The sequence below is a fragment of the Diadema antillarum genome, unplaced genomic scaffold, assembly GCF_040938485.1.
Source record: "Diadema antillarum isolate AM-2024a unplaced genomic scaffold, OU_Dant_1.0 seq00001705_RagTag, whole genome shotgun sequence".
In the NCBI taxonomy this organism is placed as follows: domain Eukaryota; kingdom Metazoa; phylum Echinodermata; class Echinoidea; order Diadematoida; family Diadematidae; genus Diadema; species Diadema antillarum.
The window spans coordinates 253,253-325,341 of record NW_027272395.1 but is presented as its reverse complement, the minus strand read 5'-3'; the positions used below and the strand labels follow the sequence as shown (position 1 = coordinate 325,341).

Here is a 72,089-nt window from a genome sequence, read left to right as displayed (position 1 = left end):
AGCTACGGCGAGGAGAACGAGGGGGAGAACGCAGCCCCGTACGTCTCGAACCTTCACGCGCCGCCCCCCGAATCGACATCGCGTTCGTACTGTTTATCGCGACGGCGGTTTTCCTCGAGGGATCGGCGGCACAAGCAGCACAGAGGTTCGACAAAGCCCTGCTGCTGGTAAGGCCCACTATATAAGTACGTAGTGCCCGGAAACTATAAGTTTATATCCAGGAATAACGGTCCATTGGAGTTGAAATCTCCAAGGCAATAATATTATCATGTACATTGTTCCTGGGAAAAAAAAGTAGCCCTCAACATTATGCTTTTAGACAAGAACAAGCTTATATCGTGTGGTTTCCTTTTATAGGGAAGTTAATGATCTGTAAAAGTAAACGCATCATACAAGGTAACTATATGGCTCGTGTAAAGAAGTAAGTTGGGGGTTGGGGGATGGGTGTGGTCGGCAGAGGGATGTAGACATCCGGTTCTCCAAGGTGCAACTGGCCTATAATGCCACAATGTGTTGTCTGTTTAGTGACGTCTAGATTTGTCATAATACAGCTTAAAATTACCATCAAAACGTGCTCTAGGGAGTTCCCAATTTTTCCATTGTCCCTGTGCGGATTTACAGTCACGGGCTTCCCTCAAACCACGGCCCTTTTCTTGGGTGGCTTGATACGAAGTAATTTAAAAACCTCGTCACTACACTGGGTGATGGAGTATCGTTGAGTTTAAAGGAGCAGCAAAGTGACACATGTAACGATGTAGGCCTACGTAGAACCATCAAGTTTGTGATATTGACATCCGGCCACCGAATGACTCTTGTGTTCAATCGCTCTCGCATTTCTCGTGAAAAGAAAAAGCCATACAAGGAAAGAAGCTTAGTATTTTCATGAATAATTCCTCTGTCAATGTATTTGTTCTGTGTGTATCGTGATTATAGGGTACGTGTGCTGAGTAACGGCAACCTGTGTGTCGACGTGAATTCGGACGAGGAAGACTCGGACCTGTTCGAAGACCAGTCGGACGCCAACCGCTCTGTGACGGGAGTCCGCACGGCACGCTGCAACCCCTGGAGCATGTACTGCCAGCGCCAACAGCTCATGAAGATGAGGAACGCGGGAAACCCGGCTGACTGTTTCAGTATCCTTTTCTTTGACCACGCCCACCCCCTCAAGACAGGCCAATTAACACTCAGCGTGCTACATTAATTTCCATTCTATAATATGTACATGTGTGTAAAATTTGTGCATATTAATTGACTCAATGACAGAGAAAGGGTTAATTTACAAACCTGGTAGCATGGGGATACCATGGAGTGGGAAGGATGGCCCGCCTCGGATATAATCGAGAATCCCCGTAACGAATTGTGTATAGCTTTATCGCTGATCTCTATGTAAGTACACACACAGCCGAAGAATCCCAACTGGGGAGTCGATCTTATACCGATGAGCGTACAAATGCACGCTTCAATGCACCTATACGCTGACGGGCATTACACTGTATTTGTGGTTTTCGAATGTATCCCAGAAGGGCCACGAATGATTGTTATCCCCACTGACTGAAACTTTCACTATTTCGTACACTTGATATTTCTCTTCTACACAGTCGATCAGCTTGAACATAAAGTGGATTTCCACTTCAAATCCATGCGATCATCACATTTCCTGATTCCTCTTTTTCTCCCGAATAAGCTTTTCCCCAAACTGCATTTAATTCATCAGCATAATACGCCTAGTGGATGACTTCGGCGGCGGGCTGGGAGGAGGGGGGGGGGAAGGAAACGACAATGAGAGCATTATTCGACAAAAGTTACTCCCGAAATCGACATGTTTGTTGTGCACTTTTCTTAAACAACTCTTGACCATGCAGTCATGATATTTTTATAATATTAATGTGAATTAATATATCACCATGTGTATATGACTGCATCACATACCATGTACATAAGCATTATTTACAAGGTTTGTATAACAAGAATGTCCAGTCACTAGAATGTTTGATGGATTTGTGGTGAAATGTTATAAAACTAAAACTGAAGCTGAATTCACATCATTCAGACATTATCTCTCAGTGATCAAGACTGTCCATTACTTCACAACGGACTGATTCTTGACCCTCTCTATACCGAACTGAGCACTCGATGGAAATATTAAGCAACAAATAGGCAACTAGATATCTAAGTCATGCGATATTATCAAATTGTTTCCATCCATTGTTGTTGTTGTTGTTGTTGATTACCAGGCCCAATTACGCAGCCTTTCATACGTGCGTTGTATATCTCGCGACAGCACTTAATAACATTAGAACTTTTCAAAGTCACATAGGTTTTGATTCATATTCATGGTTAATAAATAATTGTGAAACGAGAGTTAGCATTATCATGTTAAAATAAAACCCATATACCGAAGAGTGCGTATTTTTAAATGCACGACAGTTTTCTCATTGGTAACAAAGTGTTCAAACGTTAGATTCTTTCTCTCCCCCCCCCCCCCCCGACGAGACGCTCTTTTTTTTCATATCAACAGAACATGTAAGAATGTTTTCCAGTTTCGGTAGTTTTGCTTTACAAAGTTTCATGTTTTGCGTTATGATTATGTCTGTACGTGGGAAGCGAACGTGCTTTATACAGCTTAATAGTTCAAGGAGAAGTTAAAAAAATAGTAATCTTCTGTTTGTTGGCATTTCCTCTGTTACTTTTATGGATTAGATCGGCTTCATGAATCAACCTTGGCTGGCCTAGCTTGCTTGCCTAATTCTAGTTGTAGGCGTCCAGACACTTTTCTCCGTAAAATTTCATTGCTGTTTCCCTAAAACAATGGTCATGACACATACAGACACGTATTAGAAACATGTTTTTATTACAGCTATTAGTATTGCTATTACTCAGTCATCAAAAATAGAAATGATTAACATTCTTATTAAAAAAAAAAAAGAAAGTTTGTCTTTCGTATAAGGTCACGTAACGAATTAATCCTGTCATGAATGTAGCGATAACACTAGTCATAGATCGGGTGTCCTGTTTATCTGTGTAATCTGTGTAACAAAAGGAGGAAATGATGACGATTTGGGGGATGTCAGCTGTCTGTGTTTGTCTTGGAAAGACTTTACATTATTCAGTTTTTACTGGAATTATTAAATTACTTCATAAAAGCTCCATCTTTTCAAAACGCCATGCATCATCAAACTAAATGATACAACATGATATAAGTTTGGTTTTTTTATTTCAATAGAGGAGATATCTTTGAAAGACAGGACTTGAATGCACAAAAATCTCCCCTCATATCAGCTGATCAGCTGTAGAAAATGAAAAAAGAAACACGATATTAGTGTTGCTGATATCATAACCAATGTTATGGTTTTATCGTGTCCACTTCGAGTAAGAATTAATCATGTTATATTAATTTCAACCTGACTGCAACAAGGGACATTTCGTCACTGTGAAAGTTGTATTTGCTGTTATGATTATCTACAATTATTGTTAGAACCACAATTCGGAAATGAGTTGTAATATCGGTAAAAAAAATTCTAGTAAAAGTAGCAGCACAATATTGTACTGTAGTAGTACAGTAGAAATAGTAGAAGTAGTAGCTACAGTAGTAGTAGTAGTAGTAGTAGTAGTAGTAGTAGTAGTAGTAGCAGCAGCAGTACTAGTTGTTGTAGTCGTAGTAGTAGTAGTAGTAGTTGCTGTAGTCGTAGTAGTAGTAGCAGTAGTAGTAGTAGTAGTAGTAGTAGTAGTAGTATCTGTAGTGGTAGTCGGAGTAGCAGCAGCAGCAGCGGCAGTAAGTATTAAAATAATCACGATACTTAGGAGAACGAAATAAGTATCGGAATGGACCATCAGTGAAGTGGCTGACACGATGTATATATGCGGTGGTTGTGCTGATACTTCCTTAACTAATTGACCCCGACATCCCAGAATTCATGGTGATGGAAGACTGCACGGCGAACTTCCACTTCCCCTGCATCCTCGACATCAAGATCGGCACGAGATCGCACGCCGATCACGTGACGGAGGACAAGCGGAAAACGCACATCGCCAAGTGTGCGTCGACAACGAGCGCCACCATGGGTGTACGAGTAGCCGGAATGCAGGTTAGTTTATAATCAATGACACCCCCCCCCCCCACACACACACACACACACACATACACACATATATATACACGTACATTATGCTGGTCCATTCCTAAATTAGAATCATGCTCTTTCTCCGTAGAGAGGAAATGATGATGATGATGATGATGATGATGGTGATGATGATGATGATTATGATGATGATGATGATGATCCACAGCATTAGTATAGCGCCATATATCTGTTAAAGAAACATTCAAAGGCGCAGTCTCCTCCAAGACAGTTCGAACCTGGTGAAAAATGCATAATTGTTTGAACCTTTTTTCCTGAAACTTGGTGAGTGAATTGGTATTAAAGGCTGTTTTCTGGAAAATTACATAGTGAGAACTATACATAGTGCCGTTTTATGCAACTGGATTACATTGACACACATCCTATACTAGCATACTACTAGTACATACCATGCTGTCGGTCCACGAACAACGGAGAACGATTAAACAGACACATTTGAAAATGAATATGTTTCCAATAATGGTGATGAGTATTTTTGAATATGCGTCGATTTATGAATCTAATTGATTTACATTTTTGACAGATAGGAAAAAGAAGGGCAATATAAAATAGTAAACAAGTCTATAATCTCCCTCTCCATCTCTGTCTTCCCCCCCCCCCCCGTGTCTGTATCTTTGTACGTCTCTCTGTCTGTCTGTTATTTTAACATCTCTTTCATGCAGGTCTTTCATGTCAATCGGGGGACATTCGTTTGTCGCAACAAATACTACGGCCGACGACTTAGCGAGCAGGGTCTTCGCGAGGCACTGGGCAAGTTCCTCTTCAACGGGCGCCGGTTCCGCTTCGAGCTCATACCCCACTTTTGCAAGACCATCCGGGAGCTCGTGGCCGTCATCAAGGAGCTGCCCGGCTACCGCTTCTACGGCAGCTCGCTGCTGCTCACCTACGAGGGACTCGATATGGACCTTCCCCACCTGCGGCTCGCACCGCCGCCGCAGTCGCCGACGAAGCTCGGCCGCGACGCCGACAAGGCGGGCAAAGCGATGCGCTCGCCGTCGTACAACGTGAGCCTGAAGATGATTGACTTTGCCAGCTCGTCCGTCGCGGAGGCGAACGAGGGACCCGACTACGGGTACATCTACGGGTTGCAGAATCTGCGGCAGATTCTGCAAGACATGGAATCCAATGGAACCGAGGCTGTGAAGTCGCCCAACAGCAGGAACTCGTTCTGTTTGTGATAGACATTGAAAAGAACTATATACTGTGAGTAGGCCTATTGTGCAATGACAATTCGATGCCATATGATAGCACCACAAAATCTCAGAAGGAAATAAAAAAAGGAGTTCTTCTTACTCTATCAGAATGACTTTCATATCTCACAGTGTGAGAATATACGATTGGTGACTGTATAGTTTTGAGCCAATGTTGCCTGCTTTAACTCTCCGTAGTTGCCTGAAGAATATCACGAGTCTATGGCCTTTCACCAAGGCTAGGTCATCGACAAGTCATCGAGATTATCGCACTAAACCGGAAGTTGAAAGACGTCTTTGCTCCTTTAGTGTGACACTAACATCAACAATCTATACTTGTGTACGGGTGGTATAGTCGTCGTCCCAAGAGGAATTTTTACTTTTTTTTCGCCTGTGGCAGTGACAGAACACAAGTGATTAAATTTCTGTGCCTCTTTTCCCATGTTTCCCTTCGTGAGATGCACCCCTGCCCTGCCCATTGTGTCCGATGAGGTGCCTAACCCGCGCCTGCCGTTTAGCGGAATGCAGCTTTAAGCATAGCGGCAATTGATGTGACGATGAAATATTGGACATTCCACAATGACCTATATGGAATTCAGCTGCAATGCGCTACATAATGATTTGCTGCAAGGGGACTAACTTTTTTTCTTTTCATTTTCAGACGTCGAGTTTTAACGTTGATGTATATGATATGAATGCAATTTTGACGCTCGTGTTTGTCTGTTTTGTTATCCTATGGCTATGTCCATGCACGCCTTTACGTTTACCGGTCACGTGGACCAGAAAAAAAAAAGCCATGAACGTATATTATGTACATTTGGTTACCCCTACAAATCAGGGGTGGATCCAGGAATTCTGTAAAGGGGAGGGGGGGGGGGCGCAACTAATATTTCTGGTACCACTTCCGGGTTTTATTTCATTTTTTTCTTTTTATTTCTTTTGTTTTTAACGAAAAAATAAAGGGGGAGGGGCGTGCGCCGGTTGCGCCCCCCTCTAGATCCGCCACTTCAAATCCACCATCCCTGCGAAATATCACCTGCCACCTCTATCATCATTATTTTTCCATTATATCTTCTTTTCTATTTCTACAAAACAAAAACAAAAACAAAAAAAGCTCTGTTCTTCTTCCCCCTCCTTTTTCTTCAGAATTTTTCAACGTCAACCCAGGATGCAGCTGAGGTAACGGATGATAAACAAACCTAGCAGCCTTAATTCTAAACTTTGTTAATGATAATGGAAAATTATTATTATCAGTATGTGACAAGTTATCGCCTTCTGAGTGTCTGTGCAAAAAAAAAAGATCGAATTCCAATTTCGCCAACATGTTTGTGACTTATCCATTCGATCAGTTACCGAACGAAACTCCACGTCTATGAGCAGATGAAATAAACAGTGTAATACATTAAATTCCTAGTGTATCATATGCTGTATTCATTACAGTACTTTTGTATCTCAAGAGAGGAAATGGGATGTTACAGCTGTGTTATAGTGCCCAAGATCGTTGAGGTGCCATGAGATGCATACACGATGTGTTGTAAAGGTCGTTTATCAATTTCGCAAGTCTTACAGCATTTTCAAACAACCCTTCCCCTTTTTCCCCCTTTTATATGCGATAATTAATAAGTACACGAGCAGGTGCACAGCACGAGAATAGATTGCTGCAAAATAAGTTCATAAGGATGGTTAATAAATATAGATAAAAAGTTCTCTGGACACATCCAAAAGTTGTATTTACCAGTGACAGTTTCGACAACGGGCTGTCATCTTTCTCAAGCGATGGCGCTATCACTCGGATGTCACACCTGCGTGATTGCTGATTGGCGCCAAATCATCAGTTGCCGATTAGCCATCGCTTGAGAAAGATGACAGCCCGTCGTCGAACTGTCACAGGTAAATACAACTTTTGGATGTGTTTAGAGGTCTCTTTATCTATAGAATAGATTGTTGTTTAATACAGTCACCTAGGTGGAAACCGCGGTAACGTAGTCACAGCGGTGACTTTCGAGCTAGACGTGCACACCCACACACACACACACACGCACACCCCCATACACACACGCACACACACACACACACACGCACACACACACACACACACACACACACACACACACACACACACACACACACACACACACACACACACACACACACACACACACACACAGGTTTCGTGTTGCTTCTTTTGGTCATGTACAACCAGAGAGCTGGTTGGTTTCCACCTCCCTGGTAAAACAAAAAGTCGTTGTCATTAAATTTTACTCGGTATGTGTACCATGCTTTGCAAAGCTCCGGTAAAGACTCTGGGGGGAAAATGGAGTGGGTGCAATGCATTGATACATGACCATCACGTTTCCGTTGTGTACATTTCTTCTTTTTTTTTATTCTTTTCTATTTTGTCAGCAATATCTTCCTACAGTTGATAGGAAAGTACACGAGGGACTCGATGTGTGGAATCGACCGAGAAAAGTTCTTTCGGATGTCAATTCGAACGTGTGTATAATATCGAATGTCTGTCGATATTTTAAGGACACAATGCAGAAGATATCCATTACATTGGGATTGTGTGGGAACGCACGCCATCGTTCGCAAGCAGTCTCTCTGTCGAATCCCATATAGCAACAATCATCCGTCAAGGTTAACAGTCGGCGGGGAGTTTTTTGTTTTGTTTTGCTTTGTTGTGTTTTATTACTCTCATTCTTTTTCCTCCGGGGTTAATCATAGGTCACCTAAATAGATAAATCGGATACAGGTGCTACACATACAATTGATAACACGGTTTACGTTACTGAAGGTGATCTCTCGGACGGACAGTAGAAACGCTTGTCCACACACTTCACAGGAACGTCGGGTTTTTGTTTTGTTGTGTTTCGTTTCAGGCTGTAACGTCCTCGTAGCGTAGCGTCCTGAATGTAGCGCGGGGTATTACATCAATGACCTGTCGCTTAATACTATCATAATGGTATGCTATCAGTCCAAACTATTATCTTGCCTTTACCTCAAACATTAATGCTTGCAAGACAAAAAAAAAGTTATTATTGGCATAATATAACAGTCTACTCGTGTGGCGGTTATCAGGGGACTTTGGAGCGAATTCAGAAGTGTGTTACCTTGTTCTAGCGGTGCAGGTTGCCGCGGGACACACGGTATCACGGGAACTATATGTTTGTATAGCTGTATATTCACTCGGGTCTTTATAAGTCATGACTGTTAAACTCAGCTGCTTATCTACCTATTCTTTGGAGAATATGCATGTGCCAGTGGGCAGGCACGAACATCATTACCTTTGCAACTGAGAGCACTAATCTGTATTATCATGTACGAGGCGGAAATTGATATGTTAAAATGTATTTCAAACAGGTTTTTTCCCAGGAACCAGAGAGAATTAATAATTTATTTAACAAATGCAAGAAAATGTTACGTTTATGTGCTTGCGTCTATGAAAAGGTGTACTCGTTACTATAACGCATGATGGAATGGTCAGTGGAAGAAATGTTACCAAAACGATATGACATGTTTGCTTCATTGATTAAATATATAGGACCAAAGACTACATGATTATAGCAATGCGTTATGTGTTAAAAGTAGGTACTGTTCCAGTTTTTATTTTGAAGAAAACACTGCGACAAGACAAATTAACTTCAATGTTTTAAAAAAAGAAAGTTTGGCCTATAAAGGATGATGATTTACCCGAATTAATTATGTGGGATTTTGGTAAATGCCAAAATATTAGTTAAACACATCAGTGAGTTTTGAGGAAGATCACACAATCCGCCCAAAAGTAACAATTTCTATTTAAGTTTTTGTTAAGACGGTGCATCTACAGTATATCTCTATCTATCTATCTATCTATCTATCTATCTATCTATCTATCTATCTATCTATCTATCTATCTATCCATCTATCTATCTTTGGATAAACATAATTCAACATACTGTACTTTCATATTTCAAGCAAAATGAAACTCGATGTATACCTCGGTCAGAAAGCAGGGGGAACAATCTTACCCTTATCATGTGTCAGTAACGAGTCGAGTTAAAGTGTATTTTTCATTTATTAAAAATAAATGAAGTTTTGTGGAATCCTCTTTGTACTTTTTTCATATTGCTGTCCTACATTGATGACATCATGGAGGTATAAACCTCCATGATGTCACAAACTGTTGTAGCCTTATCATTCACTGACGGCAGCACTGAAACTTTAAAACTTCATAACTTTTGAACGGGTTGTGTGATATACCTCAGACTTCACCAATGTGGTTTGCTAATATTGCTGTATTCCCTCAATCCACATGTGCATTTGGGTAAACTTGTCCTTGACCTTATTCCACATAAATGCGACCAGTGTGGGGGCACTGTGGTAATCTGGATAAGACTCTTTGACTTTCAATCGGAGGTCCCGAGTTCAATTACCCACCATGTACCCCTCGAACCAGATGTCTAAAAGGGTACCTGGTAACACCATAGTAGGCCGTACTGATAATGGTAGGGCCCTGTGATAGAGCAGTGGCAATACTGACGAGGATATTACCATAATTTTTATCATCATCACCATCAACACAATAATGATGATGATGATGATGATGATAATGATAATAATAATAATCATCATCATCATAGTATTATCATTATCATCATCATCATCATTATTATTATGATTATCTCTCAACAGTATCTCACATTCACACTGCAGAATTTCAAAGGCCTAAGACACTACAGTTCAGAGTTTTTGTATTTTGTCTTTATTTTTCCCCATGACATAAATTACCAGACCATTCAACTGGACACTATCAGACAAACTTTTACATGGCTTTTTTTATTTTGTTCTGTTTGTCAATCACACAAACCTGCCTTCATTACATGAATCCAAAGTGGATTTGCAGTACAATTGATAGCTTATATAGGAGGCCCCCAAGACCATGTTATTAAACACATGAGCAAGTGAGTACTTGAGCAACCTGCACTGTAGTATATTTAGAAGTATCTAGGTCTGCTTAATACATTATCTATGTTCGTTAGTAAATAGTGCCACCTTCCCAAGTTGTAGTCATCAGTAGCAGTAGCTGCAGTAAAATTTGTGCCGCCTTTGCGCACAAGTCTGTATTTCTCAAACACTGAATCAATCAAATGACAATACGCGATTTAAATTTTTGAATAGTACACCTACAGTGTATATACCTTATTAAGGCACAGTGTCATTGTGCATAAGACAGGAAGCTGTTCACCATCATTTTAAAAAAGTACAGGTACTCTAAACTGTTTTACCGGATTTGGATAAGAAAAGTGAGATGAATGAACGATAATCAAGACCCATCCGACAGAGCGCTAATTGTCCAATTAACCCGAAGAAAATACACAAAAAGAAGAAGCAGACCAGATTGCCAAATGCTTATACAGTCTGTACATAAATCCAACAAATAAAGGACTACAACACTACAGAGTTTTATAGATAATTATGCGCTAAAGAACATATTATTGTCTTGCGAATTATTCAAATTTTCATATAGATCAAAGGACATGATATTGTGGACACTACAAACTTGCCTTCATTTCTACACTGCACAGGCAACCAACACAGCTTATCCCATATTGCATCAGAGATTCTAAACAGCAACACAGCCCTACTGGGAATTCTGAAAGATTTTTCCTATGCACTGCACAACAGGGAAAGTCAAGTCATCTCTTATAGTATACCACAGACACACTGATTGAGTATTTATCTTGGTCACAAGTACATGTAGATAGTAACACTTGCATAGAATCCCTTGTGTGGTAATTACACAATTCTGAACACACACCAAGGAAAAGAAATGGACAAGTTTTCTTGGAATCTCAATAAGGAAACATCACTTTTCCATCTTTGAGGATACACAGCGATCATTATCTCTGTGAGCCATGAGGTGAAGAAGATTCTGTACATATCTCGGGGAGATAAAGAAATAAACAAGGATGTTTTAAAAAAAGCCCTCCACATTTCCTGCACAAAACCAATGAATACACAGCCTGCTACATCACTTCACTCTTGCAGTGGGGTTACAATTTAGTGATTTGACACATTCTTGTGATGATTTCTCACTACGTTTAGTTTCAGATTTCTATCGAGTTTCTCCTATTTCACTGCATACACAGAATATAAATGTCTGCTCTGGTTGCAGAGTATCACCTGTACGTCGTTGACAACTAAATTTCATACACCACAACAAGTGTTGTGGGTGGATTTGTTTTTTGTTGCTTTTTTGTTGTTGTCAAATTAGACCCATCAATTCCTATGGATACTTCTAATGGTTAAAAAAAAAAAAAAAAATCAGATCAAATAAAAGCAAATCTTATATCAACAAAAGTGTGTGATGTTTGTATATTCCATACACAAAGTTTGATGCTTTTACCCATCTCGGAAAGAAAAGATGATGAAGACTGTATGAAGTTCATCGGGGTACATGTAATAATTTGCCCCTCGATGGAAGGCACCAACGCCAATGCCGGCATTTATAATTGACTCATCTTTCAAAAATCAGAGTGATGAATTATATTTTTGATGCGGAGAGTTACTGAATACAGTCGAGAATAAATCCAACAAACTAATACCGGTAGTCGTAACAGAATGGACGAACACAGACTGCTGTGGAATGAGGACAGAATATTCAATCAAACATTATTTCCAAGGGAAGATGTCTTTCTCTTTATTGATTTGGAGCTTGAAATCACTCCCTCACGATGATGAACATCCCCTTTAAAGATCCAACCAGAGGGAGCAGAGCTGTTCAAGCAGGGTGCTGGAATGAAACCTCGATGGCGAAAAGAATATGAGCCATTATTTGTGCCAGACTTCAGAATGACAAAACACTGACACTGTCAATCATTCAAGGACAACATCTGGAAATCAACCCAAACAGGAAGGTTTCTGACTACTGTCATTATTTCCCCCTATCCGTGCACACCCACTCATGTACATTCTCACATGCTTCCACGTGGTTTAATTATCAATTGCACATGAACTTTGACCTTCACCACTTGTGACTACATCCTCCAAAAAGCCCCACATCGCAGTATCTGTGTAAATATTGGGTCTTCCTGCCATGTCAGTGATTGTCGGTATAGGTTAGTGTCACGGGCAACAATGCCACCAATATCTCACAGAGGCATAATTAGTATGGTGCCACATTTTCCATTCTTACAGTACATTTCATAGCTGACAGAAATGTACGGTGGTCAACTTATCTCATGAGCTTGTAATCATTGATCTGTCAGTCTGTTTGAATATTGAAGACAAATACAGTGTATGACTCGTGACAAGATTTTCCTGTACGACCAAATGTCTGTGCATGTTTCAGCAGTCATAATAATTTGCTCTTGCAGAGAAGTGAGGGCAAAGTGTAACAAGAGAAAGTACCTCCAAGCCCACAGGATTTTCTTAACGCCTCTTCTCCCTATAATGACTTTTTATTTCCAGTAATTCACTTTGTTCATCCCTCTGACATTTCCTTCTTACTATCTATTCTTGTGCAAAGTGTCATCTGCACAGCTGACCACGACCTCTGTCCCCAGACTTCTTCACACATCACATCAATACATTTGATTTTTTATTTAAATTCACTTTAAACATGTGTTTGTGTCATGGGGATAACAACCTACAACAAAATTGTCTACATTTGTCAGCTGCTACGAAATATTAGTGAAATTCTACTTTGTTGACCTGCAACCTCTGTCCCCTTTAAGCTCTAACCCAATGATCAAGGGAGAATTTGTTAATGTTGTAGTACAAACCTTCATGGGCAAGACAAGCCAAGCTGAGAACAGCCTAACAAGAATTATCATGGATGAACAACATTTGAAGGGCGAAAAGTGTTTGTTTTATTCACACGCGTTGATGCTACTGTATGTCGACCATTTCGCTGTACCGATTCCATACCATTCTTTTGTCTACACTAAGCCCCAGTTTTGGTATTTAAACCTTTGCGTGCTTTGAATGCCAATGGCACATAATGCCATAGTGTTGTACACACTGTCCAAAGTCCCTGGCACAGAAAGGGTTAATGTAGAAACCCCTGGACTTCTAATCCTCCTAGTGGTAGGAAATTGGTATGGGGTGAGCTTAGGTTACATTAGTTCTGATAAAATAAAACAACAACTGCTGATTAACTCTTTGCATGCCATGAAGTGAAACCTTTTTCCTTTGTCACAGGGATCTATCTAGGAATGTAATGGGATGATTGGGGGCCAAAAAGAGAAAAGAATAAAAAGTATGAGTTATTCCTGATATACCACTCTAAATCATGGACGGTAGCTTACCCCCTTCCCCCCACACTTAAAAAACAACAAACAATTCAACTACATGCTGCCCTCTATTGGTTACCATCGACCGGTTTATCAACACAGGTGAGTTAATCAAAATTACAAGTAGTACAAAAAGGAGAACAGCTCGCATTCTGGTCCAGTTCCTGATTATAGATAACTGACTGCTTTGGAGGATGCTATTAAGTAGGTCTGTGTGTCCCTGTGAGTAATCATCCGAACCATCCTTAACCCATTCCATACTGAATTCTGAAATGCTCATAGACTTAATACGCAGACTACCAGATTAAAGTATGGAATGGGTTATGAAATCTCCAAGAGACAGATGTGGGGTAGTGCAGTTGAATGTTGAGGCCCTGCCAGACCAGTTGACTTGCGGTCATTCCACTCGGTTTTAACTTGCTGGTGTGGCGCCCTCTTCGGGCTGAGATTCACCAGCGGCTTTGCCATCCTCGGGTCTCATCGCTGGAAACAAGAGGACCTCCTGTATGGTTGTCATAGAAACAGTAAAAGCTTGTTGATTTTTTTTACAATTTAAAAAAAATAAATTTTAAGTTTTTAATTTCATGTTCAGGGAAAATGACCTTTCTGTGAAGGAATTCTTGAATATCATTGGTACAGTTTGTACTTTACAATGCTGGGGAGGAATGCTTCATTTTTGTCTCTATTAATAGGAACAGGGGTTTGCATAACAGGTGTTTGTATTTTCACGGTTGTAGGCTTGTGGCTGACTTAGAAGTGCCAGTCTGCTCCGTGTTAAAGATAATATAAGGTTTTGGTACCCCAAAAGTTTCTCTGAATTTTTGTGTTTCAGGTTAAAGTACCTTTCATATAACTGACACTGTGAGACTTACTCGCCCCAAAGTGCTCTCATGTCTTAGTAATCATGCAATTAACTGCGACCAGCAGCCCCATATGCATAGCGACCAACAGCTCCATACGCATAGCGTAATGGGGCTTCGCATTGTAGCATTCAGGATCATGACAGATATAGTATCGCGGGTAAATATCAACTTAAAATCCAAAAATTTCTTCAATTTGAAGACTTACCAATTAAGTTGAAGTATTTAAAACAGGCTTCGGGCAATGTTTGGTTCTGCCAATAGTCCCTTTCTGTTCAAATTGATGACTGAATGTGACTCGGTCGAGAGGACCTTGGAGAGCTACATATACTGAATACTACGGCCAGCGCATGCACACACAAACATCTTATCCGTTCATGGATTTGAAATTTGTGCGCATGTGATGTGCGCGCATGCGCTGGCCGTAGTATTCAGTGCATGTAGCTCTCCAAAGGTCCTCTCGACCGAGTCACATTCAGTCATCAATTTGAACAGAAAGGGACTATTGGCAGAACCAAACGTTGCCCGAAGCCTGTTTTAAATACTTCAACCTAATTGATAAGTCTTCAAATTGAAGAAATTTTTGGATTTTAAGTTGATTTTTACCCGCGATACTAAATCTGTCATGATCCTGAATGCTACTATGCGAAGCCCCATTACGCTATGCGTATGGGGCTGGTCGCAGTTAGCTATGCGTGCACATGTTTTGTATGGGGCTGCTGGTCGCAGTTAAATGGTTTCGTACAATACGTGTACAACCTCGCTGTCGAACGGCGGCGGCTCTGGTGCGAAACCATTATTGCATGATTACTAGGACATGAGAGCACTTTGGGGCGAGTAAGTCTCACAGTGTTAGTTATATGAAAGGTACTTTAACCTGAAACACAAACTAAGACAAGGAAATTCAGGGAAACTTTTGAGGTACCAAAACTTTATATGTGACCGTGCACCTCAAAACGAACATAAAGTCGCACACACTGATTTTGCATGAGGACTGAAAATAAGTGAAATGGGTCAACCTAGCCGAACTTGACTTTTTCATATTTTCTGAAAGAGCGGGTCTTCTTTTACATTATACTAAAATTTGGTATCATAAAACGGGCGGGAAAGTGTGTTTTTTTAAGAGTTTATCTCGAACACTTTTGGTAGAATAGTGTGATTAGGTGTGTCTTTAGAATCCCTTTTTCATTTCTGAAAAACCTTGTCCACACTCTTCACTTTTAACTCTAATAACTTTTGAAAGGATAGTGCTACTGCTTTGAAAGTTGGCATTGATTACGGACAGAATGTGTTAATGAGGCATGCTTAATTTCAGTTTAATCTGATAATCCCTTCATTGTTGTTACTCTGGTGGTTTACTTCCTGTTTTTTGTCCCATTCATCGCACAGCCAGCAGGGTTTGGTAAAGATTAAGTGCTTGAATAGACACTGTACTTCAGAGCCTCTTTTCTCAGTTCACACTTTTCCTGAGTTGGTGCTTTCTTTCCAATATTTATACAGGTTAGGAGAGTCCATTTGATTTGAGTTATACATCATTTTATTAAAGTCTGCTCTTTCAGAATATGGTCTTAACTAAAAATTCATGTCTGGCGACTTTTTGTTTGTTTTGAGGTGCAGTGTCACATATTATCTTTAAAGTGGGCTATAACGGAATAGATTCAAGATATAAATAGACTGGCAGATGATACAATGTATATCAAAATCTGTAAAAAATGAAAACGAAAAGAAAATTCAGATATTAAAGGACAAGTTCACCTTCATAGACATGTGGGTTGAGTGAATGCAGCAATATTAGTAGAGCACATCAATGAGAGTTTGAGGAAAATCAGACAATCCGTTCAAAAGTTATGAATTTTTAAAGTTTCTGCTCACTCAAGGCTGGATGAGAAGACTACTACAGTGTATGATGTCATATGCGTATAACCATATAAAGACATGAAATAGCCATAGCAAATAACCATATAAAAAATATGAAAAAAAAATGAATATAAAGATCAGAAATATTGTCTGATTTTCCCCAAACTTTCACTGATGTGTTCTACTAATATTGCTGCATTCACTCACTCCACATGTTTGTGAAGGTGGACTTGTCCTTTAAGTTTCAAATGTTTTTCACAAAACAGTGACACAATGTTATTGCATTATAAACAGTGGCGAATCTGGGGGGGGGGGGGATCAGGCGTGCCCCCCTCTTCATTCTTTATTTTTTAAAACAAAAGAAATAAAAAGAAAAAATGGGGGGGGGGGGTGCACCCTCTTTAATTTTGTAAAGGCGCCTCCCCTTTACAGAATTCCTGGATCCGCCCTTGATAAGTGTCACATTGACCTCAATACAAACCTTCCCTAGATTTACATTTTATTTGAAATTCAATACAGGGGAAACTCGGTATAACGAACACTGCTATAACGAGATATCGGTTATAACGAGGAAATTTTCCCGGTCCCAAATTTCCTTCCACACAAGTCTATGTAAAATGCTACTCTTATAGCGAGATCGGCTATAACGAAATAACTGATATAACGAGATAAATTTTGTGACTTCCAAACAAAGAAAAACATAGTCAATCAAACCTGCTATAGCGAGGTAAAGCAAAATGCCTTCGGTAAGGCTTTACTTCGCCTGTGCTATCATCTTCCGAGATTGTAAAGCTTGTGTGCGCCAAAAACTGTCTTGTACACACATAATCATTTTCTTCAGTGCACTCCAGCTAGCACTGCATGTTGTACGTGTAAGTGTGTGTGTGCGTGCACACTGATACATGCAGAAAATGTTGTGGGACGGCCATAATCGTGACGTTTAGCAGGTGTGAGGCAATCTGATGCTGTGATTGGCCTTCTGCGTAGGGAATTCCCCATCTTCACACACACGCAGTCATAATGTACATACAGAATGTGTCACATACACACACAGCATTGTGCAGACCATATTCAAGCTTTCCACACAACACACACCCATAAGATAACCACATACCGATCCACAGACGATCTTGATACAATCGCAAGCTATATAAATCTACAAATTCAAACATCTACAATTAATAAGAAACACATTCTTGATATTGGATTTCCTTGGCGAAAAACATCTTCTTACCCATAAAGGTGAGTAATTCCCTCACACACAATATCAAGTTCAGTATTGATTGAAATATAATGGGTAGTCCCACATGTGCAAATTAATGTCTTTATGTTATGCCTTCTTTTATGCCTACTGATATAACGAGATATCGGCTATAACGAGGAAAATGACTCGGTCCCGACCATCTCGTTATATCGAGTTTCCACTGTACAAAGAAAGATTGTGACCTGTGTACATACCAATGTGAAAATTGTGAGATGATGACCTTACACAAAGCACACGTTACCTTGATATTGTTTGAGTCCGTGAGGAACATGGAGAGGCGGTCAATACCCATGCCGAATCCTCCCGTCGGCGGCAGGCCGTACTCGAGGGCTGTGCAGAAGTTCTCGTCGATCAGCTGCGCCTCATCGTCCCCAGCTGCATGGTCCTACATAAGGCAGAAAAAGTCAACATCATTACCACTGGCTAGCTTTGATCAATAAACGGGACTGAATTTCTTTGAATTTCCTGATTTTGAAAATAAAAGGTGATGACATTAAATACTTTACATTCAGAATGTCCCAAAAAATATCAGTCGGATTTCAACATTGATAACTTTCAATATGATTAAATTGTCTGATTGCTATTTCAGGGTCTAAAAATACCCAACAGAGTAAATGCACACACAACAAACACAATAATGTTTTCAATTTGAAGACATTATGTGCTGCATCAATGAAGCTCAAAAAGATTGAGAACAGGGCTACAGATACATCTTATTAGACATGATGACCTCAGCTGACATATTTCCTTCACTCAACTTGTCTAATTAGCTCTCCTCAAGTCTCTACTGGTATCATCATACCTTGGCCTGGCTATCGAAACGCTCCCTTTGTATCACAGGATCGTTCAACTCTGTGTAGGCATTCACAATTTCTTTGTGGGCGACAAACAGCTCAAACCGCTCTGTTAGACCTGGAGTGGAACGGTGCCTGGGTGAGAAAAAGGTCGGACAAATGGACAAACAATAAAATTGACAAATAAAAACCAAAATTGCTTGAATGCAATTCATTTCCCAGAACAACATTTTCTTCATTCAATTTTCTCTTAGCTATGAATTTTGCAGGATGAAATTATAATCATACCCTTCACATCAAGTTTCTCTAGATTTGTATCAATATAGCAATGGGGAGCTTTCAATTCGGGATAGTAGAGCATGCAGGACAGAGAGTTACCCTAGTGTCTCCTTCTCACTCTGTCCTGATTTGTTTGCTTTGTCAGTAGGGAGCTTTAGATTTTGACGCGCGGACGTTTGAGACAACGAGTGCGCTGGACGTTCTCCTCTCCCCTGCGTTGTGCTGACAAGTAGCTTTAGATTACGCTGGGACGCAACATATAAAAAATAAAATCGCGCCCCCATATGATCAGTGCATGAAGTAGTTCTCTACGTTGCAAACTGTGCGGACGTAAAAATAGCCCAGTACGCATAGTGAAAAACTCGGGCGACGCAAGCTAAAAATAGATCGACTTGACGAGCGCTTCTGCGCACACTCAGAACATGTTTTTTTCCTTCTGAACGTCCGCGCGTCTAAAATCTAAAGCTCCCTAGTATCTGTAGAGGGGGATGCTTCCATCCCAAAGAGATTTGTTACATCCAGTGTACTATGTAAGCGGCCACAAGCTTGCATGCTGAACCTTCGAAGACATATGTGACCTGCTACAACAAAATGATCCTAAAGTCAGGCGATGTCGATTATTTGTAAATTGCATGACACCATTCCCAAATCTTTCTGCTTTAAATTGATATATAACACGTCTTATAAAAATAATCGGTTGCGGAGATATCGATGTTTAAAAGAGAGCATGTCAAGATGTCTGGGAAACCACTGTTTCGAGAAAAGCACCCTAAAAGTTCTCCTTGCGACGTAATCACAATCAAGAGACACACAAGTCCGTATTCACCTCCGGACAATAGAAGTTAAGCCCCAGCAACCCCCGAACTGCTCATTCAAACACAGCGTCGGCGGTCTCCTCACCAACCATTCAGTGAGCACGATGTCAGGAGAAGCGGCTAGGCATAGCGCAACTCGCCCGCACGCACCAGTCGACTGGGCAGTGTGCTAGCTTCACGCTTCGGTTAGCGGCAAGCAGCAAACTGACCAATGAGATCACTCTTGTCGTTGTTAGGGGCAGAGCCTATGTGTGGCGCTCAATCCAAATGTTCGAACCAGTTTCTGCTTCGTTGAAATGCCAAAAAAACATAGCCCAGAAAAACGCTATTTTTTGGTCTTTCCTTTCATCATTTTGCTTCAAAATTTTGACAGATGATAGAAGACATGTCAGACTCTAATAATATGTCAAATTCAGAAAATCGTAAGTTTTGACCAATTTTGATGCTCTAACTTCAAACTCGATTTTCACGGCTTCGACCGTGCGCGACTTTAGGACCATTTTGTTGTAGCGGGTCACATATAGTTAACTGCTCTGTCCTTTTCACAGACTGGACGCGATTTCAACTGATAACCATCTGAAAATCAACATGACATAGAGATGTTCAGTTTCACACGTGCGCAGATTGACTTTATACGCTACATACTGTCCTCTTAACCTACGGTCCTAAAATCAAAAGCTCCCTAATGATGGTTTGTAAAAAGGATAGAGTATAAACTGCTGGGCAAACTATATGAATAAGGATGAATCATATCACAGGGGGGGGCATTTCATGAAGCATTTTGTCCCACAAAGTTGGCCGACAAATATGCTCCCAGCCAATCAGATGCAAAGATTTCAGTAGCTGGTAACAGTTTGTCAGAAAAATATCCAACCAAAATGCTTCATGAAATGCCTCCGACAGTCGAGCCTTAAGTCTGCGTGTTCCCTCACTCACATGGCATTATCTTTCTAGTACTACAGTGCACTCCTGTTATAACATAGTCCTCGGGACCGGCAGTTTTCTTTTGTTACATTTAAATTTTGTTATAACTGAACAAATACAGTATATCATGAAGACATGCAAACTATGTGTATATTGTACGCCGTTTATTGAATGCTAATCATACGCTGAAAAGTATGTTTGATGCGGTGCAATCTCATTAATTGCAGAGAGATTTTAGTTACAGTGTGTATGATTTTGTTGTAACAAAAATTTCCCTATGATTGTGTTCGTTGTATCATTAAGCAAATTCTGCCCCATAGACTTTAATGATGATAATTTGGGGGCCTGAAATTTTACTTCGCAGTAACAAAATGTCAAAATAAGCATGTTCATTGTTAACCTGTTGAGGATGGACTGATTTTTGCTATAACATGCATTTCCCATAGACACTTGCCCAAGTATACTCGGGATTCGTCCTCAGCGGGTTAACAGGATTGCACTGTAATAGTATCTTACTCCACACTTGCTAATCCTCTCTCGATATCTCACCACTGACAGAAAATTTACTCACCATTTGGAGAGGGGACTCATGATCTCGGGATGGTCCATGATGAAGGTCGGACTCACGCACTGGGTCTCGACAAACTCTCCAACAAGCTGAACGTGTGCACACGAGAGAGAGCAGGGCAAAGAATGCAGATATTGAATGTGAATTTGTCTACATGAAGCGAATGTGAAAATATCATTTAAAACTGGGAGAGCATTTCATCTTCTCTTTTTCGTCTCTCATAAAACAGTTAATTGCAGCAGAAGGCCAAGGAAAGTGTAATATCATTAAATATATCTCTCACATACCAAATGCAGTGTAGGTATAACTCAACATTTTTCTGTCTGTTTTTTTTAAGGGGAATGGGGATGATTTCCTGTCATTATATACATCACTAGAAAATAACATCAAAATAATAAATGAACTATAAATTTGACAGTAAAGACATGAAATCACTGATGATCTAATTAATCAAAGGCATAAAAAATAACTTGCTAACATTCTAACACAAAGAAAAAAATAATTCTATGATAATTGTGTACAGATTTAGCATGTGCGTGATTATGAGTATGCAAACAGATCGAAAGTCTGGAGAATAGACAATTACACTCAATTACAAATACGGGTTTTCGTATCATGAACAAATGCAACATCCTTGGACACACCTAGTATCTGAGCAGGTCAGCAAATACAGCTCACTTGAGCAGTTTACAAAATTTGAATGAAGACAGCATTGCAATAAAGTGATGTGTCACATAAAAGTCGAGGATGGATACTAACGTCCACTTCTAACTGTCACATACAATATCGCCAAGGCACAGCAATATAAATTTTGTAAAATGTAAATGCCTGTGCCACACTGTTTGTTTTTTTGTTTTTTTTTTTGACTGGGAATAGCAAACTTGGGTACAGTGGAACCTTGCTTGGATAAAGCAAAACCTCTAAATACAACAAGGCTATTTGAGGGTACCATCTCTTCACACCTCTTTACTTTTGTACCCTGATGTAGAGAGAAACCCGATATATAACATCACTGTTCTTAGGTCTTCATCATAGTGAGTTTTCATTGTGTCGTGAAAGGTGCCTTGCTCACTTCAATTCTTTCCCCATGAAGCAAGCTACAAAAATATTTGAAACATACAGTCAATCTTGCTTAAGTTGAACTTTCATAAGTCGAATGATCGCCTAAGTCAAAGGTCTTTTCAAGTACTCTTCTCTTTATATTCTATTGATTTTAATCCCCCCAAAGTCACATTTTCTCTAAGTTAAAGTCGAAGCTATTTCTTCCGTCCAAATAGATTCGATTTCAGGTTGACTGTACTTTAAAAGACTTCTCAATAGCATTGACACACACCTACACAGAAATCAGTCATACAAACTGGTCTTCACAAATCTCAGTTGTAGGGTATATGTGCATGAGTGTGCGTATGGGTGTATGTGTGTGGGTGCATGCACACACCCCTTCCATTAAACTTTGCCCTTTCTGTTTCTCTCCCCGCCCCCACTCACCTTGTCCAGCAGTCTTGCGGTGGTCCTCGGAGGGGTGCACTCCACGTCATGTTTGCGGCAGAGGTCATCCAAGAACTTCTTCACCCCTGTGATGGCAAAATGACAGGGACAAACTATCATAATAACGACAAGCCTTTACCCTAAAAGAGTCAGGGGGAGGCAGAAACTGCCCCCTCGAGGTTTCGTGCTATAATTCTGTAATGCGAGAAGGTGTCATCAAAAGGCTTCTCGACTTTCTTTGTTCAAGTCTCACACAACTTTTGAGACTAAATTTGCAATGTCCTTGTGTACCTTTGCAAAGTCACCCGAAAATGGGCACAAATGGGGGGGGGGGGGGGGGGGGAGGGGGGGGGGGGGGGGGGGGGGAGGAATTCGCCCCCTCCGGTTTTAGCATAGCCAAAAAAAGCCCTACCTTATTAGGGTTAATGAAAGCATCATTTAATAATATAGGGGGCTATACAGACAGTTGTCCACTTGCCTGGAAAACCTATGACTCTCAGTCGGGCTAGTGATATGAATTGTCACTAGCCAGTTAACAGTGGTAACATCTTTAATCCAGAAAGTGGTGGGACTATCTTATTGTAATGCCCTGAAGCGTTTCTGTTTTTGAAAATCTTAGGGGCATGGCCATACATTACACCAGTGTCCCTGCTACTGTATAAAACTGAAGCTCAGAAAAGAGTTGTCATATTGTGGTTGACAGAAACTACTGAACATGTAAATGTTTAAGTAGTCTATGAGTGATTAAATAAGCCATGCTTAACTTTCTTTCTCCACATGTACAGCAGCTGTTGAATAAACCTCTCCAGAAACAGTCGACCAGTTAATTCTATAAAATGTCATTTTTGGACCAATGGACCGTTTTTAGCAAAACTGCAACACATCTGCTCCCATCTGCATTAACAATCTTTCTTCCATATTATCTCTTCACCTATATCTAGAGAATGCAAAAATGAATTCCCCTGACAAACTGGAAATACCCACTGCTTTGTAAAGGGAGCCCAACATTCAAAGTAAAACCCAATAGGGAATGATTTAGGCTGGCGGCAATAAAATAAACAATGAACGTGATTCTAATGGACACCTCATATTACCTCGCATTATCATAACTTTTTGTCATGTGCATTACCTTTTACATTACTACTTCCCGAACTGTTTCTTCTGAGCTGTAAAATATCTGGTGATGTGGGGTAAAGCAAGGGAACTTGCAAAATTTGGTAACCAGGGAGTCGCATATCATACGATCATAGACCAGATCATGTGCACACTGCGTCATGATCAATTCAATAACAAGTGGAATCTTCCTATAAGCATTTGAGACTTCCAGTATGCCGCAACTTTCATTACCCACTCTGTTTCTACTGAAAATCGTCCCTCGCATAGACAACCTGAAAAGGTGGAAAATGGATCGTCGATCACCTCGCATTACTTTGTATCACACACTACCCAATATGTTTCTACTGAGGACAAATTTTGAGGTGTTACCCAGCATCACCTTGCATTTTTTTATCATTCAGTAGAAGCACGCTCAATGAAATACAAACCTTCCGTGTGGAACTCCTCCAAGGGAGGGAATTGCACCTTGAGGACCTTCTGGAGTTCGTCGATCATGGAGATCCTCCTGAAGGGAGGGGTGAAGTCGAGTTCCATAGCCTCACCCTCGGGTCCGTCAGGGTGGTAGATGACCTTCTTGGATCCCGTCACGTACTGGACCATACCTGTGACCAGGGTAATAAGGAGCACCATCTGTTATTAACTCATCGTGTATTAATGGATGGTGTTATCAGCATTTTCAAAAATTTTTGCCCTATAGAGTGAAAAAAAGAGGGTTGTATTGTGGTTCAAAATTACTCATGTTTTCATTTGCTTGCTTGTGTGTTTGCCTTGCTTGCAAGCCATTCAAGAAACAGTAACAGAAACAGTCTGTTTGTTATTCATGTCTAACATATCAGACCAACTCCACTAATTTCTTTACAAACTCTTTCCCTCTGAAAGCAACACTTCTATTCCCTCTGAAATTAACTCCCACAAAGTGTGTGTGCATGTGTTCAAAGGGAGGTGCCAAGATGTATCTATCCCTCACAGGGAATGTGGATAGAACTTACACACCTGCCCAAGGCATCTTGTTGAAAGATTCCACGATTTAAAAGCAAACAACACACACATTGAATGTATTTTGTAAATTCAAAGAGTGCAATAAATTGCGAAACAAACAGGTAAATTAATGCTAATATCAGTGGGCATTCATTTATCTCTCATAGATCCTGAAAGTTCACACAGTTCTATTTTCTCAAGCTCTGGCCTTTTCTATTTCATATTTCAGTTCTTTTGAAAGAGCAATGTATTTGGCATTTCACCATGACAACAAAGATCATAGCTCCTTGACTTTCCCCGATCTTTACGATGACTGCGTAAATTGCACAAATCCAAAGATCTTAATTCAAGACTTTCTTCACAGAAATATGATATGCCAACACAGCTCTATACTAGAAATCTTGAACTTGATGTGAATTCCAGAAACTTGTTTGTTTGTTTTTTGTTCTTAAATAGGAAAATACTCTAGTAGCAGAAATGCCAACTGCAAAGTCTGGTTTTCAGGAACATTTGCCAAATTTGTCAGTAATAAATGGGAGTATTTCGGTAACAGTATGCGGCAAAGTAGCGTTGTTGTCACATGCAAACACCTGCTTTTTCCCTGTACACAAAACTCTACTTTTTGAATTCTAAGCCTACCATTTGTATTAACTTAGCTTGACCAGCTTCAAGATTCTGCAGAAAGAGAAATGTTTCTCTAAACGTTCCTGTTTAAGAAGTGGTGGCGTGAGAAGGAATGTGTACATGCATTCCTTTGCCAGCGGTTTAGCCTGGCGGCACTCTGCTTTCAAGGAAATTTCCACAGGCTTAGCCTGACGTGCATTATGGATGGGTGTCAAGTTTCCCCTCATATCACGTACACTGAGCACACAATCTCTTTTAGCCTTACATGTGTAGTTCTTGTCTTTGTCTGTAAACCTCTTGATAATTCACTGTATCACGGTTACAAGGGTAAACTAGAAATGTCGCTATGGCGACTGGTATGCCTCCGCCATAATGCATGATTCTCCTAATAGGTCTAGATAGTACATGTGGACAATGTGTGATTACATTTTCACAAAACTGGCAAAATATTGAAATGACAAGTTTGTCACAAATGTGTTGAATGTTCACCTTCCTTGACCTTGGTTTAATTGGATGAATAGGAGAGCATGTATTTGGGGATTTAAGGACTTTAACTTGACTTTGACCCATTCATACATTTATGCATTGAGTAATTTTCATGGTACCGGTATGGAGAAAAAGTGCAATTTCTGTACTGAATAGTAAATTGTTTACATACCATGTTCATCTGGCTTTTGACCCTAAAATTCACAAGATAATCACTTTCAGGTAGAACATGCATAAATATGCAGTAAGTTTCACGATAAATTGAGCCACTTCCGAGATATGGAGGAAAAAGTTAGTTCAGCACTTTCACTTGATCTTTGACCTTTGAGGCAAAAAAAAAAAGAAAAGAAAAAAAAAACTCTCCAGAGAATTTCTATTAGGTTACACATGCATACACCAAGTGTAAAAAAAAAATAATAATCCTGCTGGCATTGCATGAACATGAGGGAAATAGTAAAATTTTGAAGTGTTGCACTTGACCTTTGACCCCTGACCTTTGACCCCATGAACCCTACATTCTCTAGATAATCACTGCCAGTCAGTACATGTATATACTATGTTCCATGAAGATACCTTGAACAATTTTCCAATTTACAGAGAAAAAAAAGACGTTTTAATACTTTTACTCGACCTTTTGACCTTTGACCTCATGACCCAAACTTTCACCAGAGAATTTACATTGGCTAATACATGTATACACTTAGTTTCAAGAAAATATCTTCAGGCATTGCATAGATATGGTGGAAATAGTGAAATTTTATGTATTTGACCTTGACCTTTTGACCTTTGACCTTGAGCACGTGCACCCAAAAGTTGATAGGCACAATTTCACCCCCTAATACACATACATGCCAAGTTTCATTAGGATACCTCAACAGGTTTTGATAGTTACCTTGTCCACAAAATTCATTACGGACGGACGGAAAGACGGACGGACGGACGGACGGACGGACAACCCGAAAACATAATGCCTCCGGCACCACATCGTGGCGGAGGCATAAAAAAAAAGAAAATACGGCAAATCTGTAACGCATCTCTGCAGGAGAATTATCAATCACAATCACCTTGGCCTCGAATGGATTCAGTTATTTCTTTTGAGTCACTTACCTGAGAGCAGTTTCTCGGTGATCTCCATCAAGTCGTTGTAATCGGCGTAGGCCATGTAGAACTCCACCGTGGTGAACTCCGGATTGTGGGTCATGTCGATGCCCTCGTTGCGGAACTGGCGGCCGATCTCATAGACTCTCTGGAGACCGCCCACGACTAACATCTGAAGATCAGACGGAAAACGGTTGAAATGTCAGCTGACTAGGTTGTTGCTAATCAATATGGCATACAATGAAAAAGATCAATCTGATATTTGTAAAACTGCTGCCCGAGGAGTGTTAGCAATCTTATTCCATTACCAACCAAGAGAATAAAATGTCATCAAGATCATACTTGACAGAAGTGAAATATTTTCCTATTATCTTCTTCCTCCTCCTCCTTGAATCAGCATCAACATCATCAGCAGCAGCATCATCAATAGCATCATCAGCATCATAAGCATAAGCAGATCATCAGCATTTATAAGCATCATCAACATCATCATCATCATCAACATCATTAGCATCATCATCATCAGTATCATCAGCATCAGCATCATAAGCATCAACATCAATAGCATCATCATCATCATCATCATAATCATTAGCATCATCAGCATCACCATCAGTATCATCATCAGCAGCAGCATCAACATCATCAGTATCATCATCATCATCATAAGCAGCAGCATCAGCATTATCAACATCAACAACATCATTATCAGCATCATTATCATAAGCACCACCAGCATCATTAGCAACAGCATCATCATCAGGATCATAATCATCATCATGTCATCTTCATCAGCATCATCATAATCATAATCATAATCATCGTCATCATCATCATCATCGTTATCAGCATCAGCATCAGCAGCACCGGCATCATCATCATCAGCAGCAGCATCATCATCATTATCGGCAGCAGCAGCAGCATCATAATCATCATAATAATCTTCATCATCATCATCATCATCATCATCATCATCATCATCATCATCATCATCATATCAGCAGCAAATCAAATCAACACCAGTGTCATTTTATACAGCATCAGCATCAGCATCATAAGCATCATCATCAGCATCATTAACAACAGCATCATCAGCACCAACATCAGCATCTTCTTTGTCAACCTCCCACCTTGAGGTAGAGTTCCGGGGCCACCCTCATGTAGAGGTCCATGTCAAGCTCGTTGTGGTGGGTGATGAACGGTTTGGCTGTGGCTCCGCCGGCAATCATATTCATCATCGGTGTTTCCACCTAAGGAAGAGATGAGAGCCATTGTGTGATGTAGAGTCTGTGATTTATCATCATTATCCTGGTGACATGCGTACACAGATCAGACCATTACCTTCTTGCCACCCCCCCCCCCCAGTATTTTTGTGAATGGCACTTAGAAAACATCTTCTTGCATTTCTTTTTATGTGTGAGGAAATAACATGATTTACATCTACAAGGCAACAGTAGTTAGTTTGTTTTTGTTTCTTAGTTTGTTTTTTTAGGGTGGGGAAGGAGGGATGGGGGGATGGAGGGATGGAGGGATGGAGGGATGGAGGGAGGGGGACTGTAGGAGAAGAAAAAGGTAATGGAAATGTATTAGTACAGGACATAAAACACCCTAAAACATGACATTTCACTTTTGAACACAGTTTTCAAAATGCATTTTGCAGGAATTAAATCATTTGATGGGAGTATGTGATGATTACGTTTTGCATCCTCTCCATATTTTTCCTATATGTAGTTTGTTTGTTTTTTGTTTTTTGTTTTTTTATGGTGGGGGGGGGGGGAAGGCTGTCAAAAAGAGACAAATGGAAATATAAGCATACAAAAGAAAACCCTTACAACAAGACATTGCCGTTCTCAACAGATGTGAAAATGCACTCGACTTACTTCAAGGAAGCCCAATTCGTCAAAGAAGCGGCGCGTGTAGGCCACGATCTTGGACCGCGTAATGAACTTGTCGCGTACATGGTCATTCATGATGAGGTCCAGGTATCGCTGCCTGAATCGTGTCTCCTGCAGCGCAAAAAAAAAAGAAGAAGATAATAAATGATATATATATTAAACAAAGGCTATGTGAACATTAAAGGCAATCGGTCGTCGCAGGCGATTCGCAGCTCAGTAGAAAAGCACGACAAGCTGCTCCTCCCGTTATTGTACCCCCGTACGTACCGAATGCCGAACACGACGCTACGCAGCGCACCAGCGAAAACCAGATGGGGCACGAGAGCCGTGCGAGCCGTCCACTGTAATTTCAACATGGACGCCCGAATACCTACCGAATGGGGCCGAATGGGTGCACGCACAAAACCGCACAACAGCCATGTGCATGAAAATCTCTCCTACGGGTCCCCGTCGCGACACAACAGTAGAGCTGTGTGGTGTACGTACGTACGTATCTGGCTGCAGTCTCTGTTTATTTGCACTATGGTGCCAATTTCAGCAATCTAAGCAATAATATTTTAAAATGTCTGAAAATATTATATAACAATATTTTAAATCATTCATATATTACGTTGTTTAATATTTGGTATTTATAAATATGCTTTGATGAAGAAATATTAAAACTCTAAACTTCATGTATAGCAAGTTGCAATGCTCATGGCCATATGGCGGGTTGTTTTGATCTCATTGGCAATTGTCTGCTGCGTCAGCTGTGTTACAGTATGTTGGGCCGGATCGGAACATAACAAAGTTGGTATAAAGTCGTCGGTACCGGTATGTCAATATCAATAATGTGTGTGGTGTGCGTGTACTGTTTCGGATTAGCCTTGGCTTTGGTTTAGTAATGAAACCTCACAATGGAGATCAAAACAGCCGTCCAACTCGAGTAAAACGTATCTACTTGTTTGACGCTATCGACGAGTGGAGAACGCAGAGAGACATGTTCTTAGCATGCTTAGGACAGGGAGGTTTCCTCTCACCTCCCTGCTTAGGACAAGTAAGAGACCAGTGGCAGAGGGGGAAGCTTCAGCGTCAGCGTGCCGATGAAAAATTTGCTTTCCACTTGCTGGAGTTGCATGAACAGTTTTGCAGGAATTTAGAATGTGCAAATTCGTGTTACGGCATGCACGGTGGAATTGTAATGCCACGGCTTACGCCAATCAAGCAACCCCAGCTGACCAAGTCAACAACTTCAAGGAATCCAGATCCAGATGATGTGTAAGTAACGTTAGAAGTCTATTACATGAATCAATGATTGAAGTGGAATGACTTTTTCTAATCTATCTTTAACTGCTAGGGCCTTTGCGTTTCATCGACAAGTAGGCCTATTTTTCTATGTATAATTCCGCGAAAAACTTCTCTAAGTTCTCATTTATGTCAAATTATGATAACGCCGTAATCGAAATGACATTTGCTGGGTCAGTTTATCGCTTCTTAAAAACTGACCCAGCAGTAGGCAGCAAATGTCATTAGTCAGGGAATCGCAAGTAGTGGTAAGTTTTTTGTCATCACAGTATTGAGAATTTAAAGTATTTCATGTGCAAATGTAGAATCTAGATAGATACAGAGAGGTCACTTTCCTGAGCAGCTAGCGTCAACAATCCAGGTTAAATTTGCATAGCCAGATTTCATGGCTGCGATTCAAATACTGTTTGTCCCCATTGATTTAACTGTATAGCAAAGTCTCCTCTTTCATCATATTTAGGGGCCCTACATTTTAAGTTTGGTTAAGGAATTTTGATAAAGATTGTAATTTTCATAAGCTTGGCAAAAGTTTCAGGCATCTATGTTGCATTTATAGTCAAACTTCCAATGCATTTGGTCCAATAATTTGAAACCAAATTCAAGTGATCCAGTGAAGTGTACATCTTTTCATGTGAATTTCTACAAGTATGTTGAAATGTAAATTCTGAAGAAAAAAAAATTGATCCTTTACAGTTGAAATTCGTTAAAGTTTGGTTACACCGACAGTGTCAGGTCAGTGGTAGTAACTACAGAGTTACAGTAGTGTACGTACAATACCCTTGTACGTGAAAGTTACAGTTTTATTTACCTTCACATCTTCATATAGGAGTGTATAATAGGGATGTTGATTGGTGTGGAAGTTGTTGATGAACAACAGTTCATAAGAATCCATTGTTTTAATTCTAATACAGATATTGGTCATAGGTCAAGGGGCAATATGAACCTATCAGTTTGTAACATGCTAATATGTACAGGTATGAGCTTCATCAAGTACGATTAATTGGTATCCGTGGCACATCCCTTATTTGTTGATCAAAGGTACGCCTCTGATTGGTATTTTAATCAGTGTTTGGTAGAAAGCTAACCCATTACAATGGCTTTGCGATGTTACACTGAGTTGACTATGGACAAAGGTCTACTGTCCGCGATTTTCATTAATTTGTAGGGCATTTTTCACACATAACCTCCAATACTGATACCTGTGATAGGTTTATTTATAATGGTTATCCTTCACACTGTATTGTTGAGACAATAGTGTTCTGTTTGTTTGTGTAAGAGGGAGATAGACAATAATTTCTTTATGCTCCTGTCTGAAGAAGGCATTACATCTTATTTGTCATGTACTTATCTATGAGTTTTAATGTTCACATTGTGTGTGTGTGTCTTTTTTTTTAAAGATTATTCACACCAGGCTAAGCTGACAGAACTATAACTGTGAGTTTACCTAGTCAAATGAAAGGGTTTCGGCATTGCTTCTTACATATAGTGTATTCCAGGCAGGTGATACAACGCTCACCTTCTTCATATTAGTTAGTAAAACAATGAAGAGTGCAAAAATACTGCATAAATGTGCAGTGCAACTGTGGCCGTTGGCCGTTGGCCCTGCACGGGCACAGTCGCTTCCCCGTCCTGAATTTATGTACACACGCCAGGGCAAGTACATGATACAGGCAGGGTCTCCGACCCAATCGTCCGCGTTCAGAATAGACAACTCGGCGGTAATATCCGCTACCCATGACGATGTGTCATCGTCCATGATGGCCACCCTATCTATTATAATGTGGTCTGCACTCACTAATCTGATCTGATCTGATGATTACAGTATAGTTGACGAGTGACGACGATCGACGATGCGATGAAGAGAATGCGTAGTCGTACGAAGTATACGCAGCTAGCTACTAGCTCATGCGAACATCACTCACATTACACAAAACGTACTGTCCCGCGCTCAGCAAGCGATCGCGAGCAATCGAGATACTATAGCGCGATACATTGCTTTAGGGATGTCTTGCGCACACACACATTTCGCTTCGTAGCAACTTCGGAAGCGAGTTTACGTGCTGCCGCCCGCGGCTGAAATATGTCCATGTATCCTCGCGACTGGGTGTCTTTAAGAAAGTTTAGCCAGATACAAGGTACATCTATTAAGCCATACAATGGCACATCTTATCATACACTAAGAAGAGTAGCATACAAACTGTATCATTATCAAGTTTAAAACAATCACAAGATGAAATCATCCTGTCATAAAACCACCTGAACATATCAGGAATGACAACAGGCATAAAATGTGCCTTACATAGCAAGTAGTTATTGTAAAGATAACAAGGAAAAGTAGAAATTACGCGGTGCGTAATATATGTCCCCGCCGGAAGTGGCATTTTGTAGCAAAATGTGCAATACAGGTCAACAATCAAGGTCAAAGGTCAAAGAAGTCAAAGGTCAAAATTCTGTGTAGAAGTTTTGAAGCCCTCACCTAGTGCCATCACATAAAGCAAACGGAATCGAAATCGGGTTAGAAATGGTGAAGGAGTAGCATTTTGTAACCAAAGTACAATATAGGTCAAAAATCAAGGTCAAAGGTCAAAGAAGTCAAAGGTCAAAATTCTGTGTGGAAGTTTTGAAGCCCTCACCTAGTGCCATCACATAAAGCAAACAGAATCGAAATCAGGTTAGAAATGGCGAAGGAGTAGCATTTTGTAGCAAAATGTACGCTATAGGTAAAAAATCAAGGTCAAAGGTCAAAGAAGTCAAAGGTCATAACTCTGTGTAGAAGTTTTGAGGCCCTCACCTAGTGCCATCACATAAAACAAACAGAATCGAAATCGGGTTAGAAATGGCAAAGGAGTAGCATTTTGTAGCAAAATGTAAAATATAGGTCAAAGGTCAAGGTCAAAGGTCACAACTGAAATTCTGTGTAGAAGTTTCAAAGCTCCCATGTAGTGCTATCATATAAAGCAAACAGAATCAAAATTGGCTCATAAATGACAGAGAAGAAGCAAATTGAAGATTTTGATCACACACGGACGCACACACGGACGCACGGGCGGACGCACGGACGGACGGACGGACACACGGACACGCACACGTACGGAGCCCGTTTCATAGTCCCCTGCTCGAACTCGTTCGGCGGGGACAATAATCAGCATTATAATAGTAATCTCAATTTGGACTTGCCTAAGTAAATGCATGCCCCTTGTTGCAAAATAATATTGCTCAATGCTATAGTGGGATAGATCATTACATAAATGGGAGGGCCCTTCAGGAATAAAAGTCATGTACTACAATCACCATTATTCCACACTTTTCATCTTAAAATACTCAAAAGAACTCAATATCCTGGCAAAGTGCATCAGCCAGAAAAGTTTCCTGGTAGACCCTTTCCATGTATTCCAAGTAAACTTAAATGGTTGAAGATAAATTTTGAGCCCCTCTAAGAACTATACAGTGCGCTCCCGTTACAACGAGCACAGCAATAATGAAATTCCGGTAACAACGAAGTGAAAATCTGGGTCCCAACATTATCCTCTTATTTTATTGTTTATTTGTTTGGCTATAACAGAATTTCAATATAACTTAAGAAAACAGCCAACAAGGACTTCATTATACATGTAAGGCCAAGTAAAAAAAGAAAGCAGTTTCTCGTCTGGGTTTTTTGAGCAAGGCGATGAGGGAGGCCCTTACTATTTGATATCTTACTATTTTTTTCGAGGATTGTCAAAATGAAAGTAATATGTGTTTCTCGTCCGGTAATTCTGAGAAAGGTAACGAGAGAGGGCTATACTATTTTCTATATCCAATTTATGAAATGAAATATCACTCTGGTAGCTGTGTTATGAGAGACCAGGTCCCAAAAGTATGTCTTGCCTGCACTCTGTGCATAGATATAATATGTACCATACTTGAAATGAAACTTCATGCATGCAAAAATACATTTGCTTTTTCTTTCCACTACGTACATTACAGATGTTTATGTCAAGGGAAAATGACCATCTTAATACTGGTATTTAGTGTTAATGGCATTTCTGATACCAGTGACAGTGTACTTGCAATTCTGATGTATTGTGCTATTAATTGAATCAGGTATAAAACATTCTATCAACAAATGTACGACTGAAATAAATTCCATGATATTCAAAACACTGCTTTATTTATGGAATCATTGGTGTTTGTGACTTTTTGTGTCCACACAGATGGTATGTATCTGCATCTCTTCACAGCACAATTGTAGCACATTCAACCAGAAACTGGCTGGTACAATTGCAGATGGATGTCAAAATGATACTGATATGGCATTATAGCATTAAACATTTAAAGATGTTTCTTCATGTTCTAAAAAGACATTTGATAATCACTCATCATTTGGATGATGAATGATTGTATCAGTGTGATACGACTCACGGCCATGTCCGTGAATTTACATAGTAAAGAAAAGTATCCCGCAGAAATACGAGACAAACCAGAGTCCGTGGAAAAGTTATTTATTTTGTAGATACACCTTTTTAATAATTCTACATTTGCTGGAAAAGCGCATTCATTTTCTCTTCAAAATAGAACAATACATCGCCGTCAGATGCAACGTTACAGAGCAGAGTGTTTGGGCCTCTACACATTCGAATGTGTTCATGCGTGCGTGCAGACGGCTGATAGATCAGGGGGATGGGGACCCTGACAGCTGCAGACACGCATACGTATACGCGGCCAGCACGGCCACTGCACTGGCACCGTACCTTCCGACACTGCACACACATGCACATAGTCACAATGACATGAAAATGTATACATACAAACTCGATACAATCCTCACAAGCATTTGTACAGTACAATTCATCCGCTTAAAATATGAGAAACGGGGAAAAATACGAGCAATGCGCGAAATATGCGTGGAATATCAGCGATTGTTCGCAAAAAATGTTGCCGCTCTCGCGTTCACGACGATACCGAGTGCGCTGTACATCACAGCCCAGGCCCGCGCGCCGCGCCCATCCAACTACAGTTCGACTGCTTTGTGGGTCATTCTTTCTTGCCGAGCTCGCAGTGTGAAATGCGTGCGTTATTACATACGCACTACAGAAGCTACAGCTGTACTCCAGCTAAGCAGAGGACGCATGGCGTAATTAGAAATGAGACATCACGATTGGTAGGTGAATTGTCGATTTTGTTTTTTCGGCGGCCGAAAAAATAGTAAATATCAAAAAAGTTGATGCGGGCGGGGAGCGGGCTGGGACGAGAATTATGAATTTCTTGGTATTTTCAGCGCCATTTTGAAAATAGTAAATAGTAAAAAAATCGATGCGGCGGCCAAAATCGATGCGCGCGAGGACGAGACACTGGTTTCTTTTTTTACTTGGCCTAACAGGAGTTGACTGTACATGTATATAGATGTTTTGGCTTCAATTTCAAGGCCTGTCTAGCACATCATGCAAATACATAGTTAAGAATCAGTGAACCAATGTCAATGGGCTACCAAGTCCAAAGTGTTGCTATTTCAGACATCACGCAGACAGAACTATTGGCATTTTTTCTTTTACCAAATGCCTTAATTTTTTTGGCCAGAGAGACCATCTCACCTTGTTTGTGAGGCCATAGTGGAGATGAGGAAGCATGTGAAGACACGGTGCCAAGAGGACGATCTCTGAAGGAAGGATGCTCAGTTCCCCCTTCTTGGTCCGACCTGTACCAGGTAACCATGACAACGCATCATCAACTTGCCACATCAAAACCATACAAATAAGTTGGTACAATTTGGTACATGTGCATAACTCTAAGACACTTAGTCTATTTATCTTTGCTGCTCTTCCTTTTTTTATCTGTTATTAAGTGAAGCTCTCAATAAAAGCTTGATAATCCATTCCACTGGTATTTGGTAATTCATCTTCAAAGTTAGTAGGAGTTAAATTATGACAAGTCCAATAGAATGACACTTGCAGTTTACTGTAGTATAAACATACAGTAAGTATCAACACAACAAGGAAATCACTTTGAATTGTCTCTTATTTCCCAGTCAAACTGCAAAAGATAGCATTTCAAAGATGCACAGTAAAGGTTGGTAGTGAGAAAATTGAGAAGCACACATTATGGCATGGACACAAAGTTAAACAGATGCATACAATGTACTTTCATCAGAGAAATGAAGTCTGGAATGAGCTCTAAGGATTCTGTTTCTGCAAAGGAAGATGGAGGACAAGGAAAGGAGGAAAAGACGAAGGAAAAAGGAGAAGAACCAGTAGAAGAAGAGAAGACAAAAATGATAATACAAAACAAAGAAATGAGACAAAAAGAGAAGAAAATGAAAGAAAGGGAGAGGAGGATGAGGAAAAAAAGTAGACAAAAAACAAGACATAGTAATAGGAGCAAAGTTCTTCAGATTGTGACTTTATTAGAAATTAAGAAGTCTCACCTGGTCGACCTTTGACCCCTATGACATCACCTCTCTTGATCTTTTCATTTGTCTTAAAGAATTCTTCCTCAGAGGGAAAGTACCTTCAATGAAAATGGAAACACAGAATAAATTCATGTAAAATCCTAGGAAGTATTTGCAGTGATTCCATAAATTACGCTGTTTGGAACATCACAGATTGTTTGAGCAAACCTCACTAAGTCCAAACTTCCGCTGATAACATGACCTAAATGTCAAGACTGATAGATTAGCAAATACAGGTTGCTTTGCTTGTAAGTCAATGACCTGTTATCTAGTAACTTTGTCGTTTATAGATATTAGGATCACATGATACTGCTGCAAATTTGAATGACTCTGCACCTCATATTCGCTTAAAGCCTGTACCACAAAATCCAGAGTACACTCAGTATTGATCCGAGTTTTCAGAAATTCAAAAGAAAATATACCTGAAACTGTGTTCACTCCTTATAATCTAATGAAAGAAAAAAAAAAGACAGTAAAGGAGTCTTCTTCCACTGCAAATATATTTCTCATACAAAGTAATAATTAAATAAGTAAATAACAAGGAAAAGTAGAAATTACGCGGTGCGTAATATATGTCCCCGCCGGAAGTAGCATTTAGTAGCAAAATGTACAATATAGGTAAAAAGATGAAGGTCAAAGGTCAAAGAAGTCAAAGGTCAAAATTCTATGTAGAAGTTTTGAAGCCCTCACCTAGTGCCATCACATAAAGCAAACGGAATCGAAATCGGGTTAGAAATGGCGAAGGAGTAGCATTTTGTAGCCAATGTACAATATAGGTAAAAAAATCAAGGTCAAAGGTCAAAGAAGTCAAAGGTCAAAATTCTGTGTAGAAGTTTTGAAGCCCTCACTTAGTGCCATCACATAAAGCAAACGGAATCGAAATCGGGTTAGAAATGGCGAAGGAGTAGCATTTGGTAGCAAAATGTACAATACAGGTCAAAAATCAAGGTCAAAGGTAAAAAAAGTCAAAGGTCAAAATTCTGTGTACAAGTTTTGAAGCCCTCACCTAGTGCCATCACTTAAAGCAAACGGAATTGAAATCGGGTTACAAATGGCGAAGGAGTAGCATTTTGTAGCAAAATGTACAATATAGGTCAAAAATCAAGGTCAAAGGTCAAAGAAGTCAAAGGTCAAAATTCTGTGTAGAAGTTTTGAAGCCCTCACCTAGTGCCATCACATAAAGCAAACGGAAACAAAATTGGGTTACAAATGGCGGAGTAGCATTTTGTAGGCAATGTACAATATAGGTCAAAAATCAAGGTCAAAGGTCAAAGAAGTCAAAGGTCAAAATTCTGTGTAGAAGTTTTGAAGCCCTCACCTAGTGCCATCATATAAAGCAAATGGAATCAAAATCGGGTTAGAAATGGCGAAGGAGTAGCATTTTGAAGCAAAATGTACAATATAGGTCAAAGGTCAAGGTCAAAGGTCACAACTGAAATTCTGTATAGAAGTTTCAAAGCTCCTATGTAGTGCTATCATATAAAGCAAACAGAATCAAAATCGGGTTAGAAATGGCGAAGGAGTAGCATTTTGAACATTTTGATCATACACGGACGCACACACGGACAGACACACGGACGGACGGACGGACACACGGACACACGGACACACACACGTACGGAGCCCGTTTCATAGTCCCCTGCTCGAACTCGTTCGGCGGGGACAACAAATGAGTGATAAATACATCACTGAATTACTATCAATTAATAAATCAAGAAATTTATAATCGAGCAGTGTACCAGGTTTATGGATGAAATAACAGCTTTTACAATCAACCTAACTTGAATTTTGCAGTGGTATTGTTTATTTACATATGATAAATGATCAATAACACACAACTCAACAGAATATCATATTTATTGAACAAAGTTGTTCAGAAGTTTCTATTCAAACATATCAACTGCTTATATCCATGTACAAAAAACAAACAAACAAACAAAAACTGTATTTTGAGGTCAAGAGGAATGGTTTGCCATTATTCTAAAATTCAGAAGGTTTTTTTTTGAGTCTTTGCATTTCCTTCAAAACATATCAAAAGATATCACTTTCTGCATATGCAAGAGAGCTAACTGGAGACATTTTATGATGATGCAAATAAACATAAACAAGTCCCATAAATGCATTTCTGTGTTGGCGCTTTACAGACTACACCGAATTTGGGAGGTGTTCTAATTCATTCTGCCAGTTATTTCTAAAGTAGCAGTAATCATGAAATGTGCATAAAATTATCAATAAGATATTATGCTGAATTTCATGCAACGTTTCCTGAATGACTTTCATTTGAGTAATTTTGAGACTGCCCTAAGAAGTTTTCACTTTTGAATTGCTCTCATTCTAACTTGCTGGGCGGTGGATCACAAATCAACAAGGTAGCACATTACCTGGCATTTGACATGACCTGCAGCTTGAGCCCCTCCCCTCTCAGGTCATAGAAGATCAGTTTGGCACCCGATGCTCGTTTGGCATGGACACGCCCTGTAAAGAGTGGTAAAATCGAGAATGAGTTGTCTCCTGGACCAAAGGAAGTTTCCCAAAACGTACGTATACACATGGATTCAGTGTATACAGAAGAATTAGTATGAAAAATCTGGAGCCAATTTGAGGAAGTTCCAACAATCAGTCAAAAAAAACAAAAAACAAACCCCAAAACTAACACCAAACTACAAATTCTTAAAGTGGTGGTTAATTTTACAATCTCCTCTCCTCTATAGATGGGAACTCTGCGACAATTTGTGATAGTACTAGAACGATATGGCAAAAATATCTATGGAATTTAAAAACCCTCATTTTGCATGAAATCAAAAGCACAAATTCCCTATAAAAGAGACCAGTGAAGATGATGATGATAATGATGGTGAGTGATGATGATGGTGATGGTGATGGTGATGATGATGATGACGATGATGATGGTGATGGTGATGATGATGATGATGATGATATTGATGGGGATGGTGGTGATCGTGATGATGATGCTGGTGATGATGATGGTGGTGGTGGTGGTGGTGATGGTGATGGTGATGGTGATGGTGATGGTGATGGTGATGGTGATGGTGATGGTGATGGTGATGGTGATGGTGATGGTGATGGTGATGGTGATGGTGATGGTGATGGTGATGGTGATGGTGATGGTGATGGTGATGGTGATGGTGATGGTGATGGTGATGGTGATGGTGATGATGATATGATAGTGATGATAATGATGGTGATGGTGGGGATGATGATGGTGGGGATGATGATGATGATGATGATGATAATAGTGATGATGGCGATGGTGATGGTGATGATAAGCTGATGATGACGATGATGATGATGATGATGATGATGATGATGATGGTAATAATGATAATGATGATGATGTTATAAGTGACACTGGTATCCATAGTGAGCTATGTGGAGGAAAATATTATTCTCCATGCCAACTGGAGAAGCTACTTGTTGATCAAATGATCTCTCACAAATGACACATTCCTGACCGAGCTCCCTCGCAGACTCACTTCTCACCTGATAGCGTGATGACTTCCTCGTGGATCTCCTCGGGCTTGAGATGATCAAATTGTTTGATGAAGTCTGTCAGCGAGATGGAGACATGGAATTTGTGTGGGTACGGGTGATCACCTGATGCCTTGAGGGCCTCGACTGCCTGGGAGCGGATCTTGAAGTACTCCTATCAAGGAATGATATATTCAATTTCAGTCATTAAATTTCATTATATTAAAATTAAGCCATTTTAATGATAATCCAGTTTTTGCTTTTCCAAGGAGTAAAAATGTATGCAATTTATCTTTATAGACTGTCATTCATTAGATTTTTCTTTCAAGAGACATACATGTCATCACCAAAACATAGCCGCTGAAAGGTATAATTATTACACTACCTGGATTCAATAAGATGCAAGTCATAAACTTGTAAAAAATATGAATATCTAAATATGGTTTTTATTCAAAAACTTTTAATACTGAATTGTGACTGGCAAAATTACGCACATTCATATCTCATTAAACGTTTTTACAGAAGGCGATTTGTTGTTTCCCTCACTGATAGAGGCCAAAGAATGTCTTTTCAACCATCGTACCCGGGGATCCAGGGACTCTTCATCTTCAGCCTTCTTCTTGGCACCTGGTCCTGATCCCTCCTGGGCCTGTTTCTCGGCTAGGGCCTGGGCCTTTTCCTCCTTCTCTCGGGCCTTCTTGGCCGCCTTCTCTCTCCTCTTCTGCTCACTACAAAAAAATAAAAAATAAAAACAAAATAAAAACAAAAACATAACATTTAAAGAAAATGCCATTGAGAGGGATGGATGAAATAGTACATAAGTGGAAATTGCATAGTAAAAGATAATATGCAAAGCGGAAGGCAGGGGGAAAAAAGAAAAGAAAAAGGTGGATTGTCCGTATCAAAGACACTAAGAGGGAGATACAATCTACGTAGCTGTAGGAATGGAGAGCTGGATGGGAGTGGAGGGCTATACCACGATGGAAGATGGCGGCAGAAATAAGATAAAATGAACAGTTTGTTTGCAAAAACCGATAAGTCCATATTTGTCAAATGGAGATATTTGCGATTAAAGGTCAAGAAAAATAAAGAGAATAATAAGAAAATTTTTGCTTCTTTTGACCATAACTTCAAAAATATACCTTTACAGCTGTATATGTAGTGACCAATATATCACTTAAAAGGTATTATTTTGTACTTTATGGCAGAGACCGTACTTCAAAATCTTCAAAAATGGACTTTTCGGTTTTTGCAAACATATTCTTCAAATGTTCATTGGGAGAGTACGGAATTTTGAAATACTATCAATAATCACCACCTATGATTGAATGCAGTGTGTTTGAGCTGGCCCTTTTTTTTTTCTTCTTCTTTTTTTTGCTGGTGTGGGAAAAATGAAAAAAAAAAAAAAACCAAATGAAAAACACACTGTATAGTCTCATGCTAAACATCAGTGTCACCCGTGGAAGCATGTCAAGATACAAACCTACCATACTGCCCATCCCCCCCCCAAAAAAAAAAAAAAAAACAGAAAAAAAAAAACAGGGAAAGCTAGTTTGTATCCAATACAAAGTTACACAAAGGGAGATAACAAATTTCAAACATACAATTTGTATGTATTGATCATGCAGAGAGAATTTCCTATTCCTGGCACAATATTTTCAAGAGAAATGAATGCAGTACAATAGGTTCTTGGTACAGTGTGTGATATTCAATGTGGGCACATCCTAACATAACATCAGAAATATTATCCCCATGCAAATCTATACAACTTTGGACAATGGACACCAGACACAGTGTATCTCATCTTGGACATGATAACCTTATTTGGTGGACTTCTTTTTTTTTTACCATTTTGGGTATGTTCAATGAAAATCTGTGTACTTTCCTAAGGAATATAAATGTCATGCATATGTGTGTGTGTGTGTCTTTCACGTACACTTGTATTTTCACCATCACTGACCTGCTATTGCCATTTTGATAGGAAGCGGTTCTAAAAATCAGAGAGTGGTGGTGTTGTTTGGCCAGGGGTCCCCTCAAGAGCCTACATCCCACCCCGCTGACTTGGATGACCCTCTGAAACATGACTGGCCCGCAGTAAGAGTGAGCGACGGCCTTGCTATCATGCTACAAGATCTGTCATGATCTAAGAAAAAAAAAAGTCACAGAAGAAATATTTAGAATGGCTTTAATAAGCCTGCTCTTGGCTAGGAATGAGTTCCATTTAAAATGCTTGTGTAAAAGGTAGATGTACTCATCTAGCTAGAGGAACCCTATCAGTCTAATTAATACTGCAGAGGCCTCATCAGCCTGTCGCTTGGAGTTCATTTTCCAGCCAAAATTTTCAATGTGAAATAACAAAAACATTGACGTCATTGTGTCAGAACAGGGAAGTAGACATACACCTTGTTGTTCAAAGTATCAAACAGTGTTTGGCAAGATTTCCTTTTGAGACAGCCACCCAAAAGTGATTGCATGCATCCGTGCATATCGCAAGCAAGGTTAGTTTAGGCTAGGTAGAGTTGTATAGATCTGCACAGATTTAACGTTGGCGTGATTGGGGTGGCTGTCTCAATAGGAAGTCTTTCCAAGTGTTTATTTAAAATGTCAAAAAAGAAAGGAGTTTTTCTTTTTCAATCAACACGTCATCTCATTTCATGGAAAAGGCCACTAGCAAACTATTGGCGCATTTCAACATAGACCTCTATGTCCTGTAGTCAACAAGTAACAAGTCATGGTAGTATCATACTCCGCTCTGCTCTGCACAGGCATTTACAACAGACTGTGAATATGGCATAATACCGGTAATAAACACACACACACACACCACGTATTGGCCCCGATCGATCCATCACACGTTTAGCGGATCACACTACACACTACTCAGCATGGCAATGATTCATACATGGCCAACAGAAGCCGAACAGAGCGATCAAACACCATTGTCCGAAGCGCAGCAGATTGCTACACCCAAAAGCAACTACATCTACAGCATGCTTACATTATTAAGCTCAGGAATATGAATTATAATTATCATTGGTAAACAGCGGCAGAGTGTAAACTTGCACATCAGTGGCCTAGTGGAGTGGGTGTAGCTGTTAGTAAATGGCCGGGCACTATTTGTCATGTCGGGCTCGCCCGCTACGCTAGCGACGGCATACGGTAGTACTCGACTCGAACACGTGTACCCAGCCAGGCCAGTGAATCCCATTTGCAGCATACACAATACAAAAATCGCGGCCCTGCCTAGTTATGCTGCCGGAGAAGGATCAGCTTGTGGCTTCTTCTATGTACTACGCGGATGACTTGTAAATACAATAAAAAGTAAGAACATAAACTCTCCACTGCACTTCATTTTGAAGATGACAAACTGTACGCAAAATCCGTAGATGAATGTACAACATACTATTTTACTCACTTCTTGCTGAGTTTTTCGCCGGTATCCGCCATGCCGAAGATATCGTGATGTACAGCGCCCTCTCTCGAAGAACGCAGAGTAAAAAGACGGAGGCTACGAAGTTGTTGGATGATACATACGGTACACGTAGGGAAGTGAGACGAAACTGAATTCGTGAACGTGCGCTGCTCGTTTATAAATATGACAGTTCAAGAAATTTGAATGATGCAACTCCACCAAATTCGACCTGTGGACTCCGAACAAACTGTGAAATTATCATTAGTAAATACTCCTCAGATAATTTCGGGGAAATCTGCGTTTACATTACATCTATAACGAACAGTTATCGAAGAAAAGTGATGCAATATTCGGGCAACTTCGTGGATGCTCTTTAATTATACCATTGTGTTATATTCTACCTGTCACATGCCTGTTACAATCTTCCTGAACAGCAGGTGACATTTGAAGAGTTTGTTTGCAAAAACCGATAAGTCTTTTTTTGAAGATTTTGAAGTACGGTCTCTGTCATAAAGTACAAAATGATATCTTTTAAATGATATATTGGTCACTACATATAAAGGTATATTTTTGAAGTTATGGTCAAAAGAAGCCATTTTTTTTATTATTCTCTTTATTTTTCCTGACCTTTAATCGCAAATATCTCCATTTGACAAATATAGACTTAACGGTTTTTGCAAACAAACTCTTCATTTGTACCCCTGTCACGCCTTCTCACGAAGTGTTTTTGATAAAGGACAATTATTTTTGTCATAATTTGTAAAGACTGGAATCAAACAGAGCGTTGCGCGTTTGCGATCTCATTTATATACTGTGAATCTCGACACGGTGCCATGTAATGTACAGGACGGAGTGTATAGATACGTCGTGGGAAATGGGCATAATGATATTAGTGTTTCAAAGTCTAACTTGCTGTATTTTGAACCCTTTTAGGCCCCATACATTCTTGTTTTTAACGAAAAGGTCTACAATTATTGCAGAAAGCTATAGAGCATGCAGAGGAGACGCACGTGGCGGTGCAACCGGATTTAACAGGAAAGAACAAAATAAAAATCAACAATAAACATAGGCCTATAGTCCTGACTCTTTTCAAACATTTGAGAGATGTCCACAACAAGTTGTTAATTTGACTACTAGGGCTAAAAAAGTCCCCTTTAGCATGCTTGGCTGCAATTGTGACATTGACTGCTCGTTACATCATCAACTGCGTCTTATGACCATGTATCGATTTTTATTGTCAAAACAATCACCGTGTTAGAAAAACCTACAGGAAATTGACCGTTGTTGTTTTTTAAACTTTAGTTTCCTCCACTGTCCTCGGTAGGCCTAATGAGTTTCAGCACAATGTCATAACCTTCATCGGATCAGGCTGACTGTTCCGACGGACTTTGAAATGTAGCCTTATTATATCCGGACTGGCACTCCTGCAAGGCTTGCTAGTACATGTACATCGAAGATATTTTTAGCCGTGATTATGAGAATTTACAACAAAAGTCGATTCTTCCAGGACTATAGTGAGGGCTATGGGCTATAAGGGATAAACTTTACCAAAATGCGCCTATTTATTATCATAATCAAATCGTCTCACGGCGGGGTTTCCCACCAGCACTACATGCAGTTATATATTTTTTTTCCAACCCTAGCGGCACGTCCTGACTACTTGTTCTGCGTTCACTATGAGAGAGATACCGGGTGGATTTCCTTTTTTGATCTCGAAATTTTGCCAGTGTGACAAACTTCCCACTCCAACTAAAGGTAAAGGGCCTATATGCCATGCACCCCGCCAAATTTCTCGATCTTTTACCGGTGTGAACGCACGACAAAAGATCGCGAAGACTTCGCGATCACTTTTCTCGATCTTTTGATGCCAGTCTAAAAGTACCCTTCCATCCTTATTTTGTAATAATAATAATAGTAATAATAATAAGGTCTTATTTACCCAGGGTAGCCTCTTCAGTGCTGCCACTGCTCTACCAGAGGGCCCTGCTATTATTATTACCCTAGCGTTGCCAGGTACCCATTTATACACCTGGGTCGAGAGGGACACAGTGGGTAAAAACATCTTGTCCAAGGACGTAAGCGCTGGGCGGGATTCGAACTCGGGTCCTCCGATCAGGAGTCGGCAGTCTTATCCACTATGCCACAGCGCCTTTTGTGAGGAAATCTTGATCCGAAACCCACGATGTTAAGGGTCAGATCATTGCGGAGAGGTTGTTTATAGATCTCTTGACGGTTACAGTTTATTTCTTTAAAAAAAGAAAACTCAAAAAAAAAACTGGTGTTGCTGTCACCCGCATCCAAACGTCATCACTATAGCGCAGTCCTTTATACATGAAGTCTCAAGGATTTCTAAAACTTAGTCATCGTGAGAATTAATGTTAAACGATGTCTCCAATGGAACTATACATGCACTTTGTCATTCAGCGAAAAAAAAAATAGCAATCAAAATTCAACTCCACCGCTTCGTATAGGCCCTATATGTATACCCATTCACCTATAGAGGTTATATATATTAAGATAGATTATATATATATATATATATATATATATATATATACATATATAATTATATATATATAGAGAGAGAGTTTGTTTGCAAAAACAGATAAGTCCATATTTGCCAAATGGAGATATTTGCGATTAAAGGTCAAGAAAAATAAAGAGAATAATAAGAACATTTTTGCTTCTTTTGACCATAACTTCAAAAATGTACGTTTATATGTAGTGACCAATATATCATTTAAAAGGTATTATTTTGTATTTTATGACAGAGATCGTACTTCAAAATCTTCATAAATGGACTTATCGGTTTTTGCAAACAAACTCTTCATATATATATATGTATATATATATACATATATATATATATATATACTCCTAGATGGGTCATTTGGAAGACATTTCCATTTGTTTTATATGCAAATTTTAAAATACATGTTCAATGGCAATTTACGCAATGGAGACACGAAAATTGTCTCCTTAATGACCAGTTGTCTCCCTAATGAAGACACTTCCCCCCAATATGTCTCCCTAAGGTGCCAACTAGGGATATATATATACATATATATAATATATATATAACATATATAGTGAGTGAGAGAGAGAGATATATATATATATATATATATATATATATATATATATGAAAGAAATATTTCCACAATCTCAGGCCCTGTATATGTCTGTGACCGCTTTAGTGAATTTGATATAGCATAAAACGACAATTTCAGTGATTTGCTGGTTATAAAATTCAGCATTCGGCAGGTAATGTTTATTTACTGTTTTGAAACCCTTCCATCCTTATATTCTGTGAGGAAATCTTGTTTTGAAATATCATTGTGACACTCTAATACGAAAGCCTCCCAAGCATGTGAACCATGCATGACTGTTTGACAGCGTTTCGCCGTTAGCGGTCCATATGACTTGCTCACATTATCACGAGCAAAATCTTTCCGCCGGCAGGTCGGCGAGAGGGCATGATAATCATGACATTATGCACGCTTGTTTTCGCACTTCTATGATATAGTGCCTGTAAAGGACACGAATAATAACACAATAACCAATGTTTGCCCTCAAGCGACGTTATAGTGAGGTAAATCATGCAAGATATTTTTTTTTTTTCAGGTAGCTAGATTTGCAATCGGCAAGTCACTGATTAAAGAGTTTAGCTTTTAACATCTGAATATGGTTGATCAATTACCGTCTACACAAAAACCACATGACATTACAAATCAGAGTTCCTGTATAACAAGTCATAAAAGACACCTAAACTGAAAATTCATCGGGGTAAGCTGTTTCGGCTCAATGATATTCGACAGAAGGGACAAGTTGTTGCAGTTTATCAACTTTAAAGACGTGTGCTCGAATAAACACTCAAACATCGGACGGTGCTACTACCACCGAAAGACACTCAAAACACCCTGTTTCTACTCACATACCATTATCAAACTGGAGATGTATAGTTTTGTTGAAATAAAACAATATCGAATATTTCGAATATTTTAAGTTATTGTAAATTATTGTACTCAGAGAGGTGAAAGTGCGATTGTTGTTCTTTTTTACCTAAATTTTTCATAGGATGTTCAGGCATGATCATTTTTTATTCACGCATGTCATTTTTTATTCACGCATGTATAGAGATAGTATTGATAATACAATACATATTTTGATGTGATAAATAGTATATAGCTTGTGCATCCGTCTCTTGTTTCGATTGCGATAAAAATTACCTTGTAACAATGTACCCGTGTGCTTAACCACTTAGGGCCGGTCTTCCATATAACGAAACATACATATAGTATGTGGTAATACTTCAGACTACAAAGAAATGAACCAGGAAACAAAATTGAAATACACATGTATATTTGTTGCCGACATAGCATATCAGATATCAACCCTGATAATGAGATTCATAAGTTGATGTATTCAATTAGCGATGGGTACTTCAGAACTTTTCACAGAAATGATAAAACTAGAATCTATATAAGTTAAAACTTTTTCATTATGGAGGGAAAATATTGTATAGATTTCCAGTGAATTTATTCGGACCCTCAACAACAACAAAAAAGAAAGAAATCCAACCGTCATTTTTTGTACAAAGGGGAGCGCGTTCTCCGGTGACTTGGGGAATATTTTTTTAAATTTGTTTTCTTCAAAATCACGAGGAGCATTACCGTAAGATTTCATTCACAATGTTGGGAGACATTGTTCTTTACATATTATTATGCAAAATTTCGCGACGTTATCAAAAAGGGATACACGACCTTTAAAACATTCCATGTAGAGGGTTTTAGCTGGCAGAAGATTAATGACAAAGATGCTTCCTGTACGTGTTTGCAATGATGCCGTGCAACTGCTCGCTTTTTCTGTACCCATTTCTTTCGCTGTCTTTACACCTTCCAGTGCTTGCTGTGGTCTTCTTCTGTCGTATGATGCAATGCAACGGGATGGGTGAGGGGTTATAGACTTATAGGTTGATATCTAAGCTGCGGATCCAGTTCAGGGCAGCAGCACTTGCTTGAGCAAGTTCTTAGAAGGACTGTAAAGTTCTGGTTGAGGTGAGGATTCAGCGTTTAACATTTTGCGAGAAATTAAGAAACCACTCTACGAGATGTCAAAGAGCATGCAATTCTAAGGGGTATCAAAAGTTTATTTGATGAAAATCGTTTTTGAAATGGCTGAGCTTTCCAAAAACAAGGTGAAACAAAGAGATCCTAATAAAAGGTGTGGCCTGTCGCCTTTTAGTATTATCACTTTTTTGGATATTTCAGCCATTTGAATACCATTTTTAAAAATCAAATAAACGTTGAATCCTTCTTAAAATTACATGCTCTTTCATATTTCATAAGAGGTTTCTCATTATCTCACTTAGGAATGTTATAAACCTGATTTCCCACCTCAACCAGTATACTGTACAGTCCCTTTAAAGTTTGCCTGGGAACTTCCGCTGGTAGCAGTATTCCACAATGTGCTATTATACACCATTACAACCACAACAAACAATACATAAACAGCTTTGTACATCCGTACAGCTTGCTGGTGTTGTAATGGTGTAGAGCAGAAGGCATACAGTATACATCGATCTCGTCCAAAATTGATTTGATATAATATAATATAATTAATACGTCGTACCATAGTCACATTGGTCTCTTCATGAGCAAGTATACCTAATCTACAAGTTGTCTCAATTAGCTGCTTGGCGCGACAGCTGTTAGACTCCTTAACAGCAAGCATCAGTTTTCAGGGGCTGCAGAAATTATCGGTAACAGTCAGCAGCCCAGTACTTATGAAGATAATGGTTGAGCAGAATGTTTTACAAATCACATGTACCAGCATACAGTTGCCATGGCGCCAGCCATCTTAAATTGGTGGGGTATTTTCTTCAATGTTTTCGCTTGGGATAGTTCTCCTCTAGAGAATTTGCGTCATTAAGTTTACACGCAGATAAATTGAAATTGAAAGCTTCGTCGCTTTGTTTTCCAGTTTTTAGAGTCGCCACTTAACAATGCTACTTAACAATGCTTAAAGGAAATGTAATCGTCGAGGTCTGATTCTACAGTTGGCAAAGCAAATAAAGAAAAAAAATCATGAAGGGATGGTAAAGGCTCTGCTATTAGTTGTGTTGAGGATTCAGCTTTTAACTTTTAGTGAGATACTTTGAAATCACTTTAATGTTATAAAGCATAATTATATTATAATTCTAGAGAATTCAAAGCTTATTCAATGAAAATTGGCTTTGAAATGGCCGAGATAACCAAAAACAAAGTACAACAAAGCGATCCTAATGGAAAGTGAGTCTCACATTTTATCAGGATTGCTTTGTTTTGGATGTTTCAGCCATTTTCACAACCAATTTTCATCCGTATCCGGGCAATTACCCCCCCCCCCCCAGGGCAATTACCCCCCGGCTGAATATACTGGTTAGTGGTAAGGTTAGAGTACAGATTAGGGCTAGGGTTAGGTTTAGGGTTAGGAGTTTGGGTTAGGGTTAGGATTAGGTTTAGGATTAGGATTAAGATTAGGGCCAGGGGAAGGGTCCGGGGTAATTGCCCAGGGGGTAATTGCCCTAGACCCTTTTCATCATAAATGTAACTTTGAATTCTTCTTGGAATTAATGCTCTTTCATATTTCATAAGCCGGGGTTTATCGTTATCTCACTGAATAGATCATCAAAAAAGTTGGAAACCCGAAAACCCATCCTAGCCGAAACTGTTTACCGTCCCTTTAAACAACAGCGATGACTTTTTCTTTAAGAAAAATAAGAAAAAACCAACTAAAAAGGGAAATGATCAATGTCAAAACGTGAAAGCTGAACACAATTCGTGCAATAACATGGGAAGTCAGTCGGATGTGTTATTCCAGCTTGACATAGTTATGCCTTCGGTTTTCAATGAATATTTTTTTTTCGCAAACTATAGGTAAACGCAGATGTTATTTTGTCTATATATCATCAGCAAAATAAGGAAAGACCAAATGCTCTGGGAACTGATAGGAAAACCACTGAATCCGATCAATCTTAGTTAATATGAAGCTAAGTACAATGGATGAATATTACAGATACATGCAGTATATCAAAGAAAGTTACAGGTGCTATAAATCACGTTCGGGATGTGCATTCACATCGGCGAGGTAATCGAAATCAGTAACAGTATTCCAAACCTCATAATGAAACCAAACATCATCAGCGCGTGATTCGTTTTGTTATGAACAACTAAAGTAGTACATGTAATAGAATACTCGTAATTCTATACGGTGTGGATACCTTCACTGTGTTTATTGAATATTGTGTCGAATCCATTTGGAATATCTATTTCATCAACCATATATATATATATATAAAAAGAATCACCACAACTAAAAGTGCACATTTCATAAACTTTTACTTGTCATGCTTATTATACGTACTCATGTAAATACAAACGTCCAAGTCCCATTCATGTATATTGTATGCATTCCATACTTCATTTCGGTTTCATCATTTTTTTTAGTCACCATTACTGAAGGATATGCAATGTTAGAATATGTAAAAGATGTGATATTCATATTCAAAGAGAGGAGCAGGTATACAAATTTGATAAAACAAAGAAAGAATAGTAGCATGATGATGGAAATCGCCAGAGAAGCAGTTCTTAAAGATAAAGAACCAGTAAACATAACCAATTTGTACAACTGCAAAGGGGGGAAGCTCATTCATTTATGTACAGATCAATTTGCAACTGGTTGAAAGAAAACTATACACCCTGGAAAGCTAGCAATGTAGGGAGGAGGGCAAGAAAGACGCAGGTCGAGTAAAGTAAAGAAAAAGTGTATAATCAGACTCATGAATCTGAGCTATCAGGTATAAAGAAACGCATTAAATTAAGTAGTAGTGGCAACAGACGGTCATTTATGTTGATGACAGGCTGCGTATAGTTTTTACTTTAGTGTCTGTGGTATATAATGAAAATGTTAGAACTCTGTGTGCACCGAGATTCTATAGTTAAAAGGCACTTCTTGGTTTGTCCATGTGTATATCAAAGAGATTATGAAGATGTTGCAAGCGACTAACAAACTCTGAATAGGAATGAGAAAACAAAAACAGCTGGAATACATCCTATCTACACGTCTTCCTATGTGAAAATTTTGCCTTTACCTCTCTTTATAATAGTATGGCAAGTGTACAAGCTATTACGTATGTTTTATACATCATAATATCCATGTGGGAACTCTGTGCCCTTGAACAAATTCCCGATCCACACCGAACGATGCTAACAGGAACGCACGTCGACGAAAATGGACACAGGCAAAATATTGACATAACTGCATATCCCATTTATAATAATAATAATGATAACAATGATAATGATAATGATAATAATAATAATAATAATAATAATAATAATAATAATTGTTTGGATATAAACTCCAAATTTTATTGTCCGAGAATGGAAATTCTTTTTGCCCAATTATTGATCGTGGGCCCGGCAGCAACTGAGCAGCGCCAGATCGACCTTGCTCTAACCTTTTCAACTGTTGAACGGCAAACAAGGTAGCAGCAACTCCCATCTTTTAACGTCTTTTGGTATGACGCGGCCGGGGTTTGAACCCACGACCTCCCGATTGTGAGGGCAGCCGCTCCACTCACTGAGCCAACACATCGGTAAACGCAATAATCGGTAATAGCGTAGATTCAATAGTATGGACAGAGTCCAACAAAATTTCTGATGATTCGATTCCGTCGCTTAATAGCTCTCACATCAAGGTCCTTATATACATAGTTTCAGCATAGATACATAGGAGGTGTGTCTATTCAATGTGTGTGTGTGTGGGGGGGGGGGGGGGGTGGTTTCCCTCAATAATCTTTAAGAACTCCAATTTCTCCTGCAGCTTTTGCCGGCAAAATTGGCATCTCCGTTTTCATCATGGAGCTGACGTCGGTAGACAGCATATCTGCTTCGTTAGCTACCTCACTGGTTGAACTCGTGGATGAGCACCGAAGCAAGCTCCACACACGACGTCGTAAGTAGCCTCGCGTCAAGACGTAGAGGACAGGGTTGAGAGTCGCGTTGACAAAAATGAGCAAGTTAGAAAGGATATAGAGCGCCATGTGAAGGATCACGTCGAAATGATAGTAGCGCCCATTCTGAATCATAATCCACGTCGCCATGTAGTAGGCGTGCCAGTAGCCCCAACAAATCATGAACGACAGCGAAAAGCTGCCCACGACGGTCAGAAATCGAAGCTTCAGCGTTATATTTTGATGGCTGACCGACGAATCCTGCAAGCGACGGTGGGCGGCCGCCGCCCGTAAGGTCAAACCGATGGAGACTGCGATGACCAGCAAGGGAACCAGGTAGGCCAGCACAAGGGCTGTCGTGCTGAACTTGAAGGCAGCGGCTAGTCCCCAAGTTATGTCAATCGGTAGAGTGACGACCCCTGCGAGGATTCCCACTGCATGTACCAAAGGAGTGAGGTGTTGAGTGCAGTGAGTAATAAGCGGTGCCAAACTATAGTCACTTGGTAAATTCACATCAAAGACTCCTTTAATTTGCATGGAAATCACCAATGACTTTTATCCTGTTTAATGTAATGCCTAAGTCTTTTCTAAATATAAAATTGTTAGCATGTCCTCTGAAATCCAATTCTAATGACTACTGCTGATGTAAATATGATAGTTTCAATAAGTTTTCTTATCACAAAGTCTCATCACAGAGGCGTTTAAAGAGCCTATGCAATGCCCCCACCTGCATATGCCAGGGGCGGATCCAGGAATTCCGTAAAGAGGGGGCGCGTTTACAAAATTAAAGGGGGGGCGCACGCACCCCTCCCCCCATTTTTTTCTTTTTATTTCTTTTGTTTCAACAAAAAATAGAGGAGGGGGGCGTGCGCCGGTTGCGGTCCTCCCTGGATCCGCCTCTGTGTGCGTTCCCAAATCTGCGGTAAAGGTGTACTTTTCGCGCGACGAAATTCGGCTCGAGATAATTCTGATTCTGATTTTATTTATGAATTTCTTTTTCATACATAAATGAAATACAAAGTCAAATGAACAAACAAATTAAGCACAGTATAAATTGAATCTGACAGTTGAAACAAATAAACGATTAATTCAAATATTCAACTTTATCCCCTGACACAATGCAAAACGAAAATAAACAATTTTTTGCATACATTTATGCAAACATAAGTTACAGTATATCTCTTGCTCAAAGACAAATCAGGCAATTCTTGATGTACAGAAATTCAGGAGACCATCATCATAAGCAAGCGCTTGACGAGGACAATGGCCTCAGAAATGATTGTCTAAACAATACAACATTGTAAGAATATAACATACATTATACGTCACCACTCACTTAGTGGCGATAAGGAGAAAGGGAGGGAAGAATGAGGGGGAAAAAGTGCAGCGGTGCGCATTGTGCAAGATATGTTTGCGTGGAAATGAGTTGTGAATATGTGTTAATGTTCATGTTTGTTGAGTATATACGTTCAATTCGGAGCCCTTACTTTAACTATAGAAGTGAAAAAAATAAAACAGATAAATAGCAACATGCTCTAATACTCAGATACATATTAAGTTAACATCATATCTTTAAGATGTCTTTTAAATAAATGAATAAAGTTACATTACTTATGGTTATCGGGTCAAAAATTCCAAACATCAGGACCATGATGTTTTAACGATTTTTGTGCTAAAACAATTCTTGGGTTTTCAAGATGATAATCAGATGAACGGCGAGTTGGTTAGGAATGAATATTGAAATTAGGAATTACGAAATCATTGAACTCCAAGGGAAGTTGGTTGAACGTGTATTTGTGCATAAAAAATTGCCGTCTGAAAAGTATGAATCTCATTAATCTTCAATGTTTTTAATTGAGAAAACAACGGGTCAGAGGGAGATAAGTAGTGGGAGTTTGTAATCAACCGCATAGCTCATTTTTGTAAAAGTAATATTGAGTTTGTTTTAGTTGTACCACAATTTCCCCACACAATATTACAATACGTAAGTTAAGGTAATATCAAAGCATGATACAATATAAGCAAAGATTTCTGAGAAACCAAGTTTCTCAGGTGGTATAAAATTCCGATGCCTCTAGAAACTGAAGTACAGTGTATGAACATTGTGTAAATGATCATTCCAAGACAAATTTGAATCAATGGTAATACCTAAGAATTTATTAGATGTCTTTTCAACAATTGGCTGTTCGTCAATATAAATACAATAATCAGTACAATTAATATTCAAAGTATTATGAAGCTTAAATCTCACAAAATTTGTCTTAGAAATATTAAGTGACAGTGTATTACATAAAAACCATTGAGATACTTTACTTATCTCCAAATTTGATGTGGTAATAAGACTTTCAAATACTTTATGAGAATAAAAAATATTTGTATCATCAGCAAAACGTATAGCACTAAGAGACGAGGATGAATTTATAATATCATTAATATAATCAGAAAAAGTAGAGGACCCAATTTGGGACCCTGGGGGACAACGCATGTAATATTGGATTTGGAAGATTCTGAAGAATGAAATGCTACATATTGTTTTCTGTTGGATAAATAATCACAAATCCAGGATAGGGCTATACCTCGGATACCATATCTCATCAGTTTATTAATCAAAATGTCATGGTTGATATGGTGTCAAATGCCTTTGACAAATCCATAAAAACGCCAATCAGATGCTCTTTATTCGCAAAACATTCTGTCACCTTATTCAATAATTGGACAATAGCATAATCAGCAGAGTGTTTTTTTTTTCTGAATCCGAATTGGTTAGCGACAAGCAAATGATTGGTATTTAAGAAAATATACAACCGTTTATGAATAACTTTCTCCAGAATTTTACACATACAGGGTAATATGGAAATCGGTCGGTAATTTGTCAAAAGTGAAGGATCGTCTTTCTTAAAAATCGGAATCACTTTAGCTATATTAAAAGAAGTAGGACATTTGCCGGTACAAATAGATAAATTAAAAATATACGTAAGAGGTTTAACTATACTGAAAATAATTTTTCTTCAGTAGACACACACAAAGTCCGTCATGGCCGGTTGACCTACAGACTTAAGATTTCTAACAATCTGAAGTACTTCTTCCTCATCTGTTGGAGTATGAAAAAATGTCATATGGAAATGATGGGGAAGATGCTTTGTAAAATTAATATTAGAATTATTAGCAATATTTGATGCTAATTTTGGACCTATATTAGTAAAATAAGTGTTAAATGCATGGGATACTCTTTATCATTGTCATAAGATACTGAAACATTTTCTTTATCATTTTTACCTGTAATTCCATTTACGGTTACCCATAAGCCGTTCACATTATTTGAGTTATTTTCAAATTTCTCAGAATAATACATCTTACGTGACAACCGAATAAAACTGTTCAAGTTATTTCGATATTTTTTACACTTATCACAATTATTATCATTTTGATTAACAATTACTTTTTTATATAATTTATTACGAATTTTTATTGAACGCATTATTCCCTTGGTAATCCAAGGGTGCTTATTCTTTCTACTGAATTTCCTTTTAATCAGTGGTATGTTCGTATTATAATAAAACAAGAACCTATCAAAAAAAAAAAAAAGATTACATGCCTTATCTGCATCTGATTAAAAAAAACAACAACACATCATTCCAATATTCCTGGTAAATCAGATATTAAAACTTCTATAATCTCATCCGATTCTTTCCTTTACCACCTGTGTGTTATTTTTTTTTGTATTCACCATCAATTCTGAATGTAGTGAGATAGTGAAAGTGCACGGGCAGGTGATCAGATACATCATAATAAAGTATACCATTGATGAACTTGTTTGTATCAATACAATTCGAAAAAATATCATCCAAAAGTGTTCTAGAATTTTGCATTATTCTCGTGGGATTTTTAATATGAGAATGAAAAGCAAATGATGTAAATATATTTAATAACTCTAAAGTTAACGTATCAGATTTCATCATATCAATATTGTAATTACCCATAAAATAAATTTCTTTATTTTCATAAGTAACCATATTCAAAACTTCCTCAAGATGGTTTAAAAATATATTTGCTGCATTATGAGGTGGTCGGTATAGATAACACCAACAATTCTGTTTCTATGTTTTTCATTAATAATTAACAAATCCTCACAGCCTTCAATATGAATATCACTTCTAACCTTAAACCGTAATTCATTATTGACATAAGGGGCTACCCCACCACCTCTACCAATTTTACGATCGAAACGAATCACTTTATAATTATCAATATTAAATAGGTTAGGGGAGGTGTGGCGTAACCATGTTTCCGTTATACCTATTACAGAAAAGGGAAAATTTTGAAGAAAGAAGTGATTCCAAAGACTCAAAGTTCTTGTTTAAACTTCTGGCATTCCAGTGAAATAAACTGAAGTTGTTAGTCGAGTTTGTTCCAAATTGTATAGGGTTGCTTCAACTGTCATATGCAAGATTACCAGTTCGGTTCAATTTGTGAAATGATACTTGTATTAAAGTCAGAAATGGTATAATATCTGCTTTGAGTTGCTAAATTCTGGTCAAAATATACATCACTTAAATCCGTAATTGTTATATGAAGGTTCATTAAAAGAGACATTATGAGGACCAGGAACGTTGTATGTAACGTGTGTGTGTGAGAATGGGTAAGTGTGTGAGTGTTTGTGTGCGGTTGTACGTGTGCGTGTGTGTGAACGTGTGTGGAGTGTATGTGCGCTGATGGATGTGTGGGAGTGAAGAAGGGTGCTAGGTGCGACATGATAAATCATCATGGAACTTCATTTTATGAATTACAAAATTAGCGATTGTTTTGCACATCTCAACTGAATTACTTTCAATGAAACATAAGGACGCTCCATAGCGATCAAAAAATACGTACAAAAAAAAGGAAAAAGCTCAATTTCGAATCGAGCTCTACTGGTCGAGAAGATCATAACAAACAAAATCAGTATTATGATGTAAAGAAACTTGTCATTATAGCTGACAACTCGCAACAATGACAACAGAATAATGATTACTTAAAGGACAAGTTCACCTTCATAGACAGGTGTGTTGAGTGAATGCAGCAATATTAGTAGAACACATCAGTGAGAGTTTGAGCAAAATCAGACAATCCGTTAAAAAGTTATGAATTTTTGAAGTTTCTGCTCAGTCACGGCTGGATGAAAAGACTACTATAGCTTGTGATGTCACATGAGTACAACAATATAAAGAAAGAATAAAGAAAATTCAACATATTTCCATTTTTCTCGCATAACAAAAGAACACTCGACTTCTCTCTTTCAGAAGGCAGGGGGAATAATATTACCCTTAACATACGTCAGTAGCAAGTCGAAGAACTGTGCACTTTATTTAAAAAGTAAAGTTTTGTGAAATTCTCTTTTTATTTTCCTTATATAGTTGTACGCATGTGACATCATAAACTGTAGTACATGTAGTCTTCTCTTCCAGCAGTGACTGCGCAGATACTTAAAATATTCGTAACTTTTGAACGGATTGTCCGATTTTCCTCAAACTTTCACTGATGTGTTCTACAAATTGCTGCATTCTCTCAATCCTTATGTATATGAAGGTTGACTTGTCCTTTAATATCGTTTAACATTTACCCAATCTCAACAATAATCATTTAATTATGTAAGGACCTTTAAAATATATTTCTTTTTATCTAGGTGTATAAAATTCAAATCAAATACAAAAAAAAGAAGAATAGTCCATTTAAAACGGAAAAGATCCAGAATAAAAGAGCAACAAGCAAGGCATGTTGAGATCTGGTGTGACATGGAATAAATAACCAACAGGGGAGTTTCACTATGTGTTTAAAGATCGTGCATACCGTGTAACTCTATGCTGCTCACAACAGTAATTGAAGACTTAATGAAACTGGTCCACTGAATGGCGGACACCAGCTGTATAATATACAAACACGGACAAAGGGACGGTCCCCGGTGGGAAAAAATACAGAAGGGAATACAGGAAAACAGAAAAAGAGGAAAAACCACTGCATGTGCGAAAATTACATACTAAAAAATCACTGTAACCACTCAAGTGGAATTGTTTGAACCAAAGGATTATCCAGCCAAAGGCTCGGTAATGAAAAAGGAGTTTGCATGATTTTGCTATTCATCCAGACATTTCATTCTTATAAAAATGTATTTCCTTTTCCTTGGAACCTGAGAAATTTAATGAGGGCGTTATCAAAATGTCTTGAAAATTGTTATAGCCAGCTGGAAGGCAACCTCTCCCTTGTTTGTAATGCTTCCATGTACTTAAACAAAGTCATTTCATAGAGGTTATATGACAACCCTATATATCTTTGGCCCTGCGCGCAGCTGAGACTAGATTAATGAAATTACGACCTCCAAAGCAAGAACAGAAATCAATTAGCTAAAACGAATGACTATGACGTAGATGTGACATACCAGCCCAGATGACTCCGCAGACGATGCGGGCGTTCTTTATGGTCCGCCAACCCAGCCGGCCAGCTGGATCGGCGATGACGAAGTAACGATCGATTGCCAAGACTGTTATGGTGAGACTGTTGATCGTCAAAATCGCCTGTTAAAGTGAAGATCGTCCAAATAGTCCACAAGGGTGATTTAGATACACTCCCATGGTTTATACAAGTTTTGACTGCATTTACATAAGCTAATGAATCTGCAAATATACATACATTGTACATACATACATACCCAGACTATTTTTCACAATTATTGACTATATGACTCTCTTTTTTTGAGGGGGGGGGGGGGGTTAAAGCAAGTATTCAATTTTAGCAAAGTGACTAAGTGACTTATTAAAGTAAAACAAAGCAATCCAAATAAACGGTGGGTCCCACCTTTTATTAGAATTGATTTGTTTTACTTTGTTTTGGATATCTCAGTCATTTCAAAACAGATTTTCATAAAATAAATTTCGAATCCCTCTTATAATTACTTACTCTTTCATATTTCATAAGAGGGTTCTCATTATCTCACAAAAAGAGATGAAAACCTGAAGCCGCATCTAAACCAAAATCATACCATCCCTTTAGATTTACTGAGATAAGCATATGTAATGGTTATTCAGGCAGTATGTCCCCCAAAAATGACAATCGGATTTTCGCATTGATAACACCCAATATGATGAAACTGTCCTAATGCTATTTCAGGGTCTTAAAATATAACACTTTAGCTCTATTTTGCAGAAAAGCCCATTCAATTTGGTTAAGCGGTCACAGAGAAATGTGGATTGTTGTAAAGCATGTCATGAGTCTGATTCTTATAAATGCTGCTTGCCAGCACATCCATACCTGACATCAAAAGTGGTAATTGGGAATACATGTATCAATAGAAAGAGATTGTTAATACATTGTACATTTAAAGCAAAATAACGAAATGGATGCTTTCCCAGTAAGTGTTAATTGTCGGATCATTCTGGTCATCTGGTTTATACACATTCGTTGTTCATTGTTTGTTTGAGGAAAATCGGACAATCCGTTCAAAAGTTATGAATTTTTGAAGTTTCTGCTGACTGAAGGCTGGATGAGAAGACTACTACAGCTGATAATGTCACATGCGTACAACAGTATAAGGAAAATATAAAGAGAATTTCACAAAATGTACTTTTTTTAAAAAGTGCACATTTTCTTGACTTGTCACTGACGCATGTTAAGGGTAATATTATTCCCCCTGCCTTCTGAAAGAGGGAAGTCCATCATTCTCTTATTATGTGAGAAAAGTGAAAATATGTTGAATTTTCTTTATATTTTCTTTATATCGCTGTACTCATGTGACATCATCAGCTGTAGTAGTCTTCTCATCCAGCAGTGACTGAGCAGAAACTTATAAAGATTCATAACTTTTGAACGGATTGTCCGATTTTCCTCAAACTCTCACTGATGTGTTCTACTATATATTGCTGCATTTATTCAATCCACATGTCTATGAAGGTGAACGTGTCCTTTAAGTTGCTATCCATTCCTTCCTCTTTCACAACACCCCTCCCCACCTCAATCTCACACTCAGCATGCTCAGCGCTCCGCTATATGCTCCTTTGCTCTGGTAGTGCCTTTTACGTCTTCTGTGGGGATGCAAGAGCTCTAGTTTAACAAAGATTCCATTTTCAGATGATATACACATGTATCGGATCTCGATGCCAGAAAGGGGACTACTCCCCCCTAAAACCCCGAGAGTAGAACTTGGGTCCCATTCCATAAAATATGTTATAATATAGGATAGCAACTCTTGCTGGAATGGCAACTCCCATAGCAACAGTCAATCAGGAAGCTGGATTCGTGTTGTTACCATGGCAACTGTCATTCCGGAAAGAGTTGTTATCACATTACCGTTTTATGAAATGGGGCCCAGGACCAAAACATAATTATATCTCTGTTCTCTATAGAACTGCAGCTTTCAAAGACAGCGATAACAATTAGGCGTACATGGATCATATCCACGAAATTCATTCACTCGTATCCCTAATCTATCATAATACCATTATTATGCAAGAGTAATAATGTGCGTGTAAACTGGTAATAATTCAGCTAATCCTATTCGCCGCCCCCTCAAAAAAAAAAAAGGGGGGAGACAAACTGTGCTGTCCAGTCCAACAAATCATTAGCACAGAATGTATAAACATTCATTAAGCGGTGCGTAAACTTTCTGGGTCATGAAAATGTCCCATCACTAACCGTTTGTGAGCCGAAAATCCCTTTCTGAATTGCCATGTCCCTGTAGATCGAAAAACCACGAAAGGCGTAGAGACCGTAAGCTACTGTTGCAAAGCCTCCCCAAACGAAGAGGAGGATGAAACTCGCCACGAAGAGGTTGATCACGTAGACATTGTAGACGGCTCTCATCATTTTCTTGTCTCGCAGGATGACGTAGAGCACGAGTGCGTTGGCCAACAGGCCGATGACGGTTACAGGCAGCGAGAAGGAGAATCCAACCTTGAATGTCGTGTTTATGCGCCTCATTAAAGCCTCGAAATCGGCAGAGTCGAGACCGTTGTAGGAGCTGTCGTTGCTTGCCATGTTGGGTTCGACAAGTTGTTTGATGTGGGATTTGCTCTAGCTGTTTTCCAGTGAATTCAAACCTTTCTTTGCCGCTGCACGCTTTGAGGTCCCAGTGTTTTAAATCACTGCAGTGTGCTGAGTGCTCGCGATACCAATGCAGTTAAGTGGAAACCTGCGTAGCGGCGTAGTACACTTAACTGGCCTCGGAAATGTTCTCCAACATTTCCTTTTGAGGTCGTGTGTTGCGACCACTTCTAAAGGATACCCTTTTATTTTCCGCGCAACGAGGAAGCATGTGATATCAGCGTAATACTCAGTATACTATTTATCAAAGCAGAGTGGATATTTCAAGGGGGCTCATGTTGGGTCGATACGGTTGTTTTTATGGCTTGATTATCTACATTTATCACATAATAATGTGTGTGCTAGCATATTTGATGCATGCAATATTAATCGTGGTTTTACACTTGCTAAAGAACGAGTTACTGTAATGACGTTTCTCAAATGCATGGAGTCAGAAATAAGCGCTCACTTATGTTAATAGTTAGGAATGATGAGTCTCCATAGCCAGGGCTCGACACTAACGGTGGCCCGGTGGCCCGGGGCCACCAAAAATGAAAATCGGGCCACCAAATTTCAAAAAAGGGCAAATTTGGTGGCCCGCCTCGGGCCACCAAAATTTTTTGAAAAGTATGTCAATAAATCCGTAACTTTTTGCGCCGGAAATTAGCAGTTAAATTTGTTCAAAGGATGGATGAAAAGGACTGAATGAATGCCTGAGAGTGAGTGTTGCAAGTTTGTTGAAGTTTATTTATGAGTAGATATGTCCAACTTCTAATTCTTACTATCATAAATCTTAAATATTTGACTCATTTTAAAAAAAGGACTTTTAATGTTTTTTATTGTTGTTTTTTCGGGTCACCAAATTTTTCTCTCGGGCCACCAAAAATTTGAAATTTAGGATTTTGGTGGCCCCATCGGGCCACCAAACAAAAAAGTTAGTGTCGAGCCATGCCATAGCGATCGATAATTGCAAGCGACATATTCCATACAATAAACAGCCTTGTCACAAATGACACAGCGTCTGCGAATCAAACACAAAACTATTGATCCGTTGTCAATGCAAGGAAACAAACAAACTTTCCCCTTCCCCCTCCCTTCCCCCTCCCTTCCCCTCCCCATCCCCCATACACTCATTGTGTATAGGGTTATTTTTTTATTATTATTTTACGTTCAACATAGGTTTCCATTCTCAGCGAGCATGTATAGGCCTATATTATCAAGAACATTATATATATCTGTAGTTGTTCTTGCGACGCTGTAAACTCTTTATTCGTTGTATGTGTGAGTAAAGAAGCCCGAGTCAGACAACCCATCACTTCGTTGTTCGCTGCTGTTGGCTACTGCAGGGTTCATTAGCAAGACTGAACACCAGAGGCGGATCCAGGAATTCTGTAAAGGGGGGGGGGGGGGGGGGGGCGTGACTAATATTTCTGGTGCCACTTCCGGGTTTCATTTCATTGTTTTTCTTTTTATTTCTTTTGTTTTTTACCAAAAATAAAGGGGGGCGTGCGCCGGTTGCGCCCCCCTCTGGATCCGCCACTGGAACACTGACGCTGCATCGCAACTTAGCAAGTCGTTTCTACGAGTTTTCTTAGTTTTCATAATAACTAGATCCATTACCAAGCTAGGCAACAAACCAAAACTTGTTCTTTTTTATCATGTCTGTGTAAAGTTCAAGTGTGACAATGTAGATAATTGAGTATCTGAACATAAGAACGACCCAAGTCCATGGAAGGTCATTTCGAGAAAACTTAAAAAAATTTCATATCTTTTTTATTTTTCCAATAAAACTCTATTTAACTGTGATGGGAAGGTAACATTGTATACACAAATTAGAACATACTTACATTAATTGTGGAGAGGCCATTTTGTGTGATGGACTTGGGTCGTTCTTTGAATCGATACAGTATAGGCTGCTGTATAGATGAAAGAAGCGTTGAGAGAGGGCGCTATAATATGAATGTAAGAATGACCCAAGTCCTGTCCTGGACTTGGGTCATTCTTACATTTATATAAATTTTCACTCATTCATTTCAGGTACTTCCAGGGGTAATTAGGATTTATCATTTATACATAAGATGAGTCCATGCATAAGCTACAATTTCCCATGTCAAACTGAATTTGACCCAAAATTGGACTTGAGTCGTTCTTATATTCAGGTCTTCAATTGGTATAAAAAGGGGACCGAATAGTTTCTGTTTGTTTTCTTTTCCCTAGCTGTTTCTTTTCTATTTCAATCTAATTTAGGAGATGAACAGTAATGCTGCTATTCACGGCGATGTTGCACTAAGATTTATTTGCCAGTAATGACATAATAACCAGTAATAGTAATGATATTGAAAACTATAATGCGCTTAATCTGGTATTTTGAGAATATAACTTTCTAAGATTTGTGTGTTGTTGTTTTTTTTTTCAGGATCAGTTAAACAATGCCACGATGAAGAATACTTCATACGAATATTTTTCCACCATTTGAAGTGCTTTTTTTCGACCTTGATCCCACAATATGTTGAATTCATGAAGGACTTTAACCCAGAAAGAGAATACTTCATTCAAATTTCACACTTTACAACTCCAAATTGATTAAAAGAATAAGGAAACTTCAGGATCATAAAATGTTGTTATGCCACATGGTACATGAACTTGTAATTGCTAATCGTCAGTATAATCTACCAGAGTCGTATGGCTTCACGCCGTTACCAAATTTTCCTGGTCATCGTCTGTTGCCAAAGTTAGAACCAATTTCCGAGTCCTATGTTCCAACACAATTTATAGCTTTTTGTTTTGCTTTGTTTTGTTTTGTTTTGTTTGTTGTTTTTTCCACGTGCTGTGAAGCAAATTGATCACTAAAAACTACAGAGATCTGTGAAATAATCACTTTTCTCGCCCCCTCACTACTTTGATATCTATTTGCATTTGTTTGTTTGTGTGTGTGTTTATTGTCTTTTATTAGTTTGTTTGTTTGTTTGTTTGTGTTTTACTGTTACTGCCCGTATTCCACAAAGGCTGATCGGTGGATTGATCGATGAATGACTTCTTTAACTGGACTTACATCTTTCAGCACGTGGCTCTGTGAATATCGTCAACAACAATTATGTATATAAATTATGCTTCTGTGATAAAAAAAAAATGCTGTCACATATGACAATCTGTGTATGTTTACCTTTTATCTAACTTTTTAAAGGAAACTAGGAAGATGCATAAGTCTTGAGATTATGACTTAGAGGAATAGCTGAAATGAAAACGAGTAAATGGATAGTCGTCACTCATCAGTCTTTGCAGTTAGATTTGATGGAAGGTAGAGATGGGATGTTTTACGATGATGATATTTCTTGAGAACAGCTCACAGGGTGTAAAATATGTAATCATCTTTATTTGACACTATTCAAAAATATTTCATTCATTGATTGTTGCATCATCATCATACATTCACATATATATAGATATATATACAACTGATCACCATGTGATCACAGAGATTACGATTCTTGTTCTTAGTGCAAACAAAGGCCTGGATACAGTCTACCAACAAAACAGCTATTTCGTGTGTCCCTTTTGCAACCCTTATACAATAACTATAGATTCATTTCATAAGCTGATACATACATATATATATATATATATATATATATATATATATATATATATATATATCTCATACATATATATATATATATATATATATATATACACATGTTGATAAGGTAGTCCACGTGTTGGCAAGATAAAAAGATAAGTAACAAAGCTGCAACAAAGTTCATGCTGTATTCACCAACGGTTTATTTCTTCACACAAATTTTCGGGCGTCTCGCCGCCCTTTCTCAAGTGTTGATACTGAGAGAACAATAACAAAATTAAGCCATAACAATATATTGCAACCGTGTTACTAAGGATGCGCGCTTTAACGCATCCATGCTAGGCATCCTAACACCCAGCGCGCATCCTGGCAACAGTACAATGTTACGTCATAATGAAATTACAATGAGTATAAAGCATACATGAAAAAACTTGGCACGACTGATACAGAAGTAATTCCTCTGAATACGCAGCTGCGGTGGTAATGTAAAAGCAGTGCATTATTTCTTTCAAAATTCAACATACACATAAATTAACTTTAATTCTAGTGTATAGATAATCTTTACATAATCTGAAATTATCATGATCAATATAAACATTCGATTTTTTTAAATCAAACTGAATCGTCACACTGATGGTTATGCAAAATATGTGCAAGCAGTTTACCATTCCTTTCAAACTTCAGCATACACATACATTAACTTCCAAATTCTGGTGAGTAGATAGTCTTTAAATAATCTGAGACTATAGCATGAATATGAAATACGTGAAAAATCATATTTTTCTTCTTTTGATTAAATAGATACGTCACAATAGGTCTCGGAGTGGAAAAAAGACTGGTTCCAAGAAATGGTTAAAAGGAGCGTCAGCATTATATCACTCAAGCAATATAATGATAAGATCTATTGCAGCAGGGTAAACGGGAGAACATACAACAATAAGCGGCGCACCTACTTGTAAAAAGTGTAGTTCGTGAGCCATGATAGATCTGTGTTCATGCCCTGTCCCTGGAAGCTTCGTGTGCGGATGATTGTTTTTAGTTCTTTCACGTGTCTTTCTTCAAATGCTTCCATGTCCTTGTATAAAATGCAACATTGCAGATCTGTTAGTGTGTGATTTGGTTTGTTGAAGTGTTGTGCGACTGGATGTTGTGTTTGACTTCTAATGATTGTGCTTTTGTGATTGTTGAAACGTTGTCTAAAATTTGTTGTTTCTCCGATGTAGACAGTCAGGGGACATTGCTTGCATGTAAGGCTGTATACTACATTCTTTGCAGTCCCCTGACGTCGGATGGAGGGTGTGGCCGGAGCCAAGTGTGATATCTGTATCTGTGATTAGGTGAGCGCATATACCCTGCTGCAATAGATCTTATCATTATATTGCTTGAGTGATATAATGCTGACGCTCCTTTTAACCATTTCTTGGAACCAGTCTTTTTTCCACTCCGAGACGTATTGTGACGTATCTATTTAATCAAAAGAAGAAAAATATGATTTTTCACGTATTTCATATTCATGCTATAGTCTCAGATTATTTAAAGACTATCTACTCACCAGAATTTGGAAGTTAATGTATGTGTATGCTGAAGTTTGAAAGGAATGGTAAACTGCTTGCACATATTTTGCATAACCATCAGTGTGACGATTCAGTTTGATTTAAAAAAATCGAATGTTTATATTGATCATGATAATTTCAGATTATGTAAAGATTATCTATACACTAGAATTAAAGTTAATTTATGTGTATGTTGAATTTTGAAAGAAATAATGCACTGCTTTTACATTACCACCGCAGCTGCGTATTCAGAGGAATTACTTCTGTATCAGTCGTGCCAAGTTTTTTCATGTATGCTTTATACTCATTGTAATTTCATTATGACGTAACATTGCACTGTTGCCAGGATGCGCGCTGGGTGTTAGGATGCCTAGCATGGATGCGTTAAAGCGCGCATCCTTAGTAACACGGTTGCAATACTATTGTTATGGCTTAATTTTGTTATTGTTCTCTCAGTATCAACACTTGAGAAAGGGCGGCGAGACGCCCGAAAATTTGTGTGAAGAAATAAACCGTTGGTGAATACAGCATGAACTTTGTTGCAGCTTTGTTACTTATATATATACACATATATATATTATGATTAAAAAAACCGAAAATGGCAATAGATCTAAAAACGCTTTATCCTGGCGAGGAAAGCGCATGATTTAAAAAAACAAGACACCAAGCAGGTTAGTCATCGCATTCTTCATCAGCGACCAGGATGCGATGTGATGTTAGATTAAAATCCGTTTCTGAAGCAGAATACACACAAAGGTATACGTCTGCTCCTGGTCGGACGGATGTCAAAACTAACCTGCCTGTGATGATATGCGTCTAGTCTGGTAGTTGCTGCCACAGTGCATGGTAACCGCGCAGAGTGTCTGTGCGCGTTAGGCGTAGCAACGACGCATCCATGGTCTGGTTCCCTCCATGAAGAGCCAAAGATGAAAGGATGAATTCAGTATTAAAAAACATGACAAAATGAATCCCTGATAGCTTTTCAATGAACTTACATTGCCAACGTCATGCTCCGATTTACTATCACGAAGATAAACGGTTCAGAGACCCACCTCATCTTGTCTTCCACTGACGCAACCTCACACCTCCGGCCCCCAAAGAGACATCCCAGCCAGTAGTTGTGCCTTGTCCGTGATGGAATACTGTATCAGACTTTCCTGATAGTCAACGGTCTTTCCCGTAGTCAATCAGACTTTTCCTGATAGTCAATCAGACTTTACCTGATAGTCAACCAGCCTTTCCTGGTAGTCACTGATCAAAAACGAACAGAAGTGAATGTGATGAAAAAAACCGAAAATGGCAATGGATCTAAAAACGCTTTATCCTGGCGAGGAAAGCGCATTGTCTACCAACAAAACAGCTATTTCGTGTGTCCCTTTTGCAACCCTTATACAATAACCATAGATTCATTTCATAAGCTGATACATATATATATGTATATATATATATATATATATATATATATATATATATATCATACATATATATATATGTATATATACATATAGTATATATATACACATATATATATTATGTATATATATATACATATAGTATATATATGTAACGAGTTGAAAATAAGGGGTTTCCGAATAGGATGGGCATTATAAAGGGAATAATAGGAATTTAGAGGGTCAGGAAGAAGATAGGGCAAAGCACAGGGTGAATGAATAAAGGGTATAAAAGGGAAGGGAATAAGGTTCAGACAGCGGGCTTAGGGCATGGTAGGCCATTGTAGGGAATCAGACAAGGGAATAAAGAAGAAGGACATTTGATAGACATCAGGTGATTTTTAAGGGGATAAAGAAATATATAGGACCGGCAGGATGTTAGGAGTATATGTTTAATAAGGAGGGGAGGTGTTTAATGAGAATATTGTGGTAGTGCGAGTTAAATCGGGAATCCTACTGGAGGAGTAAGTTAAAGGGCTCGTAGCGAAGCTAGGTTTTGTTTTATAAATATTAGGAGGAAGGGAGAGTGTCAGGTTGGGTTCGAAACGCAGGTAGGTTACGCAGGTGAGAGGAGAGGGTCAAGTTGGGGACAGGTAAGCGGATTGGTCGAAAGAGGGGTGTCAATAATTCAGGTGTGGAAAATTAATTAAAATGATTGGATAATGGAATTGTAGGAGGGATTTAAGGGTTAGTTTAAAAGGGCATGCATTGTAGGGAGAAGACAGAATTTTCAGGAGAATTTTGGAGAAGGTTGGAGATTTTTGGAGAGATTTGGTGGACGGAACTTTCGGCACCCCTTTTGGGGAAATTCCGCCCAGATTTCTGCACACATTTTGGGAGAGACTTCTGCGAGCAATTTTTGCGAGAACTTTTGCCCGGTTTGAGAGAGAACTCTGTCAGATATTTAAAGTTTAGCGAAGATGAAGTCCTCAGAGCAGCAGAATTGAAGATGTAGCCCGTTGGCATAATTTCCTTCTGAACGTTTGTGGGGAAAGACCGCGTTTGGCAACACACAGGTGGACTGAATTGAATTATAGCGGGGCGTCGTCCTGAACAATGATTGATTTTTGCCAGACCATTTATTAATATGTAGTGCCGTGGGCCGAACTTTAATTTCTGATGTGGGGAACGGCTTGTAATTTCGAATGACGATATAATTAGCGGAAAATCGGAATCTGATTCGAATGGGAACGCCTGTCCGTGCCACTGTCCGACGAGTTGTGTAAAAAGTGATTGTGAATTGTGTACAACCCCCACCCCTGATGCCCTCTAATATCCCGATGAGGCCAAGGAGCAGGTGAAGCGAAGCCCAGACTGCCAGATCGACGCAGCCGCATACCAGCCGTCAGGGAGATGCTGCGACGAGCCGCCGGTGCGACGGAAGCGGTACGGGTCGAAGGCGACGAAGGCAGCCATCAGCAGAGTTACATGTAGCGCCAGCGAAAAGGACTGAGCGAAGGAAGGACTTTCGTACATGACTGCAGTTATCCACGGACAATTTCCCCTCCCAATTAACCCCCCCCCCCTTTTTGCACTTGCACCCGAAGCTGTATGTAAGTACAATAACCGAGATGAGATTGTAATGCGCATGCCCAGTTAAATTGTGTAATAGTGTTTGAATCGCCAGTGTCAAGTAATCATTGATAGAAATTGATTGAACAAGAGGAGATTTTCCCCTTGAATAAAAGGCAAATAATTTTATGAATTTGATGTAACGTTTTCTTAATTTTTGTCCGTAAATTAACTTGACGAATTGCTGATGATGTGGCAGGTGTGTCTATTTATACGAGTGCACTAACCAAATCCCCTCGCGTCTTACAGACCGGGCGCGAGCCCAGCCATCCCCTGCCGCTGGTAGCCCCAGCCCAGGGCGGTGAGCTGGGTCGGGAGTAGAGGGTTAGATATATATATATATATATATATATATATATATATATATATATATATACAGTATAATGAAGAAATATGTCATTCAGACCTTTCCTCAGAATAGTAAAACCGGAAGCTTCATTTTGATGAATGGGGAAGCAACGCTATAAATTTCCCGTGAATGTATTCCGACCGTGTGAATGTAAACACCAACCATTGTTCTTGGTACAACAGGGGAGCGTATCCTCCACTGACGATTTTTTTTTTTTTTTTTTTGTGGGGGGGGGGGGGGTTATTTCATTTAAGAAAATCTTAGGGGCGTGTTAAGATTTCGTATAGGCCTACACGATGTTGGGAGACTTTCGTAAAATGCATGACAAAGTTCACATATCATTGTACATTCTGTTGAAAAAATACCCCCCCCCAAAAAATACAGTTTGAATTGACATTATTTTTCAACCATGCAAAATGTAATGACGTTTGCTAAAGGGATTTATATGACTTTCAACAAACTTGGATTGTGGAAGCAGGTCTTGTTGTAAATAAAGTAAATTTTGGGGTTCGATTTAGGCCTAATATTGCCGAGATCCAGAGGCCTCCATGCTCCACGCTGGTAACCTTTGGAGCGATATTGTTGACATTCGGGGCGTTTTTGCCATTTTGGTGCCTTCTTTTGTTCCGCGCCGTATGCACACGAAAAGGCATACTGTTATCGGGACAACACTGCACACTCGTGACAGTGATACAATGTACTATATGAAGCCTTGCCGATGCCTGGGGAATGATGAGTGACATTAGCATTGTAATCTGCATATTTTGTGTTCGATAAGCTAACACACGCGAGTTACGCTCATGCCGTTTTTGTTGTAACAAGACATGCGGACTTCAAAGGTAGTTTACTGGAAGCTACACCGGAGTAATGTTGTTTTCATAATCCACTACCCTATACATTTGAGATACACGTATAATCCTATGAATGTAGCGAAACTGTGATATGCGTCCCTCGATCGTTGCCAACGTCGGATCACAAGAGAGTCCAAATGTCGTATTGCTCGAACTTACCCCATGTTTCGCCTGAGGCTGAGCAACAGAGCGTCCGTTTGCGGTCGCCTTTGCGTAGTCCCACCGTACGACACAACTTGCGCTCACTGCTCTACTCCGTCGCCGATCGTCTCGACGCCAATGATCTCGAACGCATGATCTTTCTGTCGTCGGACGTCATCAACAGTGAAATGGAAAAGGAGAGCATCACTTCAGGGTTCATGCTCTTTGAGATCTTCCTCAAGAGGGGTGTGATAGGGGAAGAAAACATAGACCTCCTTCTGGATTTGCTGGCAAAAATCAGGAGGTTCGATCTGAATAAAAGGGCGAAAGAAAAATGGGGTAGGTACATGTATTAACAAAATGATGGTGGCGTAAAGAACAAGAAAAGGAACCATAACGAAATGTGTTTGCTTCAACTTGTGATGTATCTACACTGTCTATCATATTAACCATGAAAATCTCTTTTGAAGAACATGCATAGAGACTCAAACTTTCCTCTTAAGAGTATTGAAACGTGATTGTGTGTGTGTGTGTGTGTGTGTGTGTGTGTGTGTGTGTGTGCGTGTGCGCGTGTGTGTGTTTGTGTGTGTGTGTGTACTTTTCCGCCTTTTCATGCATTAAAGAAACAGTTTCATGAAATGCAGATAAGAAGAAAAGTTGCAGTGGCGGATCCAGGAATTCTGTACACATGGTAAAGGGGGCAGGGCGCCTTTACAAAATGAAAAGGGGCGAATGCGCCCCCTCCATTTTTTCTTTTTACGTATTTCGTTTGAACAAAAAATAAAAAATAAAGGGGGACGCGCGCCCGGTGCGCCCTCACCTGGATCCGCCACTGTGTAGGCCTAAATTCTGTTGAAGTTTATAAATATACCATTACGCAGTGTTTTGTACCACATTGCCCTCTCAATGCACACGGTGGAAATTGACTTATTTGAATATAGAATACGTGCGTTTGTGAAAACAAGTATTTTTTTCGCAAATAGAGTTTATTCACTACAAACATTCAAGATCAAATAAATGTCATTTTACATGATACACATATAACACGGTTTGACACACGGCTACACACAGTCTTACTCTAAAGAATATGAATAAGAGTCCAGCTAATGTGTGATACCAATTAAACCTTTGGGTTTTTTTTTACTGACATGATTATATTCATCTATTTTCTTTGCTTGCTTTAAGAAATGACAGAATGAGAAAAGGAAAACTAGTCATATTCCCGGCAGAAAAGGCGAAAGTACTTTGCGTAAAAAACCTCGACATTGTAATATTGAAGATTTATCAAGGATTCA

At 39.1% G+C, this 72,089-nt stretch overlaps 3 protein-coding genes across 3 annotated transcripts in view; 1 reads left to right on the top strand and 2 right to left on the bottom strand.

Annotated features, from left to right (window-relative positions):
* LOC139711816 (inositol hexakisphosphate kinase 1-like) overlaps nt 1-5,317 on the top strand; it is a 19,460-nt gene extending 14,143 nt beyond the window's left edge. Inside the window, exons 3-6 of the mRNA XM_071623667.1 lie at nt 1-167; nt 934-1,133; nt 3,910-4,085; nt 4,802-5,317. The exon at nt 1-167 is cut by the window's left edge and continues 42 nt beyond it. Of these exons, the coding sequence (XP_071479768.1) occupies nt 1-167; nt 934-1,133; nt 3,910-4,085; nt 4,802-5,317 (1,059 nt within the window). The remainder of the gene's footprint in view (nt 168-933; nt 1,134-3,909; nt 4,086-4,801) is intronic.
* An 8,693-nt stretch (nt 5,318-14,010) lies between these two features.
* Nucleotides 14,011-43,305, bottom strand: LOC139711806 (lysine--tRNA ligase-like). Its single transcript, XM_071623658.1, has 16 exons — nt 43,261-43,305; nt 41,806-41,988; nt 40,429-40,573; nt 39,858-40,020; nt 38,738-38,831; nt 36,333-36,415; nt 35,503-35,606; nt 28,634-28,759; nt 27,884-28,003; nt 26,763-26,925; nt 23,996-24,169; nt 22,452-22,537; nt 20,967-21,052; nt 18,386-18,512; nt 17,825-17,968; nt 14,011-14,104 (listed from the first exon to the last, which is right to left on the bottom strand). The coding sequence occupies exons 2-16, from the start codon at nt 41,925-41,927 to the stop codon at nt 14,015-14,017; spliced, it is 1,827 nt and encodes a 608-aa protein (XP_071479759.1). The 5' UTR covers nt 41,928-41,988; nt 43,261-43,305; the 3' UTR covers nt 14,011-14,014.
* Nucleotides 43,306-52,087: 8,782 nt separating this feature from the next.
* On the bottom strand, nt 52,088-61,255 carry LOC139711815 (nociceptin receptor-like). Its single transcript, XM_071623666.1, has 3 exons — nt 60,914-61,255; nt 58,665-58,800; nt 52,088-52,686 (listed from the first exon to the last, which is right to left on the bottom strand). Exons 1-3 carry the CDS (start codon nt 61,253-61,255, stop codon nt 52,088-52,090), a joined length of 1,077 nt encoding a protein of 358 aa, XP_071479767.1.
* Between the last annotated feature and the right edge of the window lie 10,834 nt (nt 61,256-72,089).

Bases quoted from the DNA above. Each gene is read 5' to 3' on its own strand.
- LOC139711806 (XM_071623658.1), bottom strand. From the start codon at position 41,927: ATGTTTCAGAGGGTCATCCAAGTCAGCGGGGTGGGATGTAGGCTCTTG. The intron at 40,021-40,428 runs GTACGATGGTTG...ATTCCTTGATAG, and splicing joins AAGAGTCCCTGGATCCCCGG to GAGTACTTCAAGATCCGCTC. The intron at 17,969-18,385 runs GTATGATGATAC...TGCCTTATGTAG, and splicing joins GTTTCGATAGCCAGGCCAAG to GACCATGCAGCTGGGGACGA.
- LOC139711815 (XM_071623666.1), bottom strand. From the start codon at position 61,255: ATGGCAAGCAACGACAGCTCCTACAACGGTCTCGACTCTGCCGATTTC. The intron at 58,801-60,913 runs GTTAGTGATGGG...TCACTTTAACAG, and splicing joins GGATTTTCGGCTCACAAACG to GCGATTTTGACGATCAACAG. The intron at 52,687-58,664 runs GTATGTCACATC...TGGTACATGCAG, and splicing joins CTGCGGAGTCATCTGGGCTG to TGGGAATCCTCGCAGGGGTC.